General features: G+C 45.1%; 1 protein-coding gene across 1 annotated transcript; it reads right to left on the reverse strand.

Annotated features, from left to right (window-relative positions):
* Window positions 1-3,720: 3,720 nt before the first annotated feature.
* On the reverse strand, window positions 3,721-51,396 carry TRAF3IP2 (TRAF3 interacting protein 2). The gene is made up of 9 exons (XM_054492235.2): window positions 50,880-51,396; window positions 36,376-37,206; window positions 25,311-25,503; window positions 20,735-20,913; window positions 17,972-18,060; window positions 12,453-12,521; window positions 11,232-11,348; window positions 7,755-7,829; window positions 3,721-4,330 (listed from the first exon to the last, which is right to left on the reverse strand). Exons 2-9 carry the CDS (start codon window positions 37,196-37,198, stop codon window positions 4,184-4,186), a joined length of 1,692 nt encoding a protein of 563 aa, XP_054348210.1. The 5' UTR covers window positions 37,199-37,206; window positions 50,880-51,396; the 3' UTR covers window positions 3,721-4,183.
* Window positions 51,397-72,089: the final 20,693 nt, after the last annotated feature.

The raw sequence follows: 72,089 nt of genomic DNA on the forward strand, positions 1-72,089 counted from the left end.
TCTTTCTGGATCATTTCCCATGATCATAGGACTTTGCAATCCATTTGGCAAAGGTGGTGGTGACAATGGGGTGTTTGGCAAAGTGGATGAGGTAGTTGACGAAGCAGCTGGGGTAAAGAAAAATGCTCTTGGCAAAACATCATGAAACTAGGGTGGAATGTTCAAAATGGAGAACTTGCATCCCTTGCTGAGATGACTCCGAGAAAAATTCTGTCTTTAAAGAGGTGATTTATTTAACAGGAAACAAAGAAAAAGGTATCAACAGCAATAATTTTTCTGAGCACTGAGCTGAGAAATAGCTAGTCTAATACTTTGATTGTAGCCATGTACTGAGACCTCTTTGAACAATCTAGAAGTTAAAATAGATTTGAAACCAGTCACTAAAATTTAAAATTACATTTAAAATTCTAAATTAGTCATCAAATATTAGATAAGAACCTAACCTTGCATTCCACAAACCCACCCCTCAAATCAGTGTAAGTCTGAATAAAGCCTTGGGGCTAAGAGGTTATTTTTACTAAGTCAGCCCTACCCCACTTCCACCCCAAAAATATCTAAAGATGAATGCCTGAGGACCAGCATAACATCTAAATCAACCAAGTGTTAATCTTACTGTCAGTGCTCTCAAATAGTTGTTGTTATAATTCCTTTGATGGGCCGGGCGCAGTGGCTCACGCCTGTAATCCCAGCACTTTGGGAGGCCAAGGCGGATGGATCACGAGGTCAGGAGATCAAGACCATCCTGGCTAACATGGTGAAACCCCGTCTCTACTAAAAATACAAAAAATTAGCCAGGCATGGTGGCAGGTGCCTGTAGTCACAGCTACTCGAGAGGCTGAGGCAGGAGAATCACTTGAACCCGGGAGGTGGAGGTTGCAGTGAGCCGTGATGGCACCACTGCGCTCCAGCCTGGGTGACAGAGCGAGACTCCGTCTCAAAAAAAAAAAAAAAAAAGCTTTGATGTTGGTGGTCATCGGATCTCATAGAAATTTCAGGGGCCAAGCTTTCATCACTTGGCCAAGTGTGTGTGTGTGTATGTGTACTTTTTGGTTTGTGTTTTTGCTACCAGTGCTACCAGCTGTAGCACTTTAATGACTCTTTGTGGAACACCAGGGACCACTGCTCATCAACCACTTGGGGTAGGAAGAGTAGAAGGAATGAGTGGTTCAGAGCTTAGGACAGGTCTCTGAAGGGAGGAAGGGTTAATAACATCACATTACTAAATCTTTGCAAACTAGAAACATTTCAGAGTAATTGCTGATGTCATTTTATTTACAAACGTGTGTCGAGTCCTTAATGATGGTGTCACCTCAGACTAAAAAAGATAATGAAAAAAGAGAAGAATTGAAGTTTGTGTTTGTGTGTTTTCCAGGTTATCCAAATATGAAAGTCAGTTCTACCAGGTCTCAAAACTACGGAACTAATGTTACATGTCATAAAGTCTTATAAATGAGTACTTATGTTTTGCTAGTTTTTCTTCTCTTTTCCTATTTTTTAAAGAACAAAGACATTCGTCTCACCCAGTGGACATCTAAGTTATAAACTAAATGAAACTAGTGTTCTTTGCAATGCATTAGCAATGTTTCTTATTTATAGTTGACAAGTATTTGTCCTTTCCCTGTGCTGACATATAAGAGCTGGACTGGGCTGGGCGTGGTGGCTCCAGTCTGTAATCCCAGCAATTTGGGAGGGCGAGGCAGGTGAATCACTTGAGCCCAGGAATTCCAGACTAGCCTGGACAACATGGCAAAACCCTGTCTCTACAAAAAATACAAAAATTAACCAAGCATGTTGGTGCACACCTATAGTCCCTGCTACTTGGGAGGCTGAAGTGGAAGGATCACCTGAGCCCGGCAAGGTCAAAGCTGCAGTGAGCTGAGACTGTGTCACTGTACCGCAGTCTGGGAAAGAGTGAAACCCTGTCTCAGAAAAAAAAAGGTGGACTGTCTTGTAGCACAAGTGAGCCTTGTTTAAGAGGCTAGTAGATAAAGAAGGGGAAGCAATAGCTTTCAGCCCCAAAAAGTCTTCATTGGCTTAGTAGCTTGGGCCATAATTAAAGCCATCCCACCTTTATAGTTTACATAGATTTGATACATGTATACATATTTTATATATGGATATGTGTATGTGTTCTTTTTCTGGAGACCAGGTAAACAAGATCTATAGATACAGATAGACATCCAAAATTATCAACCTGAGGGTATTGTTGAAGATTTGTTTTTTTGAGACGGAGTCTCACTCTGTCGCCCAGGCCGGAGTGCAGTGGCGCAATCTCGGCTCACTGCAAACTCCGCCTCCTGGGTTGACACCATTCTCCTGCCTCAGCCTCCCCAGTAGCTGGGACTACAGGTGCCTGCCACCACGCGCAGCTATTTTTTTTGTATTTTTAGTAGAGACGGGGTTTCACTGTGTTAGCCAGGATGGTCTTGATCTCCTGACCTCGTGATCCGCCTGCCTCGGCCTCCCAAAGTGCTGGGATTACAGGCGTGAGAAGATATTTTTTAAAAGAGGAAAATGTTGGCTGGGCGTGGTGGCTCACACCTGTAATCCCAGCACTTTGGGAGGCTGAGGCGGGCGGATCACAAGGTCAGGAGTTTGAGCCTAGTCTGGCCAATATGAAACCCCGTCTCTACTAAAAATACAAAAATTAGCCAGGCATGGTGGCAGGCGCCTATAGGCCTAGCTACTTGGGAGGTTGAAACAGAAGAATCACTTGAACCCAGGAGGCGCAGGTTGCAGTGAGCCAAGATTGCGCCACTGCACTCCAGCCTGGATGACAAAGCGAGACTCTGTCTCAAACAAAAAAAAGAAGAAGAAAATGTCTCTGTTAAGAAAATATAAATTTGTCCTCTGAGAGACATAATTATGAAAATGAAAACTCAGTCACTCCTTAAAAGAGTATTTAGAATTTAGGTCCTAGACTTCAAATCTTTTAGAGTGATTAGAGATGCTTTTGTCCATGTCATTTTATAAATGAGTCCCTGGAATCTAAGAAAAGTGAAAGGACTTGCTAAAGGTCATACAGCTAATTGGTGGTAGAACCAAAATTAGAACACAGACTACAATTCCAGCCTACATCCCCTATCACTTCATACACGTATGGCAAATATTTTTACCTATGTAGTCAGATCCTGAGAACCATAATCATACTATTTAGAATCATGGTTGTATGCTATATAAAGTTGTTTTGTTAAAAATGGGTGGTTTTTTTTGTTTGTTTTTTGAGACGGAGTCTCGCTCTGTCTCCCAAGCTAGAGTGCAGTGGCATGATCTCGGCTCACTGCAACCTCTGCCTCCTGGGTTCAAGTGATTCTCCTGCCTCAGCCTCCCAAGTAGCTGGGATTACAGGTGCGCACCACCATGCCCGGCTAACTTTTTTGTAATTTTAGAAGAGACGGGGTTTCACCATGCTGGCCAGGCTGGTCTCAAACTCCTGACCTCAAATGATCTGCCTGCCTCAGCTTCCCAAAGTGCTGGGATTACAGGTGTGTGTGAGCCACTGCGCCCAGCCTAAAAATCTTTATTGCAAGAATAAAGCTTCCATGATTATGGTTAAAAAGGGTTGTTTAACTAGCTGGCTTTAATCTGTTAATACAGAGTGGTCTGTTATATTTATCTAATATTATATCTAAGCAGCTTTGTTGATGTCCCTGGAAGCAACTGCCCATATCATTATAAATTTTATGTATCTATCTCCTTTGAGATAAGTAAAACATAATCTTACAAAAGAGTAAACATTTTATTATTTGTACATGAATCAGTTTGGTCTGAGGATACACAAGCATCTGGCTAACTCAATAAAAGTAGCCTGACGTGATAGGAGAGTGTTTGTAGTCATTTCCATTTGCTGCCACATCCCTTACATTATCTACTTGCTAAGCACTGAGAGGCCCAGAATGGACACATCAAACTGTCAGGAGGAACATGTGGGACACTGGCACCTGCAGTGGGTTTTTTAAAAGCAGAGAATGCAGAGCAGCCACAGACTCCACTTCAAAGCCAAGGTGTGTGGAGGTCTCCGGGGAAGAGCTCTGCACAACAGGTTTCCTGGGGGCCAGAGGGCCTCTCCGGGAGGAACAGAGAAAAAACCAGCCAGGAGTGCTAACGACCAGCCTCAGCTAGAATGCTGTCAGAACAGGGCCCCAAACATGGCCTGGCCTCAATGATCTGGGGATGAACGGTGTCACAAGGGAACCACCTGAAGGGTGGGCAGAGGCCCCCGTGGAGGAGCCACATATTCTTCCTCTCTCAGCAGCCGCAGCAGGATGTTTTTTTTATTCTTGGGCCAGCTGTAGACGTGAGTGTTCTGAAGCCAGGTGGGCACATGCTCCTATGGGAGGCAGAATGACAGGAGCAAAGGTCATTAGAGAAAAACCTGGATTCCAGATCCCAGGCTCAGTTCCCAAACATTTCTGGCTTTCCCTACATGGGCGTTTCCTACCAAACTATCCTGGGAGTTGTGCTGTTTTGCTTTTGGAAAGGTTTAGCCTGTGAAATGTTCTTGGCTTCGGGTACAAGCTGTATATCTCATTATAAAAACCACATGTGTACAGCATTTTCTGTCAGTCTCCCAGGCTACCTACCCTTTGCATTTCAACGTGCTTTTCACCACCCTCACATAAAAGGGGTAGGACAGAGGTCACACAGAGTGATGTGAATTCCCCTGTGACTTCAGAAGAAGTATGCCAGGGCCGTACGCTGAAGTCAATTCATTACCCTTTAACTCCAGCCCCAGGTCTGGCCTGCAGTAGAAGGAGCCCATCAGACCTCAGTGATGAGGCAGAGGCAGAAACCGTTAGCCATGGATCCTGGGGGTGCAGTGTCAGACTGCCCTCATGGAGTGGATGTTCTGGTGGGGAGAGGCAGATAATAAGTAAAATGGATAGTGTGTTCAACAGTGATGCATACTGTGGAGAAGAATTAAACAAGAAAGGGGACAGGGAGTGCTGGGGCAAGGGTGAAAGATTTGCAGTTTTAAATAGGGTGCTTAGGAGAGGTCTCACTGAGAAAATGAGCAAAGACCTAAAAGAGTGGAAGAAGCAAGCTCTGTGGTTGTCTGGGTCCAGGCAGATAGAGAGTCAGTGCGAAGGCCCTGTGGAGGGAGTGTGTTGGGTCTGTTCACAAGCAACAAGGCCACTGTGAGTAGAGCAGAGTGAGTAGGTGCAGAGGTCTGGAAGTAGAAGGGGCTGTATCGGATAGCGCCCTGTAGGCCACCGTAAGGCCTTTGCTTTTGAGTCTAACTCCTAGGGACTATAGGACGGGACTTCTCTAGGTACTGTGCTTAGAAGCAGCACCTGCTGCCTGGCAGGCATCATGTTGAGTACTGAGGATGCCCAAATGAAAAGGACGCAGGGACTGCCTTGAGGATTTCAAATCTTAGGATGAAAGCAAAATGTCAACAAACGATTTTCTAGTCAATGGTGTACCAAGGGGACAGGTGGTGAGAGCAGCCTGTGCTGAGCTCAGGTAATACGGGCATTGTCTGAAGGAGATTTAAAAATAATAACAAAACCAATGAAAATTTGGTCTATTTTGTATATCGCCATGCTCCAATAATTCTCAACAATTATTCCCAGTACCCTCAACCCAAACACATACCATTGACCCAAGGTGCTAGAATTAAGCACTCTTAAGAAAGGGACAATGAAATATATCAGCATGGAGGTAAAGAGGTGTCAGGGCAGGGCGCAGTGGCTCACACCTATAATCCCAGCACTGGGGAGGCTGAGGAGAGTGGATTACCTGAGGTCAGGAGTTCAAGACCAGCCTGGCCAACATGGTGAAACCCTGTCTCTACTAAACATACAAAAATTAGCTGGGCGTGGTGGCGAGCACCTATAACCCCAGCTACTTGGGAGGCTGAGGCAGGAGAATTGCTTGAACCTGGGAGGTGGAGGTTGCAGTGAGCTGAGATTGCACCACTGCACTCCAGCCTGGGCAACAGAGCAAGACCCTGTCTCAAAAAAAAAAGAAAGAAAGAAACACTTTGGGAGGCCCAGGCAGGTGGATCACGAGGTCAAGAGAACAAGACCATCCTGGCCAACATGGTGAAACTCTGTCTCCACTAAAAATACAAAAATTAGCTGGGCGTAGTGGCACATGCCTGTAGTCCCAGATAGTCGGGAGGCTGAGGCAGGAGAATCGCTTGAACCCGGGAGGCGGAGGTTGCAGTGAGCCGAGATCACACCACTACACTCCAGCCTGACGACAGAGCAAGACTCCGTCTCAAAACAAACAAACAAACAAACAAGCAAAAGAGGTGTCGGGGAGGCTAGAGAGATTGGTGATATAAGGGTAAGAGTTCACTAGGCAGGCAAGTTAGGGATGGGCATTGCAAGCAGATGGAACAGAAAAGGCAAAGGCACAGAGACACAAAAGAACACAGCATGTGTGAGGGCATGCTGAAGTGGTCCAGGGTGACCAGAGCACAGAGCATCTACAGAGGGTGATGAGAGAAAACAACGCAAGGGGACACAGTCCTCTTCTGAGAGGCCTCACAGCTCATGCTAAAAAAGGTGGATATGATCTTGTAGTCAATGGGAAAACAGCACAAAATTTTTAAGCTACCAAGAAACAGATCAGACCTACATTTTGGATGTTCCTCTTTGATGGCAGAGCAGAGGATGGCTAGCACAAGGTCAAAGTGGAGATGAGACCAGTAAGGAGACTCATCAGTAAGTGACAGCAGTGAGACTCTGGGCAAAGGCAGCGCAGGGAGGATAGAAAGGTGTGCCATTGCACAGGCTGTGCACCATACAGCCTGAGGTGTCCCGTTCCCATAAACTGGAGCCTCCCTCATCCAGGACAGGGGTCTCAGTGCAGTCTTGACATCTGAGGATCCCTCCAGGGTGAAACAGGGCCTGAGTTTAGGGTGCTGTGGTCTGATTCTCAACATGTTTACTCCACCACTGCCTTCCCTTTGCCAAGCATGGCATGTGGCCTCAGGTGGTTTTGCCCCCATTCTCCAAACTTGCTGGCAGACCCTTCTGGTGTGAAAAGCCTCATATGAATCACAGCAAAGTTCACTCTGGTAACTACAGATTTAATTCCTGTAATCATTAGCTCTGAGCGCTGAACTATGTGCAATGAAATGCCTCCCTGGAACAGCCAGCAAAAACCATACACATCTTGACTTTTATATACAAGAGATAAAAAGTATCACATGAACCTTCTCTTTTTCTCTCTTGAGTTAAAACAGAAACTACATCTTTGTGTGCAACGGTTCTTTGAACAATTAGGACAGCAGTGATCCTATCAGATAGCTTTAAAACCCTCCTGATTCATACTGCTGAACTGAGTGGTACAACTTGTTGATCTTTCTGGTAACATTGTTATCTCTAAGGATTGATAAAGAATTGATGGCAGACACGGTGGTTCATGCCTGTAATCCCAGCACTTTGGGAGGCTGAGGCAGGCAGATCACCTGAGGTCAGGAGTTCAAGACCAGCCTGGCCAACATGGTGAAACCCCATCTCTACTAAAAATAAAAAAAATTAGCCAGGCGTAGTGGCAGGGACCTGTAATCCCAGCTACTTGGGAAGCTGAAGCAGGAGAATCACTTGAAGCCAGGAAGCGGAGGTTGCAGTGAGCCAAGGTCATGCCATTGCACTCCAGGCTGGGCAACACAGCGAGACTCCATCTCAAAAAAAGAAAAGAAAGAAAAAAAGAATGGACAAGATTTTCCACTTAAAATCCGAGATGGCAAAGCGAACCATAGATTGAATTATGAGGATTTTGTTTGTTTGTTTGTTTACCTTCTTAGCATTTGGGAAGAGCACAGGGATGAATCTGAAATTCATGCTTCCTTGTTTTATGAACTCAATCTGCATCTGAAACCAAACAAATTTGAAGGTTTAATTTCAGGAATGAGGATGAGGAATTAATGGTACCCATAATCATGCACGTCCACATGGCATTTTTATTCTGATTTCCATACTTGAGTGCCACACACTTAACATTTTAAGGCCTCCCCATTACACATCTATTCCATTCACTCATCAGTCATTTATTGGAGGCCTATCAGAAGTCACATTCTATGTCAGACTTTGGGTTTTAAGGATTAGGATACCTTCCAGGGTATGCTGGAACTGGCTTGCAGCAGCTCACAAAAGCTGGTTGTGTGCATCTCTTCCTAATTCTGTGTTCGGTGACTTCACACTGATAGCTTGAAATTGGTGATGGTATTGGAGAGTATTTATACCATGGAAATAGGTAAGTGCTACAAATCAGGAGAACCAGCTTAGCAGAACACCACAGATGTAGTCCCTATCTTCACAAAGTCAGCAGTCTAGTGAGCAGGCACAAAGGGAAATTACCAACCAGAGTACCGGGTGAAAAGTATGAACAATTGCTCTGGAAGCCCAGAATGGGGGCCATCCATTCTACATCAGAGATTGGAAGGACAGTTACAAAAGAGGGTTCATTTGGGCACTGAAAGAAAAGATTTTGGTCAAGTAGGGAAAATAGAGGCAGAGGCAACAGCATGAGCAAATGTCTGGAGGTGTGAAAGTGTGTTGATGTGGTTGGGACCAGCTACTAATGCACTGTGACTAGAGCACAAGATGGGCTTGGCAGAGAGGGGATGTCAATTGCGAAGAGCTCCGTCTGCCAGGCTTTAGGTTCCTCACACCAGTTCCAATATGCTATGACACTGCGGTAGCCCAAGAAGATTTAGCTACCAAGAACTCTCTCAAAAATCAGATTTTTCAATAGGAGGGGAGTTAGAGTCTTCCAAATCCTGTGACCAGCACAAAGTTTTCAGTCATCTGATGAGAAGGAGACGAGGAATTATGTGTTTCCAGCCATTTCATCTTCCAATTCATTTTTATAACTGAGAAGTTTTCATTGTGCATGGAAATAACAGAACAGAGAAGAAAGTGACAGTGGTGATGGCTGGTTATTGAAATCACCATAGAAACCCCTCATAAACACACACTCTCACATAGTCGCATACGCACACACACACACACACGATCACACAACACACACAAATCCTCCACAAGGTGTTTTTTTCGGAACTACCTCTCTCTAAAAACCATAAGATAACACCAAGAACATATTTTAAAATGACCCAAGTACTGTGCAGCTAGAAGCACCCACCACACCAGCACCGAGTACACATGAAAGGAAGGGGATGCGGTGCATAAGTTACAAGTGAAGCACTGAGTTTTGTTTGACTTCTAGGACTCCGTATACTGTGAAGTTTGGTTTGTGCACTAGGCTGCCCAGCCTGTGGAGGGGCCAGCCAGCAGCAGTGCATTTTTATTTTCTCTCACCCTTCCAGATACTGAGTTTCTGTAAACTAATTCGCTCTATGATGCAGTTACTCATCAGTACCTCTGCACTACCTCTGTCATGGCCAAGTTCTTATTGTTCCAGGGTTTTCTGTTGCCTAGAGGGGTGCAGGAAGTCAGCCAGGCAGTCAGGAAGGCACTTCTGTATCTGACCTCTTTGACCTCTTCTATGATGAGTAAGGGCCCAAGACATTGTGGCCCAAGAAACCAAGTTTGGTGACAGTCTGGTTCCAGTTGGTACAGTCAGACAAGCTCTGAGGCCAAGCTGTGTATTACTGCCTGGCTACACCACACACCCACAGAGCTAGACAGGTTTCCTTAGGAACTGGCTGAGGCCTCGAGCCCTTCCCACACACCAGCTGTCAGCTTCTGAGACTGGCAGGTTCCTAGAGATGCAGACAGGACATCGGGTGCTCTGAGGCCATGCAGACGTGCATCAGACAACCAAGGGCCGGCAGCACCCAGAGACAGCCATGACCTTTTAAGGCAGTTTACTCCCAGAAATGATACCTTTCCAGGGCACTGTACAAGGGCTGTGAGACTGGTTGAGACCAGAAGAGGAGGGAGCCTTATCTCCTGACTCCCTGGCCTCACTTTTTAACCTCATCACCTTGCCTTGGCTCTTCCTTCGGTTTGGTTGTGAGCTCACATGAGTGGTCTGCACTTGGTGGAAAGGGAGACAGAGACCATGAAGACTCAGATGGGGAACACACACCCTCCTCCTTTCCCACACTGCTGACCCACAGGACAGACCTGGGACCTACGTCTGCTTCCCCTGAGGTAAAGCTGTGTGCCCCGAGACAGCCTGACTGTGTCCTCCCCATCTTCCCATCTTAGTGACACTCTATGCCCATTCCAGGTGCCTTCCCCCTCATGAAGTGTTAGAGCTGAAATGGAGCTTATCAGTTCTAGTCCAGTGATTTTCCAAGCCTTTTTAAATCTCAGAATTCTCGGACAACAAACAAGCCTGAGAAGTACAGAACAGCTCTGGGTGAGGTGGGGGTGGGAGGCACAGACCCAGCCCCTCCTCCAGCACATATGGACACCCATTGGGAACTCCACAGAACAGCCTGAAAGTCACAAGTGTAGCACCGCATCCTAGTCAAGCAGAAACTGTCTCCACAGCGTCTCTATAATCATGGGGAGAAGGAGGATTGGTAGCCCATAAAACAGCCAGTTCCAAAGCTGGGTGATTGTTTCGGTCAGAATGTTCTAATTTTATCCCATGCTGAATAAGTTTAATATCCTAAATGTCTCCCACTGATTTGAATATAACCAGGCCCCATAGTTCCCCACCTGTCATGAGCTAAGAACACTCCCTTCCCTTGTTTGAGCATCTGATATGCACCAGATATTTTGAAAACATTTCATTTCATCTTCACGACAACCCTGTAAGTATTAGCAACCCATTTTGTGAATAGGGACATTGAGGCACAAAGAGTTTAAGCAGTGGGGCCACAGTCACACAGCCTGTACATGAGGAAGCCAACTTTAACCAGGCCCACATGATGCAACAGCAGGTGTCCCTTTCACTACGCCACCTGCATTTCTGAAAAGGTAGGGCACAGAACCTGATACAGCTGCAGGGGCCAGCCCTCCTCACCGCCCTGTCTCCTGCCTCCTAGGACTTCATAGTTGCTGGTAAACAGCCAAGCCAGCAGAGCACATCTTTCCAGAATCTTGGATCCTAGAGATCACAGATTGCTCTCCCCTTGCAACTGATAGGAACAACTGAGTCCCAGAGGTGCAGGGACTTGCCCACAGTCCCTAAGGTAGATGGAGCCAGAACCAACAGTCCCTCTCCTGAGAAGGCAGGCCTAGACTCTTCACCCAGCATCATGCTGCCTTCAGTTGGTCTCTAGGAAAGAATGGGACTTCCCTGGACAAGGTATCCATCCCCAGGGGACAGTGAGGTGTTGTGATCCCCTCCCCACTCACCATTCGATGAATGTACTTAGTATGTAAGCCGTGCTCATCCTCGTCCAGCTGCGACTCAGCGCCTTCCACATCCTGTTTGTATTTGGGGCTGATTGCTACGATTATCATCACGGTCTTCTGTTAATGAGAGGGAGAAAGGCATGTTTATGGAAGTGTAAAGTGTGGTCCGTTTGGTGAAGGCAGGCTGGAATCTGGCCAGCAGGACTGTGGGCATTCTCTGACACACGGGGTGGAGGGCCAGGCTCATTCTCCATAGAAAGAGAAGCACTGGCCCCCACTCAGGCAGACTCTTGTCTCTGCTTCTCCCTTCTGCCTCCAGCCCAGCCCCACCTCGAACATGCAGAGCACATGGCTCAGAGAGGGGCTCTCTCAAATAGATGTGCTTTTGCCTACCATTTTCCACAACCATCACTAATAAACCTCTAACTAAAGCTCGAATCACTGAGTGAGTCTGTGTCGTGGCAAAAAGGCACTGCAACACCAACAGTAAGAAGCACCCTCCCTCCCTCCAGCTGGTTCTGAGCTGCCAGTCACTGCACTCTTGACTGCCCTGTCTTCTGTGTGTACACATTAGCACAGTCAGTAGGAACAGACCCTTCAGCACAAAGCAAACATCAGGCTGCAGACAAAAGGAAAAGTGCAACACCCCAGCCTGCTGAGACTCCCGTCCCCCCACTGGCTCCCTCCGAAAGAAGCAGCCGACACGGACACGCTGGCAGCAATCAATTTCGATCTTGTTAAAGCACAACGTGTCCCAGTGGCTGGTATAGATTCTGTCAGTGGAGAACAAATCACGGGGCTGCGCGTGGGCACCTCGGGGGTGGTGTGCTGTGCAGCCTGCGAGGCTGCCTAGGAAACCTCTTCAGCCCAATTCTACAAAACACTTGGGGTGGCCTCAGATTAAATTGAATTCTGCTGCTCTCTCCCTACTCTCCGCCTTCATTTCCTTCTTTCCTATTCTCATCAAAAGATTGTTTCCTCTGATTGTTATCAACCACCTGTGTCTGGTTTGACCGTTATTTCCTGCCTGTGCATGTCCAAGAGGGCGACTCCATCCTTCCTTTCCAAGTCTTTGCACGGCTTCCAACAAGGGAGGCTTTGTTGGGGCTTTCTCAGCTTCAGACTTAGGTGGGTATGCCAGGGTTTCTTTGATAAAACAACTTCATAAGCTCATTGTCTTTCTCACCAGAAAACAAACTCTGGTTTTTGGAATGTACTTACATCCCTAAGGTAGCGCTCCATCCATTTAATGATATCAATGCCTCGGATTCTATCCTCAAATATGTCAATCTGCAAAAAAAAGATGTGGGAGTTGGCCCTTAATGAGAGGTTCTCTCAAGATGCAGAGCAGAAGAAAACAGGATACTATATACATTTAAAGCTCCAAAACTTAACTAATGCTTTTTGCAAGGAGGAGCACATAGGTCTAAAAAACAAAATATAATTTTCTGAAAATATTCCCTATTTCAACATTAGTAGGCATTTAAGTAGTTAATATTATGTCCATAATTAGGATATTGTGATACACATCAAAATATATCTATGGCTACACAATAATCAGGTTTTTAAAAATCTGAGGGACATGGTATACCACTAAGTTGGATATAAGCCAGCAATATACATACATACATTATATATCTGTAATTTAGAAATTTGAAAGGCAAACATAATTCTGGAACATTTTAATGGATGTGTGGCATACAAGTAACTGAGATACAATTGTGGTGCTTTACTTGCATTAGTGAGGTCATTATTATGGTATTATGTACTGTTTCAATCTATATGTTTCAAAAGGATTGTATGAAACTTGGAGCAGAGCCAAGGAACAGTCACAAAAACAATTACTGAAATGGTAGGGAAGAGGTTTATGATGAAAGTCAGAAGTAGAACTCTTAGGCCTTGAAAAGACTGATATTTACTATCAGTGTTCAAGTTTTTGAAGGGGTATTTTAAAAGGAGAAAATCAGTTATTTTTTATTTTATAAGAAACCAAATAAGAAGGCCCTTCTTGGGCTCAGGCTTATACTGCAGTGTGTGTGTGTGTGTGCATGTGTGCGTGCATGTGTGTGTTTACGAGGTGCTCTTAATGGGAAGAGGGATTATATACTGGAATGGGTGACTCAGGGAGAGTGTCCCTGGGGAGGGGTTATGTGATTCAGCTGCACTGCTCCCAGATTACTTATCCTAAATGTCATTCCAGGCCAGGCACAATGGCTCATGCCTGTAATCCCAGCACTTGGGAGGCCGTGGCAGGCAGATCACTTGAACCCAAGAGTTCGAGACCAGCCTGGGAAATACGGCGATACTCCATCTCTACAAAAAATACAAAAAATTAGCCAGACATGGTGACATGAACCTGTAGTCCCAGCTACCCGGGAGGGTGAGGCAGGAGGATGGGTTAAGCGTGGAAGGTAGAGGCTGCAGTGAGCTATGATCATGTTGCTGCATCCCAGCCTGAGCAAAAGACCAAGACCCTGTCTCAAAAAAAATAAATAAATAATAAATGTCACTCCACTGTTTAGGACTGATCAAGTCAAGTCCAAGTCCTTCAGCAAGCCTTCTGTGCCATCCATGATCCAGCCTGGCCTCTCTTTTCCTCACATGTCCTGTCTACTTTACTCCCCACATTGGAGTCCCCTGTACCCTAAAGGCACAGCACAAGCCCCCCTGCTCTGTGAATCCTTCCCGCATGCCAATCTCCTCCTCTTCCTCACTTCACCTAACTCTACCCCATTGTGACCACTAATGATACTGGACAATTAACACATATGATAACATTCTTTTATTCAGGACATGTTTCATGTATGTCTGCTGTGTCTCTTCAACCTGATGCTAAGCCTCCTACGGAAAGAGACCGTGCCCTGTGTATACCGAACTATCACATACATAGAGTACAGAGTTCAGAATATGTGTCTTTACATGAAAAATGGAATGGCTGTTATTTTGGTTTAGATGACTCCCATTTTCAAATGTGTGATGGCCAGCGACTACTCTTGAGAATGCTTTTGTAGCTTTCTGTGACTGTGTCGCTAATCCATTGCTATTATATGGGAGAGAAGCAATATAGTGTCAGGGTTGAGAAGAAATGGACAGCTTGGGTTCTGTCTTGGCTTTGCCACTTCCCACCTGCATGACTTTGGAAATGTTACTAAAACTCTCTAAATCTTATCTTCACTTGTAATATGTAGTTAATAAACTGACTTCCTAGGGTGGTTGTGAGAACTAAAATGAGTTAACATGGAAAAGGCCTATCATAATGCCAGGCAGGAAATAAGCACTCAATAAATGGTGATAATTGGCCGGGCGTGGTGGCTCACGCCTGTAATCCCAGCACTTTGGGAGGCTGAGGGGGGGTGGATCACTTGAGGTTAGGAGTGTGAGACCAGCCTGGCAAGCATGGTGAAAACCCGTCTCTACTAAAAATACAAAAAAAAATTAGCTGAGCTTGGTGGCAGGTGCCTGTAATCCCAGTTACTCAGGAAGCTGAGGCAGGAGAGTTGCTTGAGCCTGGGAGGCAGAGGTTGCAGTGAGCCAAGATCGTGCCACTGCACCCTAGCCTGGGCAACAGAGCAAGACCCTGTCTCAAAAAAAATTAATAAAAAATAGTGATTATTGTTATTATCCAAGCACTCTAAATTATTCCCAGCTACTGTAGTGGACATCCTGGGTGGTGCAATGAGCTGGATATCTTTCATTCGTTTCTCCAAGTCTCTCCCAAAGTCCATAGCTCCTGTTATGATCATTCCTCCACACAGCTACTATTATGGGCTGAATTGTGTTCCCAAAATTCCTATGTTGAAGCCCTATCTCCCAGTACCTCAGAATGTGACTGTATTTGGAGATAGGACTTTTAAAGAAGTAATTAGGGTAAAGAGAGGTGATATGTGTGGGCCCTAATCCAACAGAACTGGTGTCCATAGAAGACAAGATTAGAACACAGACATGTGTCCACAAAGAGGAGAGACCATGTGAGGACAGAAGGAGAAGACAGCCAGCTACCAGCCAAGGACAAAGGCCTCAGGATGACATGAACCCTGCTGAAACCTTGATCTTGGACTTCCAGCCTCCAGAACTGTGAGAAAATAAATTTCTATGCTTAAGCCACTCAGTCTGTAGTACTTTATAGGAATCCTAGCAAACTAATATAGCCATCCTCTTCATCTTCCAGTAAGAATTCCTCCTTTGACTCTTTAGACCTAGGGGCAGTAACAACTCCCTGCTTTTGCTAGTGCCAGAATACTGCACTATCCCCAATAAAATTGGATTCTCTAAAACCTACCCAAAGCTTTGTAATAGGCCCTTTATTACACTCTCCTTAAATTACTCATGAAGTGTTTCATTCCACTAAGGGGATCTAGATGTTTCAATAATAACTTAGCTGTCCAGGACCAGGCTCTGTGATTTCTACCACAAGTCTTTGTAGAGATGAGGGTCAGGGACAGATTTAAATTCTGCCTAAGTGGCCCCTGGTTGCTAAGATAAACAAACAAACAAAACCTAAGCTCTCCTCCAGGGGCAATCCGTATGTGTCTTTGGAAATGACAAAAAGTAAGATCTTTTCTGAAATGCTGGCCTTATGTCTTAGTATTTATTTATATTACAGACCTGGTCTTGCTATATTGCCCAGGCTGGCCTCCAACTCCTGGGCTCAAGTCATCCTCCCACCTCTGCCTCCCAAGTAGCTGGGACTACAGGCACGCACCACCACACCCAGTGTAATTTGATTTTATGTCACAGTTGCCACAGTGCTTTCTTTTTTTCTTTTTTTTGGAGACAGACTCTTGCTCTGTTGCCCAGGCTGGATTGGAGTGCAGTGGTGTGATGCCGACTCACTGCAACTTCCACCTCCCTGGTTCAAGCAATTCTTGTGCCTCAGCCTCCCAAGTAGCTGGGACTACAGGCGCACACCACCATGCCAACTTTTTTTTTTTTTTTGAGACAGAGCCTTGCTCTGTCACCCAGGCTGGAGTACAGTGGCGAGATCTCGGCTCACTGCAACCTTCACCTCCAGGGTTCAAGCAATTCTGCCTCAGCCTCCCAAGTAGCTGGGACTACAGGCATGCACCACCATACTCGGCTAATTTTTTTGTATTTTTTGTAGAGATAGGGTTTCACTATGTTGTCTAGGCTGGTCTTGAACTCCTGACCTCAGGTGATCTGCCCGCCTCAGCCTTACAGAGTGCTAGTATTACAGGTGTGAGCCACTGCGCCTGGCCATAGTTTGTATTTTAGTCGAGATGGGGTTTCTCCATGTTGCCTAGGCTCATCTCGAACTCCTGAGCTCAGGCAATTTGTCTGCCTTGGCCTCCCAAAGTGCTAGGATTACAGGCATGAGCCACTATGCCTGGCTGCTATAGTGCTTTCTTATACCAGCAATGAGAAAGGGAAATATTAGTCTCTATATAGTTATGGAGTTGGATTGTATAAGTTGTATGCATTTTTTAAAAAAGAACTTTCATTTTCATTTTTTTAAAAAATTGTCTTGGCCACGTGCAGTGGCTCACACCTGTAATCCCAGCACTTTGGGAGGCCAAGGTTGGCAGATCATGAGGTCAGGAGTTCGTGACCAGCCTGGCCAACATAGTGAAACCCCATCTCTGCTAAAAATACAAAAAAAAAAAAAAAAAATTAGCTGGGCATGGTGGTGGGTACCTGTAATCCTAGCTACTTGGGAGGCTGAACCTGGGAGGCAGAGGTTGCAGTGAGCCAAGATCATGCCACTGCACACCAGCCCAGGCAACAGTTCGAGACTCTGTCTCAAAAAAAAAAAAAATTATCTTGTAGAATAAAGAAAGCTTCAAATAAAAACTCCTGTTAAACAATACTAAATAACTTTTAAAATTGATATTTAGTTACTAAGTATCCCTCTTTACCCATAGACATTTATATTCATAGATATTTCCCTTAATTTTTCACCACTCTCTAGAATTCACTAGAAAAGGCCTAGAAGAGGACTCTGGAAAGGAAAAGAAGTTATCTCAGTGTTTGAGGAAAGCCAGTCCCCTGAGTAGCATCATGTAGTACTTTATTTATCATAGAGAAAAATTTACATGGCTTTAAGCTGTACTGTGTCAAGGGACTATAGGGGGACAGGGGCAGTGTGTGTTTCCTGAGATTTCTGGAGCCAAGATCACAGTGGGCTTGCAGGGCTGGGTGAGGTCAGCCTCCCCTGGAACTGGACTAGACCAGCCCCAAACCCGGCCAGTATCACCCATCCAGAAGCATCACTGCATCAAGGTATGAAAATGGCAGCTGTGCGCAATGGGGGATTCAGGCTGCAGGATTCTACTTCAAATCTCATAACCCAGTGCAGAACAACAGGTCCTTGTTAAATAAGCAGGTGACCATGGTGAAGCCTGCAGCTTCCTGCATCATGGGAAGCTCAGCCAAAATGCGCATGATTGGTGAGAAAGGACAAAGGTACAAAGTGCAGCAAGAGCCCGGCATTTCCTTCAGGCCAGGGGCCGCTGCATATGTGGTCAGCATTAGCACTGATCTTGCTGTTCAGAGGTACTTGGGGTCACTCAAACAGCATACAGGAAAAAAATGCTGGAGACTTCAGATAGCTTAAAATCTAGAAAATAATTATTACCTAAATCTATAAGCATTCAATGCATAATCACATAAATCAAATAATATCATTTAAAACACCAACAGCTATTACACTTTTTCTTCTGCTGCTTTTCTCTCCATTGTACTCACTATAACTGTTCAGTTATCTATTTGGACAAAATACTTACTGCAGTTTGGAAGCCATTTACCAACAAAAAGTTCACGAATTTCACCACCTCCATAGCTGTGTCCATCGAATAAGTGATAAAGACTTTCCCTAAGAGAAAATTTTTACATTTATTAGAAACTGATCAAATTATTCTATTCTAAACAAACTTCTAAATTGTATGCAATATCTTTTGTCCTTCTAGAATAATAAGAGGAAGCCTTGGGCTGGGGGTGCTCTAAGAGCTTATGCCTGCATTGTATGCTGTCCTCAGGGCACAGCTCCTCAGGCCCAAAATGCCAGCGGGTCTGTCCAAGGGAGTGCAGACTGCTCAGCGTGAATGGAAATCAGAGCGACAGAGGAGAGCACTGGCAGGCTCAGACAAGCCTAAGGAAATCCACCACCCAGAATCCGCGAGCCCTTAAGATCAGGCATGCCTAGTTTCTTAGAGACACTTGGCACTGTGCCCAAGGAATACTCTCCCAGCAGGCAAAGAAGCTAAAACTTGCTAAGGGGCCACCCAGCAGTGTCTTCTTTTGATCTCCTGATGCTCTCCGCTGCCCTGAAAGCTCGCTCTTCTGACAAGAGCAAGTGGGAGGAGAGTGAGAAACTGGTTCCCCGCTCCCTTCTTCCCTGCAATCCACTCACTTTTGGAGAAAGGCCAGCAAGTTTGGAGTAGACCAAAGCACAGCTCAGAAATGTTAGTAAAAAAACACTTCAGCAGCTTGAAGGAGAGACACTGCCTCTGGGCAGTCCAACATCACAGACTCCGTCACTCATCCCTGGGTCAGCTTAGAGCAGCAGACAGTACAGTTTGGATAAGCTTAACCCAGTCAGGATGAACCAGTGTTTTCTCAGGCTAACGTCTTGGGGAAATTGTCTGACTAGCATTTTAATGTGAAAGCTGAATAATCTCTGTGTGTTGGCTTTTAGTCTGGAATGGACCAGTTAAATCTCAGGAAGCCCTTGGGGCAGAGGATGGAGAAGAAAGGGGGGCTGGAGAGAAAATACGAGTCTGTATCTACACTGAGGTTTTTTGAAACACACCTCCCAAATGGAAGTGTGCATAATGGTCATATTAACTCATTTAAGCAGCCAGATATATTGATGGCACTCAATTTTCTTCAGAACACCTAACATTCACCCAATTCTTACGTATTTGAGGACTTCCTTTATAGATGATGGTAAGATATATATGATCTATAGACTGATATCTATAGACTGATATATATGATCTATAGACTATAATGTATGTGGGGCAGCATCTGTTCTCCAGAAATGCTCAAAGTTAAAATGATTAAGATCTTAATAAAGTGTTCAGAAATAAAATGTTTTGAATGAAAACAGCAATGAATCATTGTCATAGAGATCTTTCAGAGTTGTCAATGACTAAACAGCACAGATCCCCCAAAAGGAATTAGCAGATGCAAAGGCTTTGTTTCAGGTTTGGTTCAGAGAGGTTCCCAGATTTGGAAAATGCATATTAGAATTACCTGAGCTTCTCTAGCAAGCACATCATATAATAATTTCACAAGTAGTGGCTGTTTTCTTAAGATTTCTGGAAATTACTGTCCTAACTGACCTTAATATGAGAACATTTTGGTGACATTTCAACATTTCTGGTTCTGGCAGCAAAATGTGGAAAAAGAATAATCACTTTACGCTTAGTTGAATGTTTCTTTAAATAAAAGGCTTAGTTTGCATTTGGTTGTGATGCAGTATGGAGAATGTGAGACCGTTTTTTCCAAACAAGATTGCTCATTCCTACAGGAAATGACCTCGTTTTTGATGGCTGCTGCTAACTTATGGTGAGATGCTGGGTCCCTGTCCAATACCACATGGACATCCAATCAATTTACCCAGGGACAAGTCCACTCAAGAGCATCATTTAGAAGAGGGAAAGGCATTGGGGTTGTTTTTGGAGTATGTGCTTAAGGAAATCTAGAGGTAAGCAGTTTTTGAGTGTTACTAGTGGTGTCAGAATCACTAAAAACATTCATACAAAATGCTGGTTACTTTTTAAGCAAAAAGCAAAAAAGTGCATTTTATTTTACTGTGTATATGAGAAATAGCTGAGGTTATGAGGCCAGGTACAGTGGCTCATGCCTGTAATCCTAGCACTTTGGGAGGCCAAGGCGGGTGGATCGCTCAAGTCCAGCAGTTCGAGACCAGCCTGGGCAACATGGCAAAACCCCGTCTCTAGTAAAAGTATAAGCAAATTAGCTGGGTGTGGTGGTGTGCACCTGTAACCCCAGCTATTCGGGAGGCTGAGGTGGGAGAATCACCTGACCCCAGGAGGTTGAGGCTGCAGTTAGCCATGATCACACACCGCACTCCCGCCTAGGCGACAGGAGTGAGACCCTGTCTTAAAAAAAAAGGAAAATCTTCGAGATTAGGGATGAGTGATCATCCAGCCATCACAAAGTACAAGACCTCACAAGAAGAAGGAGTGGCCAAGTGCGGTGGCTCACACCTGTAATCCCAGCACGGTGGGAAGCCGAGGCAGGTGGATCACGAGGTGAAGAGATCAAGACCATCCTGGCCAACACGGTGAAACCCCGTCTCTACTAAAAATACAAAAAATTAGCTGGGTGTGGTAGTGGGCACCTGTAGTCCCAGCTACTCAGGAGGCTGAGGCAGGAGAATGGCGTGAACCCGGGAGGCGGAGCTTGCAGTGAGCCGAGATCGCGCCACTGCACTCCAGCCTGGGCAACAGAGCAAGACTCCGTCTCAAAAAAAAAAAAAAAAGAAGAAGAAGGAGAGAACAATGTTGCAAACAACTTACGCAATTCTTCTGGCAAATTGCTTGTTTTTAGAGTTCCTCTGGCTGGAGGGTTGCTAGGGGGTCTAGGCACAGCAGCTGGGGACAGAGGCTGGGGAACCTGTGGTCTCAGCTCTGCAGGGCACTCCAAGGACTCCCCAGGAGCACCAGCTCTATTAGGTGGCTGGTGATGTGGCTGGTCCCTAGAAAGGAATACATTTACAGTCAATTTTCATTCTTTACAAAGGCAAACCTTCAGGGACAGAAAGCCTTTTAGAACTATGGGAAGATCCCAGTGGGCTATCTCTCCTCTGCCTCTATTTCTTATCTGAGATAGAAGGAAGAGGGGAGCTCCATGGAGTTGTAGTCAATAAGCGATTCAGCTGGTTGCCACATGTGAGGGCCTGTGCTCTGACTCCAAAGAGGGAAGCAGGATTTGATTTCTCTATTCAAGATTTGTTTAATTGGAAAAACAAGTCTCATGCACAGGGCAGACAAGGTCACCAACAAAACAAAGTAGTATGACAGGTGACACAGATGGTTGATGTTATAGGCATTCAGATAAAAAGACATGACTTTTAGCTCATAATAGGTAACATTTAATTATGTATCAAAAGGTAAAGAGGGCCATGTAGATTTAGAAGTATTTGTACTGTTGACATATAAATGGAAATGTGATTTTGAAGACCCTTTAAAGAAGTTGCTACCATATTAGATAGCATCTTTATTATTTTGGTTGCCAGTATTCCCACAAGCATTCTGCTGAGATGAACAATCAGATGCCCTCGTGTGAGATTTGGAGGGCAGAAGGAAATGGAGAGCACGTTTCTGCCGCTTCTGTGGTTTCTGTCGGTAAACACAGTGACGAGGTGCTGAGTTTCCCCCAGAAAGCCTCCCAGTGTCCTGTTACCAGCTTCACAAGTTTCGAGGGCAGGGCATGGGCATCCATTGTTCACCAGTGGAGATCTGTCTGGCACAGAACCGATCCAACCATTGCAGTGGTCACAGCGGTGTTGGCTTTCTGATTCTCGACCTTCCTGACCGCCAGAGGAGGCAGCCTCTTTGGTGGCCCTGTTCTGTGGTATTGCGCTAACCAGTGGTGGGACTAAAACTGTCTCTATAATGTTTTGTTTCTTAAAAAAAAATTCTGAAGCAAATGTGACAATATGTTAACATTCTTAAAATCTGGGTAGTGGGAACATGGATGTTGTTATTTGTGGTGTGTTTGAAATTGTGTCATATTATAAATTTTAAAAAAATGTTTTGACTACAAAATCTCTATGTATATGCCCAGTTTTTGTAGATTGTTGCTTATGCTTTTCATATTTTTACCCAAGGAGTAATCAGGAATTCTAAAAGTCTTACGTAACAGGATTTAAAATAAAATTACACAGAATCTCAACTGTACTATATTTTGAAAATATGAATGCTTAAGATTATTTTTATTTTATATTTTTATTAATATAGAGAAAATAATTTCTATAAAATATGCTTTCAGCTAATGGGGGATCCCATTCCATATTTTTTTCTCTTTTTCTTTTTTTTTATTTCTCCAAGAAAAACTCATTCCAGTTCTTTTGCATTAAATTCTCTTATACCAAAAATATTGTTTCAAAAGTTGCTTAGTTGTTATAGAAGATGATTGCTTATATGATAAAGAAATGTTAAGGCCTTGATAATATTCAAAAGCTTCTGTATAAAAACAATACCGTGGAAATTAATGACAGAGTAAACTTTCTGAATTAAAGTTATCTTTCAAACTATGAGTAAGAGGAGAATTAGCTGGCTTCTTTTTTTTTTTTTTCCTTTTTTTTGAGACAGGGTCTTGCTCTGTCACCCAGGCTCAATCACAGCTCACTGCAGCCTTGACCTCCTGGGCTCAGGTGATTTTCCCACCTTAGCCTCCTGAGTAGCTGGGACCACAGGCATGAGCCACCACACCTGGCTAATTTTTGTATTATTTGGTAGAGATGGGATTTCGCCATGTTGCCCAAGCTGGTCACAGACTTCCTGCCTTGGCCTCCCAAAGTGCTGGGATTACAGGCATGAGCCACTGTGCCCATCCTCAGTTGGATGGGTTTGTGTGTATGTGTGTGTTTGTTTTGTTTGTTTTTTAGTTTTTGAGACAGAGTCTCACTCTGTCACCCAGGCTGGAGTGCAGTGGCACAATCACGGCTCACTGTAGCCTTGACCTCTTGGGCTCAGGCAATTCTCCTGCCTCAGCCTCCTGAGTAGCTGGAACCACAGGTATGTGCCACCACACCTGGCTAATTTTTGTATTTTTTTGTAGAGATGGGTTTTCGCTATGTTGCCCAGGCTGGTCTCAAATTCCTGGGCTCAAACAATCCACCCACCTCTGCCTCCCAAAGTGCTGGGATTACAGGTGTGAGCCACCATGCCCAGCCTAGCTCCTTTACCTGAACTTATTTTTCATTATCCTAAAATGATAAAATAGATCAAGAAGATCAGAACAGGCTTAAATTGATGCTATAAAACCAATTACTCTGTATTATCTTTGCAACTCTTTTGTAAGTCTAAAATTGTTTGAAAATAAAAGTTTATTTTAAAAATTACTATTCTCTTTCCTATTCAACACCAAACTTATTTCATAAAGATGCCTACATTTTGTTTATTTCCCTGGAATTTTAGATATTTCTTCTGTTAGAGTGCCTATCCTGCTATAAAATCACATTTTACCTAATTCCATTGTTTAAACTCTATGTATTTATGGTTTAGAAAAATAAGGGATCTGGCCCAGCATGGTGGCTAACACCCGTAATCCCAGCACTTTGGGAGGCTGATGTGGGTGGATCACTTGAGGCCAGGAATTTGAAACCAGCCTGGGCAACAAAGTGAGACCCTTTCTCTGCAAAAAATAAAAAAATTAGCTGGGTGTGGTAGCGGGCGCCTGTAGTTCCAGCTACTCTTGGGAGGCTGAGGTTGGAAGATGGCTTGAGCGCAGGAGGCGAAGGTTTCAGTGAGTCGAGATCACGCCACTGCACTCCACCCTAAGTGACAGAGTCAGATCCTGTCTCAAAAGAAAAAGAGAAAAAAAGAGCTCTGTCTTGAAAGAAAATATGAGGGTTCGTGGGCTTCTGAGCAAAAGAGAAAGCAGGCATGTGCCTCTTCACCATTGTTAATAAAGTGGGCTTTTTTTCTTTCCATGAAATTTTCAAACTAATTACCACTTTCTGTATTTCTGAAAAATCCACTCTAATAGGAACTTCATATTTTACTCTATGCTGTAAAAACAGAATCTAGTTTTAGAGTGGTATATAAAAGTTGTTTTTGAGCAAAAGCAAACATTTAATCTACTTTCTTCCAAATATTGTCATAAATGAGGAAGCTCTATTTACATGAGTTTTACCTATATATTTTAGATCCATAAATTAAGAGAAAAGGGAAGTCCAAAGAGAATAAGGGAAAAAAAATGATTAAAGAGGCAGGGCGCTGTGGCTCACGCCTGCAGTCCCAGCACTTTGGGAGGCCGAGGTGGGCAGATCACAAGGTCAGGAGTTTGAGACTAGCCTGGCCAATATGGTGAAACCCCGTCTCTACTAAAAATACAAAAATTAGCTAGACGTGGTGGCGTGCAGCTACCCAGGAGGCTAAGGCAGGAGAATAGCTTGAACCCGGGAGGCGGCGGTTGCAGTGAGCCAAGATCATGCCACTGCACTCCAGCCTAGGCGACAGAGCGAGGCTCTGTCTCAAAAAAAAAAAAAAAAAAAAAAAAAGATTGAAGAGTTAGACAACTGAAGTCATGAAAATAGAGTTGTTTTTCTGAAGAAGCATAGGAGAGACCTAATAATGGTACTCAACATGTATGAATGTTTTTATTACAAAAGAAAATAATAGGCCAGGCACAGTGGCTCATGCCTGTAATACCAGCACTTTGGAAGGCCAAGGTGGGTGGATCACTTGAGCCCAGGAGTTCAAGACCAGCTGGGCAACATAGGGAGATCCCATCACTACAAAATATACAAAAGTTAGCTGGGCATGGTGGTGCGTGCTTCTAGTCCCAGCTACTTAGGAGGCTGAGGTGGGAGGATCGCTTGAACCTGTAAGGTAGAGGTTGCAGTGAGTCAAGTTTGTACCACTGCACTCCAGCCTGGGTGACAGAGCAAAACCCTGTCTCAAAAAAAGAAAAAAACAGGTAATTTTAAATTTTGATGGAAAATTAATTGAATTTAACATTTTAAAGTAAGAAATAGGCTTAAACAGGAACAGACACTAGACATATAAAGAATTGGCTAACAGTGGAAGTCAGTCATAGTAAAATCAAAAATCTATTTTGTGGACTAAAAATTCGGATGATCTGAAACTAAAAGAAAGGGGTGTGACTTGGAGAACATCTGAAGAGCCTTTCCTTCAAGAGAATTTCGACTAGTCACTAGTGACTTTCTGCGTCTGATAAAGAGATCCTTGTCAACCAGCTTCCGTTTCCTCCTGACCTGAAAAGTCTATATTGGGCGTTCCACTATGTGACTTGCTCACTAACGTGGGTTAGCAAACCTATAGAGAATTCTGTTACATCTTCGTTGCATTGGCATAATTCCTTTCCATGTTAAAAATGCCTGAAGGTTGGGCCTGTCATACTTACTGGTGCCTTGGAAGCCCCGGAAAGGAGCAGTCTGTCTGTGCGGGCCTCTCTTCTTGGTCCCAGGGGCTGGGATAATTCAGGATAACCTTCTGCACAGGGTGCAGGCCTCTCACACTGGCTCCAGGCAGGGGCTGCCCAGGCAGAGCCGGCTGGATCACTTGCTGGTAGGCTGCTCGAGGGTAGTCATGGCCATCTGTAGGTGAAGACAACAAAGACAACAGGGAACATCAACTCTAGCTCCTTCGTGTGAAAGGAGTCGTAAGCTCCACGCTCATTTGTGTCTTGATCCCAGCTGAGGGGTCCAGATATCTGTTACCACCTCTGTGATGTTTGCCGTATTTCTCTGCTGTTAATTACTTGAGTGTTTTCACGAAATTCACTTTTTTTTTTGTCCTAAATAAAAACATCTGTGAAATCAGCAGTTTGGTATTCCAGCTGGAAAGCTCAAAAAACTTTTCAAAAAACTCTGCACAGGCTCCTCTTTTCATAAGATACTTAGGAAAATCCAACCATGAAGAACCTCTTTCACACCACCATTCCTATCACAATTTCCTTCATGTCCGGAACCCAAGGCTAGGAAAAATTATCTGTATGATAGATATAGAATCACTGCTCTGTATTTTCCTCCCCCAAGTGGACACACACGTGCATGTGCACACACACGTGCGCACACACACACCCCCCACTCTCCTCTCAGGAAGAGGTAAATTAATGAAAACTTGGCTCATCCTCCTGGGAAATAGCCAACCAACTGGCAATACCCTCCAACTCCCTTGGTCCTCTCCTGCTAGAGCCTACGTGCACTTGGAGCCAGGGCTGCTTGAAGAGGGCTGGGCTCAGAGCAAAGCCAGAGCTGGCAGTGACTTATGTGAATGTGCAACCTGGGAGAAAGTGGGTCCCAGCCAGGACCAGGAGCAGGAGGGTCCCCAGGGAAGGGCAGCCTACTTGACCAGGCAAAAGAATAGAACTAAAAGCCCAGAGGAGAGATGCAGGGAACCAAGTAAGGGTGAGAGGGAAGACCTCTGAGGGAATGGCCCAGGCCCAAAGTGGGTAAGGTGTTGGGAAATATGAGAGATGCAAGAGGACTGAAGAGAGCCACATGGTAGCCCTGCCAGACGAACAATGAGCACCTCCTAGTGATCCAAGCACTGCTCCTGCTACCCACATAAGCAGTAAGACGATCCAGGAGGAGGCGTAACTAGTCAGGACAAGAAGGAAGCTGTTTTGTTTTGTTTTGTTTTTAAAAAACCCTCATTGATCTTAAAATTATTTTGATTCTTTTAAGATCAACCCTCATTGATCTTAAAATTATTTTGCTGATTATAAAAGTAATAATCAAGTTTGCCTGCCATGTAGATAGGATATATATAGGGATGTACAGCAAAATAAAACTGGCAAGTAAACAAAAAAGTGACTGATAGGTTGAAACCAAAATGAGAAGCTGAGAATGTGGCTAAAAATTGATTCTTAAGGCCAGGTGTGGTGGCTCACACCTGTAATCCCAGCACTTTGGGTGGCCGAGGCGGACAGATCACCTGAGTTCAGGAGTTCGAGACCAGCCTGGCCAACATGGTGAAACCCCATCTCTACTAAAAATACAAAAATTAGCTGGGTGTGATGGCGCGCACCTATAACCCCAGCTACTCAGGAAGCTGAGGCAGGAGAAACCCTTGAACTTGGGAGGCAGAGGCTGCAGTGAGCTGAGATTGTGCCATTGCACTCCAGCGTGGGCAACAGGGCAAGACTCCGTCTCAGAAACAAAAAAAAGAACTGTATTCTTAGCTTGGCAAAGCAGTCAGGAGCCATCTACGTTTTCAAAGGAACATTCAGGGGAATGATGGCGTCAAGTACAGAACAAGAGATAAATAATGTGCACATTCACTAGTGTGACCTCCTCCAGGTTCCCAGTGCCTAGACTCAGGAAACTGTTTGGGTGACCTGGCGATGTGCCCAAGCTAGTCTCTCAAGTGTGGTCAGATTCCCTGGACTCAATCTATTATTGTCTCCTTTGACCCATGTCACCACCTGGGTCCTTCCAATCATGCTTCTTCTGGCAAAAGTGACCATGCCCCTCCATTCCAGACTGTCTCCTGGGAGGACCCCATGACCCTTGCCCTGATATTGCTTAGGCCTGGTCATGACAAGTAGTAGGGGTTTAAAGAGGGGGAGGAGGAGAAACAGATCTGCCTAGATCTATCCCTGCACCTGGATGACAAAGGAGACTGGGACTTGAAGGGACTGCTCTCAGAATGGAAGACAGGCCCACAGAGACTCCTATGGTCTAGGACAAGGTCTACTATACAGGCTTCACCTTGGCAGCCTTCTCAGGGCAGGGCGGATATATTCCAGGGGGTCCAGATCACCAGTTGCAGCTTCAGGGCAACAGAGCAAGTCACTACTGCTCCTTTCCCTCAGTTTAAAAAATAGCAAAAAATGCCACCTGCTATCCCCAGGTAGGGGCCAGCCCTGCTTTTCGATGAGCCTTGCGTGAGCAGACCCTTTACAAACCCAGCTGTAGATAGAACCGTCTTGGTGGATTGCACTTACAATCCACCCTGCTTGATCAGGTTCCAGCCCCTGTAGATCTTGCCTCCCACTACACTCTCACTGGCCCACTAAGCTCTGGCTTCATTTTGAATATCCCAAACTTGTCCTCTCCTTTGGGATCCTGAGTTTGCCACCCTCTTTGTCCAGAATGTTTTTGCCCTAGATTTTCACAGACTGACTTCTTGCCATTCAGAGCTCAGCCCAAATATCACCTGTCCAAAGAGGCCTGCCTCTTTACCCAGTTACTTTATCCCATTCCCTATTTTGCTTTCTTCATAGTTCCTATCATGGGTTTGCATAAGTAAGCATGACTTTTACCTGTCAACTTCTTGCCTGCCTTCCCTACTAGAATATAAGCTCTGTGAAAGCATGGACTGTGTCCTCTTGCCACCATGTCTCCAAGGATAGTACTGGCACCCAGGGGATGCTCAATAGATGAATGAATGAAGGCTCAATAGTTACAAAGCCGACTTACAGAAAAAGAGAAGCCATTTAGGACTGCACAATCTATGAATACTTTCTAGGGCACAGGTCTCCTAGACCAGGGGCCCCCCACTCCCAGGCCACAGGCTGGTATCAGTCCATTGCCTGTTAGGAACCAGGCCACACAGTGGAGGTAAACAGTGGGTAAGCAAGTGAAGCTCTGTCTGTATTTACAACCACTGCCCATCACTTGCATTACCTCCTGAGCTCTGCCTCTTGTCAGATCAGCAGCGGCATTAGATTCTCATAGGAGTGCAAACCCTATTGTGAACTGCGCACATGAGGGATCGAGGCTGCACGCTCCTTATGAGAATCCAAGGCCTGATGATCTGTCACTGTCTTCCATCACCTCCAGATCTAGCTGCAGGAAAACAAGCTCAGGGCTCTCACTGATTCTACATTATGATGAGTTGTATAATTATTTCATTATATATTACAATGTAACAATAATAAAGTGCACAATAAATGTAATGCACTTGAATCATCCCCAAACCATCCCCATCCCCAGTCTGTGGAAAAACTGTCTTCCATGAAACCGGTCCCTGGTGCCAAAAAAGTTGGGGACCACTGCCCTAGACTGTCTTAATTCTCTTCTGCTGTCCATTTGTTTTGGGGGTTTTTTGGTTTAATCGGTATCTCCCTCCAGAAGTAGGAAGGAGAAACACAAGGTAAAAGAGGAGAAACTTTGCCAGTGGGCTTAAAAGCCTTTATGAGGAAAGAGCTGAAAGTATCTTGAGAAGTTTTTAATGTTTGAAGCCATTTTTCTTCCTATATCCATTAATGAATGGCCAATATTGTTTTATTTGCTTTAAAAGGACTACCAAGCTCTAATCATAGGGTTTATTTCTTTTCCAGAAAGCGGATGTTAGCGCTGTTAATCAAAAGCCTTTGAATCAAGGTCATATGATTTCTAACAGATTATTTCCCTCACAACATGTCTTTGTCTCATAGCAACAAATCATATCATTAAAATCACCAAGGCATGTGGGCTAAGTGTTTGATTAGCTGTAACTTTCATTTCAGAAACGGCCACCTGTGGTAAAAAGTTATGCCAGTTTATGTGAGCAGATGAAAATGATACACCTCATCAATTTTTAAAATTAGGGTACTGACAATATAGTCCTCCATGCTGTCCTTTTATTGTTGAAAACAAAGGAAAACTGAGTATCGATGGATCAATAAAAAATGAGCGTTCCCTTTTGTAAGTGGAATCTGACCAGCTTTGTCTGGAATTTGACTGGTTGTATGGAAAAGATTCCTAAATAGGCTGGACACGCCTGTAATCCTAGCACTTTGGGAGGCCTAGGTGGGTGGATCTCTTGAGCCCAGGAGTTTAAGACCAGCCTGAGCAACAAGGTGAAATCCCATCTCTACAAAAAAAATACCAAAAAAAAAAAAAAACAAAACAAGAAAAGTTGCTAAATAAAAACTATGTTTATCAGGTAAATGACCATCTTTTTCACTGCTAAAGTTTTAATCATTTTTTTCCAATTACTATGACAAAGGCTTGCTAATTTACTTGGGTACTATTCATGTAAAATAATGGCTAACATTTATTGATCACTTGCTACATGTCAAGTACTGTTCTAAGTTCCGTATTGAGAATTATGGAGTTCAATTTTCCATTTTAGTAAAGAAGTTTAACTCAGAATAAAAATCCAGGTTCCTCACCATGGCCCATCCAGCCTTCATTTTCTAGCACACCATTCTCTCCTTACTCACTCTGCTAGGCCCCACTGACTTGCTTTTGGTATCTTAATGACATCAAGCTCCTTGCTTCCTTAGCTCCTTGCTTCCTTGACCTTCTCATCCTTTAGTTTTCAGCTCAGATGTCTGCTTAAAGAGACATTATCTGGCCAACCTGTCTATTAATGTGTGTTCCAACAACCAGTTACTTCCCTTATAGCACTTATAATTTGTCATTCTGTTTCTAACTTCTACTTCTTATCCATCTCTCCAGTAGACTGTGAATTCCATGAAAACAAGGATGGTGTATGACTGTTTGCTGAATAAATTGATAAGTGGATGGACAGGTTCTGTTTCCAAATTTCATTGACTCCCTTCTTTGCTTCCCTTCCAGGCCAAAAAAAAAAAAAAAAAAAAAAGGCTTTTCCAAGGCTTCATATTACAAAGACTCTACTCATGATTAAGGCTCATTCCTTTCCCCAGGAAGTAGAGAACAGATTTCTTTTTATTCATTCAACAAATATTTATTGAACCTTGATGGCCAGGCACTTGGTGAACAAAGATAAATACGATACAGTTCCCTTAGGAGTAGCTCAAAATAAATGGAGAGAGAAAGAGAAAATCTGTGTGTCTGTGGGTGTCTGTTTTTAAACACAAACCCACACTAGTTAGTGTGTGAGAAGGGGAGACATATGAGTCGACAGCCACCTACTTGAGAATCCCTGTTCAGAAACAGCTTCCCTGCGGACTTGTCCCCAATGCCTACAGTTCCATTAAGAGAGTTAATTCTGTAGGAGAGGGAAGGTGGATGATGTGATAGACAAATGATTTGCTAGCATGGTAACTCCTCAGTTCAGGGGCAGTGTTAATCACAAAACAAAAATGAAAATCTTGCACAATCACGAATGGGCGCCCAGGACTGTATGTTATTTGTCAATCCTGTGATCTTCTTGGCCTGAGTACACACGATCTTCATGTTACTGAGCTTTTACCATTTGGAATGTGTCAGCCAAATCCTAAATGAGGTTTTCCATTTATCAGTCACAACATGCAACATTTTTCTTCCTTATTAAGAATGGTATTAAAAGAGTTTATGAGAGAGAAATAAAATCTGATTTTCAAGTTGTCAAAAAAAATCGTGATATAATGCAATCAGTTTAGCCAGGAAACAAAGTGGCCAATATAAACTGTTGCAGGAACTCCCACAGCTGTAAGCAGCTGTGGTTCCTGAAAGGCAACTCCTTCTTTATCATTTCTTCCATCTGGTTTATTTTTTGTGCATGCATTCTAGCATACAAATAATCCCTTTTTTTTTTTTTTTTTTTTTGGTCCACAGGTACAATTGTACCCATGTACCCGTAATTTTATTCTATTCAGTCTCCTCGGTAGAGAAAGCAATAATTTTATAATAAAATAAGGGCTCTCTAGACTTAATTCTCTCTCTTTTCCCAATATATTTGCATCATCAGTTTCATTTGATTGCACAGCCATGAACTCCATGCTGGTGACCTTCAGTGGAAGGATTCGGAGGCAGCAGGAGGCCAACTTCTCCAGAGGGTGGGGTGAAGAGAAAACATAGGCTTATTCCCTTTCTTATTTTCACCTACTTTGAAAACTTTTTTTTTTTTTTACATGAAAGGGGTGACCAACAACCATTTTTGCTTTAACTTGCAAAAAGCTTAGATATGCCATTTGCATGGTGATCATTATTTATTTATATATTCATTAATGGGTAAGGAAGTAATGCTCTTCTAAAGCTGAGTAGAGCCACGTAGCCATGGTTTCCAACTGCACAAGCATCCCTTAGGTGAACAGCTCTTTTGAAGTGGTTTTGTTAGCAATTAAGTGCAGTTATAGCCCTGACATGAAACTAAGCATTTGTACACCTGCCCTGAATGCTTAAAATCTGTGCCAGTGAGTGGGATCTGGAAGTAGAGGAGCACCCTGCAGAACTGGGCTGCAGGATGCATTTAAATAATAACAATAATAACTAAAAGCTGTTAGTATCGAGGGCTTACCACCAGCCAGCCACTTTCCTAGTGCCTTTAATACATTATCTCATTTAATCCTCACAGCAACCTTCGCGGGACTCATTGCTGCTGGAGGCATCATGAATATTCTAGGGCTGCAATGCCCTGCAAAAAAGCCATCAGCACTGGCAACTCTGACCCTCTTCTCTGTGGTTAGATGGGAGCCAGGGCCAAGGGACATGCAAGGTGAATTGGGGTGAGCTTGCCTTCTGTACGTGCTCAGTTTCCCTTTGTTCTTTTCAGTTTTTACTCATTTCTTAATTATAGAAGTAATACCTGTTTGCTATTTTTATGTTTTTTATGTGTTTATGTTTTTTATGTGTTTTTGTTTTTGTTTTTAAGACTGAGTCTCATTCTGTTCACCAGGCTGGAGTGCAGTGGCGTGATCTCAGCTCACTGCAACCTCCACCTTCCGGGTTCAAGTGATTCTCATGCCTCAGCCTCCCCGAGTAGCTGGGATTACAGGTGCTCACCACCATGGCTGGCTAATTTTTGTATTTTTAGTAGACAACATTTCACCATATTGGCCAGGCTGGTCTTGAACTCCTGACCTCGAGTGATCTGCCCTCCTCTGCCTTCCAAGGTGCTGGGATTACAGGTGTGAGCCACTGCACCCGGCCGTTTGCTATTTTTAAAAATCAACAAATGTATATGAAATTAGAAGGAAAATATACCTGTCTCCTCTTAATTCCCTGCTCCCCTCCCGACCAAGATCACCACTAGATCTTTCTAGACTTAATATGTATATATAAACATACATAGTTTTTAAAAAATAAACATGGATGGGATCATCACTGCAGCTCTTGCCTTTCAACTTAATCTTTTTGATGTCAGAATGTGTATTCAGTGCAACATGGGCCTAGTAGTCCATTGTATACATAAATCACAAATGACTTATCTGGCCCCTTATTGATAGGCATTGTAATTGTTTTTGTTTTTACTCTAATGCAACAATGCTTTAATAAACATTCTTGTTCTTGTATTTGTATATGCTTGTTTAATGTTTCTATAGGATAGATTCCTATAAGTGAAACTGCTGGGCCAAAGAGGAAGCACATATAAAATTGTGATAGTGAAATTGCCTTCTGGGAGATTGCACCAATTTATACTCCTACCAAGAGTGATTGGGAATATTCATTTCTCTGTAACTCCACTAACACTGGATGTTGTCCAAAGTTTTTATTTTTGCACAACTAATCGGGGAAAAGGTATCTTTAAGAATTTTGCACTTCTTAAATCTAATGATGTTGAGCTTGGTTTAATTCTCATATTGGCTATTTGTGTATCTTCTGTGAATTATTCCCCTCTCCTATCCCCATTCTCTCCCCTCTGCCTTTCAACACCTCTTTTTGCCCCCAGGATCCTAGATGTCTCTCCCCAACCCCCTAATAGAAGGAAATAATACAGAGAGCAAGGGGATGGTGAAATGATGAAAGAAAGCAGGTCCTGGGGCAATAGAGACAAAAAGTGTTCCCAGTCAGGAGTGTTTGCCTTTTAAAGGAGCCTGCCCCAACGGGACAATGCTCACCTCCAAAGACTGGATTGCCAATGGCGCCATTTCAGCTCCAACAACAGGAAAAGTATTTTCCGTGGGAAGTATTTTCCAGAAGGTCCTGGGACTTTCATTATAACATTGAGTCAGTGCTTTTTTTGTCTATCACAATGAGGCTTTCCCTTGTTAGTAGTCAAAGTCAGCTGCTTGGGACTGTATCACAAAGCCTTAAGTATTCACAGTTCTTCGCATTAATCTAAGGAGTTAATCGGAAGTGCAGTTAAAAACATATGTATGCAATGCTTGCCATAGCATTGCTTATTGGATCAGAAAACTGGAAACTATTTTAAATGTCCAACAATAAAGAATAGGTTCATAACAATTTGGTAGATTCATCTGATTAAATACAATGAAGCAGTTTTAAATGATTCTGGAATAAGTACTCAATGTCACTGAAAACTATTTTAAGTTTAGATTAAAAATATATGCAAAGAAAAAAACACTGAAAATTGATATGTCAAAACCCTAATAAGGAATTCTATTTGGGTGGCAGAAATATGAAAACTTTTTCTTTTCTTTTTTGAACTTCTGGGCATATTTTCATTTTGGGAGTGACCAAATATTATAATGATCAGAAAAATTATCTTTTTTTTCTTTTTTTTTTTTGAGATGGAGTCTCACTCTGTCGTCGCCCAGGTGCAATCTCGGCTCACTGTAACCTCTGCCTCCCAGGTTCAGGCAATTCTTGTGCCTCAGTCTCCCGAGTAGCTGGGATTACAGGCGCCCGCCACAACACCTGGCTAATTCTTTTTGTATTTTTAGCAGAGACAGGGTTTCACCATGTTGGCTGGGCTAGTCTCAAACTTTTGACCTCAAGTGATCCACCCACCTTGGCCTCCCAAAGTGCTGGGATTACAGGGGTGAGCCACCGTGCCTAGTGAAAACTTACCTTTAAATACAGATAACAGAATGTTAAAAAGTAGTTTATGGTATTATTCTCACAAATTATTCCTTTTAAACCTGGCAATCACTGAGAAATACAGCCTTGACCTTGCCAACATTCAGTTCTCAGTGATTCATACTTAAGGGAATCCACCACCACACCCACCCTATGACTGGGCGCTTAGAGCAGGGGTGGCATCCATACACTCCCACTCTGTTGACTTCCCAGCATTTATACACCACGTCCCAGTTTTAGGCATCAGGGGCTCTTTCTCCCACTCCAGCCCAAGGCCCCATTCTCCTTACACCCTCCTGCTTCCCCAGCCCCTGCCCTCATTCCTAATCTCACACTCATTCTTACCTATTTCTTCCAAGCATCTTCTAAGTTACATTTCTCTATCTCCTCTTTGTTTTTTTCTTGAGTTATGAATTACTGTGTTGCTCTCTTCACTTTAGGAAGCTTTATACTTAGTATACATGTACTAATATGTAAATTATGGTTGATTACAGCATTTGTAATTATTTCTATAATTTATTTTAAAGCTGCTCATCAGGCCTTTGGTCAGGCACTTCTTACACTCTGAACTACTTTCTGTCCAGTGTTTATTTGCTAAGAAAAATATCACGCCTCACAGCCCTGTGTTTCATCTGTAAAGCCCTTTTGTTATTTTCCAGTGGCCTCAGCAGAGATTTAACATCAAGAATGGTGGTAGGAAAAAAAAAATGGTGATAGAACCTTTTATCTCAATCTAAGACTTTATCACTTTCAGAGATGCTTACTGCACTGATACATATTATTATTTCAGAAGTAGTTTATTGAGAGTCTAGTATGTGCCAGACACTGTGCTTAAATCCTGGGGAATTATGAATTGAAAGTACACGTTTGCATTTGCAGATGCACAAAAGCTTACAGTCTAGAAGGAGAGGAGACAAGTACATAATTAGATGCCATGCTGGTGTTAGGTGTCCCAACAGGGCCAGAGCAGGAGGGAGGCAGAGGCCCTGAAGGAGAACGTGATCTGGGGAGATTTCCAGAGGGACAGTTGAGCTAAGTCTCAAAAAATGTGTATGATGGTGGTTGCATAACTCTGTAAATATACTAAAATTTATTGAATTTTGTATTTAAAATGGGTTAAGGGTAAACCTTACAGTATGTAAATTAGATCTCGATAAAGCAGTTTTTTTAAAAGGTGTATCGAAACTGGGTCAAACACACCAGAAGGGGAAGAACATCCCGGAGAGAGAGAAGAGCCTGGCAAATGCATGGAGATGTGAACCATCGCGACAAGTAGGGGGACTGCCAGTCTTAGAGTGGCTGGAACGTAGGGTAGCTGTGGATGGCTCAAGTGTCCAAAAGGGTTTAAGCAGCAAAATCACCGAAGCAACTTCATTTTCATGTAATGGCCCGAATCCCAGAGTCTCAATGACATTCTGGGCACCTTCTGGTTTTTTGTTTTGTTTTGCTTTGTTTTTGACTAAAAGCCCTTTCTCTGCCAAGTCTAAGATGGGGAAGAAACATGACGAGAAGGAAGAACCCATATGCCCAAAGATTAGAACAAAAAATACATTTTCTAGAAATCATTTGGGTCATCTCTCTGCTTCTAGGCAGGTTTGTTAAACTAACCCAGCCACAGGAACCCGTTTTGTCCTTAAAGGTCCCTAGAGAAGGAGACTTCAAGTGGGACAGGCTTTAGGCTAAGAAAAAGCATTCTCTGAAGGCCCTTTGCAAATCCAGCCACACATGGAAAGCCCCTAAGAGAAGCAGAATGCCCTCCCTGCATTCTGACCTGTTCATGCCAGCCTAGTGACACGAAGCATTGATGTGAGGCCCTTGTTTCTTCAGTCACCCAGCCCAGAATGCCCAGAGGAGGTAAAGATCACTTACATGGCACCTGGTGATCGGGACTTCCAGGACGATGGTAATGATAGTTCCATGGAGCATGTGGGGAAAGATTGGGAGGCAGCATCTGTGCACATGCTGGATATCTCTGAGGTTCAAACTGAGGGAACTCCCTGGACCTGAGAGGTCTGGGGAGGTCCTGGGGGTAACACACGGAGGTGAGGGGCAGGGGCCTTTCCAGCTGCCTGATGCCCAGGACATCCTGGGGCTGGGAATCATATCCCGTGTCTATGGTTGGCAGATCCAGGCCTGCTCGGTTCCTGTGAGGCTGGGGCCGTTGCACCATCTCCTGGCTACCGCCCAAGGAGTCTGCTGAGGCATTAGGCAAACTTTGGTCTGATTTGTCTGAGTCGTGGCCAGTGTCAGGAGAAGCCGCTGAAAGCTGAGATACCAGCCATTGATTACGTTTTTCCATAAATGAAAACTGATGCTCTGCAGGGAGGGCTCCAACCACAGACTCAGACTCAGGCTCACTGACTGCAGAGCACCCAGAAGGGAAAGCTTTGCCCGGGCCTGGGTGTCTCCTGCAGAAACTGTCTTCACTGTCCTCCAGAACTTGAGTGCGCAGGCAGGTGACCTGCCGGGATACAGGCCGCTGGTGATTTGCAAGTTTCAGGGTTGAGTGAGCTTGAGAAAAGTCTCCGGAGGAATTGTGAAGCATTGCAGACAAGCTGTTGGGTGCCATGTTCCTTATATTTGGAGCAGGTGGTTCTGATTCCTCTTCCAGGGAATATTCTGGAATTGGTTTCAGCAACTGACTTGGGTATGGTTCTGATTCATCAACCTCCACAGGAATGCTTCGGTTCATTCTAGTTTCTGGAACAAGAGAAAACATTCCATAGCCTTAGAAGACAGATCAATTCTTGGAGTCGTCACTTTATGACCTTAAGGGACCTCATTCAAGATGTGGTTTAAATTAACAGTGAGACACCAATGTGCTTGCAAAGCCCTAATCACATAAAATTGTTTACTTATCCTCCAGGCAAAAGCACTAATGCTTATTAAGATATTTTATCTGGAAGGCAATTCAAAGGATGTGATTGGACCATCCTGTGGTAGAAATCATTCACCAGCAAGGGGAAAACACAGATGAAAATCAACTGCCAAGTATTGAGGAAAGAGAAATTATCATAATGTGGGCTGCTTCGTGTGTGCTTGGAATACATGATGAAATAAATCTTAGTAACTGATACGGAATGATCTCTAAGATACACTGAGTTTTTTTAAAAAGCCAGGCGCAGAGCAGTGTGCATACTATGCTGCTATTTTGTGTAAAAAACGAGAGGAGAATGTGTGTTTGTGTGTGCATATCTGCTTGTATATGTATAAACCGTGTGGAGGATATACAGACATTGCTACACTGGTTGCCTTTGAGGATGGAATTAAGCTGGGGGAGAGGAGTGGGAGGAAGTTTTCACCTTTTGAACTTTTATAATTTTGTTCCATTTGACTACTGCCTAATTTTAAAAAATAAAAGTGTTTTTTTTTTTAAGCAAAGAAAGCAAGCCCAAGTTTAAAACACATTGAAAAAAAGTCAGAGTGACATTTTCTACCTAATTTTAGGTCATTTGGAGGACTTAATTCCCTCTGGGCACTATGCCTGCAACAAAGGTAGCCATGACCATCTGGTTTGTGATGTAGTTGAACCAGCAAGGCTCGCTAAACTAGACCTTAGCCTGCAGAGCATTTATCCCACAGTCCGGGCAATATTGCTTTTAGCTGTAAGAAGAACTCTTAATTAACCTAACACAATGAGAAAGAAAACCAGCCTCCTCTCATCATTAAACTGATTGAGATGATGCCTTGACTGCAGGGGGAGGAAGAAGGTGTCCAGAGGACTGCACAGGAGCAACTGGGGGTTTGCAGGAGGCTGCAGAGCAGGTGTCGTAAAAGAGCAAGCAAGTGAAAAAGAAGAAATCCCAGAGGGTTATTCTATGCAAGGCTAGTACACAGCATACTTCAAATACCAGAGAGAGAAAAGGGATTGTGTCTGGATTTAAAAATTCCTACTTTGGATCCATGTCGCATTTCAACCACATTCACTGAGGGCTCACTGTGCCTAAAGTCAGGTTACATAAATTATGTCTAAGACAAGTTTCAGAGAGCATGAATTTGCTTTCTCTTGCACCTTGTACCCAATCCAATGGGATCAGGACAGCATGCATTTTGAAATGCTCCCCTTTCACACAGATGGGGCCAGCAGTTTTCCACCAAATGTACTTAACAGCCTACAGAAAGATACCTCTCCACTCCCTGCCAAATGAATGCTCTTTGACACTCTTCTCCCACTTGGTATCAAACTTACCCACCTGCTGCACAACGACCCTTGCTCTGTTTTCTGACACAACAGAAAACTCAACTTCTAATTTCCGGCTGGCCTTCCCTCCTTCCCTCCGTCTCTCCCTTTCCCTATTCTTGTCCTTTTCAGGCTGTGTATGTCCTCTGCTCATTGGCTCTTCAGAAAAGGAGACCTCATCAGCTAAAGTGATCAGACCTTATAAAAATGAACAAGAGCCTACCCAAAAAACCCGTAAATATCGCAATTTTTTATTATTTAAAAAATGTTTGGCTGGGCGCAGCGGCTCGGGCCTGTAATCCCAGCACTTTGGGAGGCTGAGGCGGGTGGATCACCTGAGGTCAGGTATTTTAGATGAGCCTGGCTAACATGACAAAACCCCCTTTCTACTAGAAGTACAAAAATTAGCTGGGCGTGGTGGCATGTGCCTGTAATCCCAGCTACTCAGGAGGCTGAGGCAGGAGAATCGCTTGAACCCGGGAGGTGGAGGTTGCAGTGAGCTGAGATTGCACCACTGCATTCCAGCCTCGGCGACAAGAGCGAGACTCCATCTCCAAAAAAAAAAAAAAAATTTCACCATTTTTTCCCTTTCTTTCTTGCAATTTTTCCACAGTTATGAAGTTGGTTGTGCCATACAACATGCTCTTCAGCTGGTCGGAAAACAAAAGTATTTTTTCAAGGCCTGGCTGACTGTTGTGTCATCTTCTACATGCACTTGTGGGCCCACAGCTGAATGGGAGGCAAAGAGATGCAAAAAGTGAGCTGACTGGCAGGAGGACTAATTCCTGTCCTCTCTTTATTGCCATGGGATTCGCTTTCAATCCTCACTCTTCAGGTACAACTATTTCCATTCTCCCTGGGTTTTCCAATGTGAGTACCTTAGAAGCGCTTTTCTACCCAAAGGAAAAAAAAGTTGCAAATTCTACTCTTCTAGCTGAGGAGCCATCTGGGGGCTTGGAGGAGGCTTTAAAAAAAGTGATGAGGGCAGTCATCTCACATAAACTGGAAATCTGAGGTCATCCTCTGGTGGTAATTCTTCAGTTAAAACTGGTCTGGGGCTGGGCGTGGTGGTTCACACCTGTAACCCCAGCACTTTGGAGGCTGAGGCAGGAGGATTACTTGACCCCAAGAGTTCAAGACCAGCCTTGGCAATATAATGAGACCCTGTCTCTACAAAAAATTAAACAAATTAGCCAGGTGCGGTGGCATGCGCCTGTAGTCCCAGCTACTTGGGAGGCTGAGGTGAGAGGTCACTTGAGCCCTGGAGGTCCAGCCTGCAGTGAGCCGAGATCGTGCCACGGCACTCCAACCTGAGTGACAGAGCAAGACCCTGTCTCAAAAAATAAAAATAATTAAAAAAAAAAAACTGGTCTGGCCAGGCGCGGTGGCTAACGCCTATAGTCCCAACACTTTGGAAGGCCAAGGTGGGTGGATCACCTGAGGTCAGGAGTTCAAGACTAGCCTGGCCAACATGGTGAAACCCTGTCTCTACTAAAAGTACAAAAATTAGCTGGGTATGGTGGCAGGCACCTGTAACCCCAGCTACTTGGGAGACTGAGGCAGAAGAATCGATTAAGCCTGGGAGGCGGAGGTTGCAGTGAGCCGAGATCTCACCTGTTGTACCCCAGCCTGGGCAACAGGAGCGAAACTCTGTCTCAAAATAAAATAAAATAAACTGGTCTGAAAAGGAACACATGGCTTTTGAGTATTCAGTAAATAAACCTGGCATGGCAAGAAACAACTTCTAATAAAACTATGGAATTAATAATCTTTAAAAAGCAAAATGGACCCTGGTGTTTCAAACATGTCACTATCAAATACTCAAACAGCAGATAATTACAGAACTCAACTATGTGTCCAACTCAATTCTGTGTATCCCCCTTCTGAATATAAGCCCAACTGAAATAGTTTTAATACTTTTTAAATAACCACAAGTGATACAAAATTCAAGAGGTACCAAAGGGTATGCACACCGGCCACTGTGGCTCACGCCTGTAATCCCAGCACTTTGGGAGGCCAAGACGAGCGGATCGCAAAGTCAAGAGTTCGAGACCAGCCTGGCCAACATGGTGAAACCCCGCCTCTACTAAAAATACAAAAATTAGCCAGGCGTGGTGGCACGCACCTGTAATCCCAGCTACTCCAGAGGCTGAGGCAGGAGAATTGCTTGAACCCGGGAGGCGGAGGTTGCAGTGAGCCGAGATTGTGCCACTGCACTCCAGCCTGGGTGACACAGCGAGACTCCGTCTCAAAAAAAAAAAAAAAAAAAAAAAAGGAGGTATGCAGTGAGAGATAATCACAGTAATTTCTAAAGACACAGAAAACATTCTTCCTACCTTTAAGTTGCTGTGATCCAGCCTAAGAGAGGAAACTAAGTAACATGCAGAAAACCCACGACCGGCGTCCCAGGGCCTTCGTGCTTATCGCTCCGTCTTCATGGAACACCCTTCCCCCACACAGCTGCATGGCTGGCTTCCTTTCTCCTTCAGGTCTTTCCTTGGCTGTCACCTCAGGCAGGTCTCCCTGGTCGCACTCCCTAAAATGTTTACACTCTCCTCTCATTCCCATCTCCCTTCCCTGCTTTACCTTCTTATCCAGCAGTTATCACTGTCTTATATATTACCCAAATGTATATGATATACACAAATATCTAATAATCTCTTATTTGCTTATCGCCTCTCCCTTCTCCCAGAATATAAACTTCCTAAGGGTGCAATTTTCTCTTTTCTTTTTCTTTGTGATACGGGGGTCTTGCTCTGTCACCCAGGCTGGAGAGCAGTACCTAGATCATGGTTCACTGCAGCCTCAAACTCCTGGGCTCAAGTGATCCTCCCACCTCAGTCTCCCAAGTAGCTAGGACTACAGGCACACGCCATCATGCCTAATTATTTTTTCTTTTTTTTCTGAGACGGAGTCTGGCTCTGTCACCCAGGTTGGAGTGCAGTGGCACAATCTCGGCTCACTGCAACCTCTGCCTCCCAGGTTCAAGCGATTCTCATGCCTCAGCCTCCCGAGTAGCTGTGATTACAGGTGTGCGCCACTGCATCTGACTAATTTTTGTATTTTTAGTAGAGACAGAGTTTCACCACATTGGCCAGACTGGTCTCAAACTCCTGACCTCAGGTGATCCGCCCGCCTCGGCCTCCCAAAGTGCTGGGATTACAGGTGTGAGCCACTGCGCCAGTCGGCGTGCCTGACTTATACAAATTTTTTTGTAGAGATGAGGTCTCACTATGCTACCCAAACTGGTATTGAACTCTTTACCTCAAGCAGTCCTCCCACCTCAGCCTCCCAAAGTGCTGGGATTATAAGTGAGCCACCATACCTGGCCTGGGGGCATGATTTTTGACTGTTCTGTTTACAGCTGTATTCTCAACACCTAGAACTGCACCTGGCACATAGTAGGTACTCAATAAAGATTCACTGAATGAATAAATAGTTGATGCCTATTTCAGAGAGGGGACAGACAGGTCCATGTAGCTGGATCAGTGACAATGAGAATGTTGTCAACAACAATGTTGGGTAGCAAGGAGTATCTGCTGGGCCTGGTCCTCAGAGTTGTTAAAATTATGCCACATGGGTGACCCTTCCCTCTTCTTTTTTTTTCCTCTCCAGAACATTTATTAAGTGCCCACTACATGTCAAGCACCCAAGTTAGGTCTGGGCCATGCCCAAAGGTCCTGCCCATGGGCAGGATTGACCTCAACCCTTACTTGCAGAATAAAGGTGATGCCATCAGCCAGTGTAATGGGAGCATCTGCTCTTAGATTCCAGGCAGGGAGGTGCTGGTCTTTGTGCCTCTGCAGAGCTCCAACTAGAACAGAAAAGGGTGGGGCATGCCTGCCACTACCACACAGGCCCCCTCCAGCCCCAGACCCCTGTCGGAACTGGCAGAAAGTGGGCAACCCTGCCAACTCTCCTGAGGCAGTCATAGAGAACAATTACAAATGCCACATCAGGGGGCCACAGACAGATTAATGGGTTATGTCAGGGATGGCAGTTTTATCTGTTTTGTCTTTAATGTCAATAGTGTAAAAATACTAAACATTAAAAAACAATCACTCAGTATCTCACCATTGTATTTTTAAAATACAAAAAAAACCATTCAGCAGAGAGTGAGAGCATGTACCCTGGGTAAGCATGGGTGGGCATGAACTGGGGACAGAGGTGAGTCCTGGGGACATACAACTGGATGGAACAGCTGTGCATGTGAGCCTGGTTCTTGCTTGTTCTGACCCAACCCATTTTTCTGTTTTTACTTTTTTTTTCCAGGCTTTCTCCATATTTACGTGCTTGTAACTCTAGCATGACCTTTGCTCCAGTCTCTACCAGAAGGCAGTACCTGGATTGAAGTGGAAAAGCCCTGTTTTCCAGCCATGACCCAGGGAGCAAGCACTGACTCCTCAGGGGAACAGGAGACCTGCCAACTAGGACCCTGGGAGCCCCCATGCTGGCAGTGCCCTGGATCATCTCAGGCTCATCAGCAAATCCTGGGGGGAGAGCGGGGCTGGAGGGCGAAGAAACCCAGGAGAGTTCCTGGCTCAGAACCCCTCTCTGAGGCTCCCGATACAGAGCCCAGGCCCCACACCCAGAGACTCTGAGTATTTTTGTTTATTGTATGTAAAATAATACTAGTGTATTTTTGTTTAAGTCTCACAGGTAAACAGGTTCTCTCATACTTTGCCAAGGGAAATGTAATCTGTGCAATTTGGCAATAACTATCAGAATTTTAAAAGCTTATGCCCTTTGACCTAGTAATTTCACTTCTAAGAATTTCCCCTGCAGAGATATGTATATCTTGTATGAAATGAAGAGGCTATGAAGACAGGCAACGCCGCAGTGTTTATAATAGCAAAGACCGGACACAACCCACATGTCTAAAGGTTCTGATTTTTAAAACTGTAGTATATCTGTACAATGAGCACTCTACATCCTTTAAGAATGAGGAAGGGCTGTGTGAACTGAAATGGAACTATCTCTAAGATTTATTAAGTTAAAAAAATTCAAGAGTAGCAGTGTGTAGGGTATGCCATCATTTGTATGATACAAGGTCGTATATCTGCCATCTCAAATGAGGAACAGTGGTTGCCTCTGGGAAGGGAACTGGATGGCTAGAATGGGGTAGGAAAGAGGTTTGCTTTTCAGAACATTTTATACCATTTAAGTTTTGTAACAAGTGCATCTATATTGACTTAAAAGATAAAAAATGAAAAGGAAAGGCTCTGCTAGTGATTCTGATTAAGAAGATTAAGAACCAATGCGAATGAGGAACTCATGAGACCGCCCAGGAGAGAATGAACATATCTCTTCAAATATCAAAAACCATTCAGCAGAGGGTGAGAACACATGCCTGGGGTAAGCATGGGTGGGCATGAGCTGGGGACAGAGGTGATTCCCAGGGACATACAACTACCTTGCCCTCCTGGGATCAGGTCTTCCTCCCACCTTAGCCTCCCATATTGCTGGGACCACAGGCATGCACCACCACGCCTGGTTAATTTTTTTTTTTTTTTTTGTAGCGACGGAGTCTCGCCATGTTGCCTAGGCTGGTCTCAAACTCCTGGGCTCAAGCAATCCTTCTGCCTCGGCCTTCCAAAGTGCTGAGATTACAGGCGTGAGCCGCTGCACCCAGCCTGACAGTAGATTTAATCTCTAGACTCTCATCACCGTTTGGACTGTGAGCTGTGGTTCTAGCTCTTGGATCTGACGGGCATCTTCCCTCAAATCTGTCAGTTTCTCTCTCCAGGTCCCTCGCTTTGTCTTCCTTTTTGCCTCCTCGGGCCTGAGACCTTTCTCTGGGCTCCTCTACTCTGCCCCCAGCTGCCTAGTTTTGCGAATAATGTCACATCCAGATGTCAGCAGCCCTGATGTCCATGTGACAATGCTCCCTTGGTGTCCCAGTGACAGATTTTCCTATGCTTCACCCTCTCTCTTTTTAAATTTTTTTTCTGTACACAGCTCTCAGTCAACCCCCTTGAGCTGCCTCCAACTGTTTGCTCATGTCTGTTCCCAGCAATCTTTTCCTCTTCTAGCACAATCTTCCTTAACTTACTAGTTTTTTGAAACAGAGCTTGTTAGTCTTCACAATGCTACCTTTCTGATCTCACAGTTCATCAAAAACCTTTTCCTCCCATCATGCCTGCCTCCCTTTCTTCAGGTCCATTAGACTCCACCGTGGACTGTGTGGGAAGCAAGTCTCTCCCAGGGCACACATGAACAGACTTCATGCCCACATCCACAGTGAACAGTGGCTTCTGCCTTCCAGATGGGTTTACCCTAAATCAACACGTATTCCTAGGATGTGGGAACATATGCAATACTTAAATGCACAGGCTCTGGGTTCAGACTCCCTAGGGTTAAAGTCTCCCTGTGCTGGCTAGCTGCATGATTAGATTTGTGATCTTCACAAAGTCACCTAACGTCTCTGGGCCTCACTTTTCTCATCTGCAAAATAGGGAAAATAGCAACACTTCTCCATAGGGGTGTGGTGAGGCTAAAGAGTAGATGTAAATAAAATGTTGAATGTAGAGCCTGGCCCATATCAAGCTCTTAAAAAGCAATGGCCATTTTGTTATTTTTACCGCAACTACAACTGCAGTTATTATCTGGCTTCGGAGCTCTCTTTTTAAAGACAGTATTCCCTGGTTTTACACACAGTTGCTAATACTATTCTATGAAGCTAATGTATAGAGACCATATCTTTTTAACAAACATAAGTATATATGAGTCATTTCCGGCACATTTGATACACATCATCTCGTTTGGTCCTTAAAACAAGCCTAGGCCATAAGCAGGGTAAGTGTTACCACTTTGCCATTCCTGTTTTACAGAGGCTTAGACACATTGAGAAGCTTTTCCATAGTCACTTAACAAGTGATGGGTGAAGCCAAATCAAGCCTTTAGATCTCCAAGCTCTTTCCATTAAACCATATAAATCAGGGGTTGGCAAACTTTTTCTGCAAAGGGGACAGATAGTAAACAGTTAAAGCCTTATGGGCCACATGCTGTGTCTGTTTCATATTCTGCTCCTTTTTTTTTATTTTTTTTTTAAGAAAAAACACCCTTTAAACGTATAAAAACCATTCTGAGCAACAGGCTGGTGCTAAAAACAGGTCATGGTAACCACTGGCTCTAGGGTTGTAGTCTACTGTTGATATAGATTGTATGCTGATAAGCCAAAATACAAACCTAATGAAATGACATACTTAAGAAACTTTACTCTTTGTTAGCAATCATTGTTAATATTTATTGAATGGTTACTATGTGGGAAATGCTGTTCCAAATGTGATAGATATATTAACTTACTTAATCCTCACACCCACTCTAATTTCATAGGTACTATTGCCAGACTCATTTTACAGACAAGAAAAGCAAGGCATAGAGAAGGTAAGTAACTCATCCAAGGTCACATGGCTATTAAGTAGCAGAGCTGTGATTCAAATATAAGCGGTTTGGCACCAGACCCTGTGCACTTAACTGCTTGCATCTCGGTTGAGAGCACTGACTGGTTCAGCTATTGGGAGGGAAGAAAGGGGATGGGGAAGCCACATAACCCCTAGGAGATTCTGAAATAAATATGCTTCAGAGCCATTCACCTTGAAGCTGAGGAGGCATGCAAGCAGGCCACCTGTGTTCTGTACAGCATCACCAGGCTGGAAATCTGCCATGGCTTTCCTTCACGCCATTACAATAGAGGATACAGATGAGGCTGCAGAGGCATCTTGATTTGAGAAAAGCATTTGATTGGATCTCATTAAATTTTAATCATAAACTGAATTCAAAATAAATTGAAAACTGGTTGACAGAGCACCAACAAAGGGTGATGATAAATGGTGATGCATCTAGAGGGGAGCTATCTTCCAGGGGACAACTCTAAGGCAAGGACGGATGGGATTTAATGAAGGTGTTATGTCCCCAGAAGAAGACAAATAGTGCAGCAAGGAACAGAGGAAGGACAGGACTGAGCAGCCTAAGTAATTAATAAACCATATTAACAGCTCCTCCATAATCAGGCCTTGGTGATCACAACTGCTTGGATTTTTTCTTAAGCGTTCTTTGAGTCAGGAATAGTTTTGAAGAGTCCTAGAGACACACAGCATGAATATTTCAGGTGGACATTAAAAAGAAATCTATAAATTTACAGCTGGGAGGATCCTGAGATCTACTTTGGATCAGAAACTTTCAATTACAAGATTCCCAAGACCTTACTTCATTCCCCAGACAGTAATCTTTTTAATAAGTGTCCAAAAGTCATGGATTTTAAAAAAAATCTTTAAACTCATTAATGTCCTTTGTTTCCTGCCCAAATGCATGCAAACTTTCATAACACTGGTTTGCTGAGTGGAAGGTTGGTTTTGAGTGAACTGTTTGGCTCAGATTCAAACTCCAGTGAACAAATACTTCCAAGTTTACTTGCAGAATTTCCCATACAGAGAAGTTCTTCCACTGGGCTTGCCAGAGGATTTGAAACAGTGGTGAGCCCTGGAAGGAAGGCAACATTTACTGGCCCTTGGACATAAACCCAGCACAGTAAGACTCACATCAGGCTGAAGGCAGTGCAGTATGAACCAACCTGATTTGAGGACGTTTGCTCTGGGACTCCTCTGAGCTACTAAATGAGGAGGAGAAGGACTAATGGGAACACGCTGACTCCGTCACATTAGAAGTTATAATAAACATTTAGAGAACAACCTCAAACCAGCCCATGTTGTTTTTTTTTTTTCTGTCGTTGTCATTGTTTTGGTTTTTGTTTTTTTGTTTCTTCAGATAAGATGGTTTCTCTAAGCACATGTGTGATCCCTAATTCAGCCACAGCCACGGAGTGAAGGAGAGGAAGGGGTAGAAAGGAAAAATCAAGAGAGGAAGAGGAAGGGAGAGAAAGGAAGGAAGGAGAATGGAAGAGAAGTAAGGAAAGTGGGGAAACGCTGAAGGATTTTTTTGTATTTGCCTTTTATTGGTGTAGGAGAAACACTTATTTACTTGTAATTTGTATGTAGTGCTGGGTATAAGAAGGGGCAGTTGGAAGGGAAGGGAAAGAATGAATATAGGTAAAAGGTAAGAGTGTTATAGGGTAAGCTGGGAGGCCAGGAAGAGTTTGGACAGACAGCTCAGAGTAGGAAGAGAGTTCAGAGCTGGGAGGGAGACCTGTTGACTCTGGGAAGGGGAAAGGGAAAAAACACTGGCATCCTGACTGCAGGGAAACAATGAGGCAGCAGAGAGCAAGTATCCCTCATTGCTGAGGGAGCTGCCAAGACCCCAGGCAGCCTCGGTCTGTGGGGTGCGGCCTGTGGGGTGCAAGGAGAGGGGCACGGGCTGGGAGCTCCGGTCAGTCCTGGCCCTCCTAAAGGGCTTGAGTTCAGCTGCCTTATCAGGGAACCAAGCCAAACCAGCACAGACCTAAGGATCACCCCATGGATGGAAGCCCACCCTTCTTCAGCCAGTCTACAACTCCTGGTATCCGGGAAGGTCTGTGCACACACAAGGTGCACACACACACACACAAGGCATGCACACACAGCTACAGAGTGAGCTGAGTAGTCACAGCCAAGCACATGTGTGCTCCTAGGAGGCCTGCTGGGCACGGGAGGCAAAGACCGTAAGTGGGAGAAAGGACAGCCTGGGTTTCATGAACTAAAAATATCTTGGTGACAACGCATTGGGAAGAAACAGAAGAGGCCCAGGGGGGCAGCTTCTTGATTCCAGTCCTCAGACACTTTCTCACGGAAAAATCCTTCAGACCGCAGGATTGTTTTGATAAGGAAATGTGATCAAACATTAGGGGTCATTTTGTTGGATCTGAAAAGAATTTAAAGTTGAATATGCCTCATCTGTGTTCACTCTTTTTTTTCTGCAGCAGTTGCCTGCAATTCATATATGTTTTTAGAAGCTAATCTAAAATTGCCTGCAGAAGAAAAATGATTTGAATTCAGGATATTCCTGAGATTTCCATTCTGCAATGTGTAAAACAAAGATTTCATTTAGACAAACTACCCCACCATAATCTTTCTGAATGCCTGTTGAAGAATGCCTGCAAATATGACTGTCTTCTCTTCTTTTTCTTTTCAGAGCATTTGAAAGTCACTAACTCCTTAATCCCTGGAGAAGCAGGCTTTAACATTTCCTGGCTCTACACCCTCCAAAAATGAGTAACCCTGAGTTAAGAACCTTTCTATCCGACATGTTGGTACATTACTCAGACCTCACTTTTGTTTAACCCACCCCACGCAAGGAACAGAGCAGAGTAACTACATTATCCATCTTTCGATGCTCCGTCATGCAGTGACTGGTAGCTGCAGCAGCAGATTAAGAATGACTGTGGTGTGTGGCCTTTAAGGATTAGAGCGAGGCTGGCAAGTGCACAACAGTTAGCCTGCTTTCAGATAATGGTGCACCGTTTGAAAATAAAATCAGGAACTCATTGCAGGTGAAATATCTTGAAATTCCTGTCCTTTCATCCCAGGGGAATAGAGAGAAATGCCTAAAAACATGACATGGACTACACCAGGACATCCCACAGAAACAGATTAGCAATACCAAAAGCCCTGCACCAGCCCATCCCGGTCAGCTAGGGCCTGTTTGAACTGTATTGATGGCAAGTAATTGCCAAAAAGAAACAATAACAATTTTTTTTAAGTCACGGTCTGGAAAAAGTTAAGGATTCTGTGTATCCGCCATCTAATAATGTCTCTAATCACAGTCATCACCCTTACATGGTATTAGGATGTGTTTCATAGTTTCCCTTCTCCTCCCATTAAAGGCCCCACACACAATGACTGGTCCAGCTGAGGAGTGGTTTCCAGGTCCAGCTACAGCAGTAACTCTGGCTTCTGGAGCTGGGCTTGTCTGCCAGTTCTCTGGCCTGCCTTGACTCTGTGGGCAATAGCACGGACTATCCTTCCTGGGTAACCCAAATGGGACATGAACTAATTCGAGAAACTCCCTGTTTTCTCCTATTTGGCTAGAGCCAGTAATAAGGCCTCAATTCCAGGCAGCCCTCCCGCAGAGACACGTGTCTCCCAGCCTCTCCCAGCCTTTCGCCCTGACTGCTGCTTTACCTCTTGCCTTGAGAGCAGACGAGTGAAACAGAAATCAAAGCAGTTGACATGGAAGGGGGGTGAGCACATACTAGGCATTTGGTAGCATGCTGGATTCTGGGGGGTAGAACAATATCAGGAAACAAAGTCCTTTCCTCAAGGGGGTAACCAAATGGTAGTGGGAGGTAAAATTAAAATATGTGAATAATCGGTAAACAAAACAAGTCTTGAAGACCACCCATTACCACTACCCCTCTGGGTCTATCCTGGCTTTGTTTTATAAGGGAATTTGAGACACTCATGTTAGATCACCACCCCCCATCAATTTACTGATGAAGAAATCCAGGCTTGGTGGAGTCAGAGTGAATTGCCTAAGTCATGGAACCACAAGAAGTGAAGAACTTGAAACCAAATTTCTTGTCCTTTTAAAAAATTTGGCCTCTTGTTCTCCTGTTCCTTAAAAAAAAAAAAAAAAAAAAAAAAAGTCCCCCTATTCTAAGATACCATCTTGAACTTGAAAGTCACAAGAAGCTTGATTAGCTTCTAAGATCAAGTTCGGGCATTTCTCCCCGTTGTTCCCAAAGGCTCCGTCCAGCGCCAGCCTGGGAGGGCTGCAGGGCGGCTGCGGAGAGGGGCCGGGAGGCGGCTCACAGCCAGCACAGAGCTCAGCAGAACTTCCTGGCCCAAAAATATGCTGTTGATTTTTTTCCCCCCTGCACGAAACAGGGATTGAGAAAACTGCCACTGACGTGTTCTGGGGCTGAAAGCCAATTACTTAATCTTTGCCATCCCTGGCTCTCTCCTTGGAGAAGTGGGGCTTGAATTCTTGATAGAAACTTGTGGGGACACTAAGTACCCAAACGAATGGTTCCCAGGCAGCTACGAGCTGTCCCCGTGTGCGAGCCTCCTCTCCTCAAAGGGTTAACCCGGCGGGGCTCGCTGGCCTGAAATACTATACTAGCAACACATCCTTGCAGCACAAACTTCACTGTCATTTTCTCAGCTAAGATGGTCTCTGTGCGAACAAGTTAAAGGCGGGGAGAGGAACACAGAGGAAAGTAGAGGCAGAATGTTTCAGTAAAGGAGAAACAGCGTGCTTTGGAAAATAGGTCAGAGGTGAAGAAATAAGACCAGGCAAGTGGCAACTCCGAATAACTTACCTGAGAACCACCACGGACAGACAGACCGGGCCCGGAGGGTGGTCGGCTCTCGGCGGCTTCTCGTCTCTCTCCACCTTGGGTCGCCCTGGGCCTCCCTCCACCCTCTCCGGGCCCAGGTAAGTAGAAGAACAGGCTTTGAAGCAGGAAGTGGAAGCTGTATGCAAATTTCTACGGAGCCTAGGAAGCCTCTGCTCAAAATCTCCCTGTGGGCAGTGAATCAACGGCTGAGGAGTCACTTTATTTCTTAAAACAGAAACCTCCTTCATTCATGAGAAAGGGCCAGTGACCAATTAGGCGGCATTTTTGTTTTCGCCACCCAGCTAAGAAGCTGCCCAGGAGTGGGCAGAACCTCAGTGTAGTCGCAGTGCCCTCGCCTGGGAGTGTGTCTCCGGGAGGAGATTGAACTTGAGTGTTAAGAATTAGTAATCATCAGCAGCTCCAAAGGAGGGGATTGGGGGCAGATAATGGAGAGGAAGAGGGAGTCGAGCTTCTTCCACCTCCTCTAACTGCTTAAAACATCAGTATTGCCGGGCGTGGTGGCTCACGCCTGTAATCCCAGCACTTTGGGAGGCCGAGGCGGGCGGTTCACGAGGTCAGGAGATCGAGACCATCCTGGCTAACAAGGTGAAACCCCGTCTCTACTAAAAAATACAAAAATTAGCCGGGCGTGGTGGCGAACGCCTGTAGTCCCAGCTACTCGGGAGGCTGAGGCAGGAGAATGGCGTGAACCCGGGAGGCGGAGCTTGCAGTGAGCCGAGATCGCGCCACTGCACTCCAGACTGGGCGAAAGAGCGAAGACTCCGTCTCAAAAAAAAAAATTAAAAAAAAAAAATCAGTATTTGCTGCCCATAACCACTGAGGGGGGTGCTCACTGACCATGTCCCTGGACACACGTGTACACACAGCACAGCACACACATGCCCGTGGCCTGTGCACACACACCACCCTATTGTCAGGCACAAAAAAGGTGGTTAATTTTAAGAACACACACACACACATACATACACATGCACACATGCACACTAACCTCCTCTGACTGCATTTTCCTGACCTCAAGATTTTTTTTCTCCCCTTTCCTTCCCATTGTTTAATCAGTAGCCTGCAGAATTTATTGCATGAAGGAGCGCTGCAGGCAGGATGATACCCAGCGATGTGAATAGAGACAGAGAGAGACAACCGCCTTTCGGGGCAGCAGGGGGTAATGGGAGCAGTGTTAGCTGGAGCTTTGGAGTCAGGAGGACCTGGGTACGAACTCAGCCATGTCACTGGCCAGCTGGGCGCCCTGGGCAGACACACCATGCTCCTGGTGCTGGACTTGTCTGCCTGTTGAAGGGGTCCAAGTGTCAGTCCACTCAGCCGGCTATCTCTCTGCTCTTATCAAGGGGACAGGCCCCAGAGCATCCCTGTTCAGATTGTACCAGGTTCTGCTCAAGCAGGATACAGGAAGCAGGTTGCTCAACATTCCACAAGCAGAGAAAATGCAGCTTGTTTTTAACACAGTATACACAGGTTGTTTGCATTTGGTTTGCAGAAAATGATGCAGCTATTAAAAATCATCAATACGTTTGTATTATCTGAGCCACTAACATGAAAAAGTGGCTCTGAGATATTATTTAACTAAAAGTATTATCTTATTTTTTGCTAATATATGTGACATATACACACACATAGATATGTATATCGATTTTTTTAAAAAGACAGGGTCTTAGTCTATTGCCCAGGCTGGAGTGCAGTGGCGCAATCATAGCTCACTGAAGCCTTGATCTCCTGGGCTCAAACAATCCTCCTGCCTCTGTCTCCTGGGTAGGTGGGACTACAGGTGCACACCGCCACACCTGGCTAATTTTTTTATTTTTTCTAGAGACAGGGTCTCCCTGTGTTGCTGAGGCTGGTCTTGAACTCCTGGTCTCAAGGGATCCTTCCACCTCAGCCTCCCAAAATGCTGGGATTACACGTGTGCCTCACTGCACCCAGCCCAACATATAGATTTGTGTTTGCTCACCACTGGGCCGCAGGGGACCTAGCACACTGCCCTGCCTAGAACATTGTGGGCAATCACTGTATATCTGTTCAGTGACCAAGTTAGAAATATCTGGAAAGATGTACGCCAAACTGTTTAGTGGTGCTCACTTCAAGGGAATGCGATTGAGGAAAATAAATGAGGATGGAGGGCTTTATGATATATACATATGGACTATTTGATTCTTTTTTTCACAATAACATATAGGACTTTTTCATTTAAAAGAATGAAGTTTTTTTAAAAAGATTTATTATCTTGGCTTTGAAGTTTCTGCTTCAAAATTATTATTAGAGTTATCTTTTGGAGGGTAGGAAAAAACAGCATTTTCTGTCGTCCAGTTGGTACCAGGATACTTTGAGAGAGCTACTGGAGTTAGGAAATGGGAACGGAAAAGCAAAGAAGAATAGCAAGGGGAGGAGCTAGGAGGGAGAGCGAGGGGAGCAGGAATGGAAATATTTTTCATTTCTCTTTGTTGTCCTTAAATGGATTGGGAAAGGCCTGAAGATGCTCTGCCGAGTACCACCTCTGAAATACAACCCACCAGGGAGAACAAAGAGGAACTTTTCTCCAGTTCTCCACCAACTGTTTTCCTGGGTGTGAGACCTAAGAGCCCTGTAGGAAGAACACCAGGTGCTGAAGTGCTGCTTTTCATTGCTGTTGGCTGGGCCTTCCTCTTGTCTACAGTTTGTTTGTTTGTTTGTTTGTTTGAAACGGAGTCTTGCTTTGTCTCCCAGGCTGGAGTGCAATGGCACAATGTCAGCTGACTGCAACCTCTGCCTCCCGGGTTCAAGCAATTCTCTCACCTCAGCCTCCCGAGTAGCTAGGATTACAGGTGCCCACCACCACACCCAGCTAATTTTCTTGTATTTTAAGTAGAGACGGGGTTTCACCATGTTGACCAGGCTGATCTCAAACTCCTGACCTCAGGTGATCCGCTCGCCTCCTGTCTAAATTTATCATGAGCAGAAAGGCAGGCACTTCAGGGAATGAGTTCATGGCTCCCTCTTAGAAGCCTCTGCTGGGGCCCCGGGCTGAAAAGCAGCCTGAGGATGGACACTGTTTAGAGAGGGTGTTCTGGACAGGAGAAACCTCCTCTGAACCTGCCTGAGGCAGTTATGGTGAAGTACAGGTGACCCAGGCGAACACATACAGCTTTTGAATTGCCGTCATGGGAGAGCAACTCTTCACTGAGGACCTACCCTACACTCCCTTTGAGCACATCTCATCCTCCAAACAGTCCTGTGAGGTGTGTTTACTGTCATTCCCACTTTACCTTTGAGGACTCTGAGGCTCAGAGATACTAAGTAACTTCTGCAAGGTCACACAGCTCACTTATGGAGGAGTCAAGCCCAGAGCAGTCTCCCTTCCAGGTGGGTGTTATTACTGCCCCCTCCCTGCAACCCGCCACAGCCCCCCAACCCCTACCCTCCATTGCCCTGTTGCCATCTGTTCTTCCTACATGCTTGGGTGGAGCACAGGTAACATGCTTTCTTTGCACAACTCTTGACAATGCTTAAGAAGGGAAAAAAAGGTGTAGACAATAAAAGGGTGGGGTTGTGACTGTGCCACAGCCTGGTGCTGTGTTTATATGTAAGGATTGCTGTACAGATCATAAATAGAATAGTCAAGATGTGGGTCAGTCTTCTCTCTCTTGTTAGAAATCTAGAAGGGGAGCATGTGTGTTTGCCAGATCCTAGAGTTTGCTCAGTGAATTCGTCAGGGTTCTGCAGAGAGAGAATCAATAGGATTACCCCCGTGATTATGGAGGCTGAGAAGTCCTGTGACAGGCTGTCTGCGAGCCAGACACCCCAGGATGCTGGTAGCATGGCTCAGTCCAAGTCTGAAGGCCTCAGGACCAGGGGAGCTGATGGTGTAACTCTCAGGCCAAGGCCAAAGGCCTGAAAACCCAGGGGCCACTGGTGTAAATGCTGGAGTCCAAAGCTTGGGAGCCTGGAGTCCTTGTCCATAACAGGAGAGGAAGAGTATAACTCAGTTCCAGCAGACAGATTGACTCATTCACCTTTTCTCTGATTTTGTTCTCTCTGGACTCCCAGCAGATAGAATAGTGCCCACTCACATTCAGTGTGGCTCTTCCCCACCTAGTCCACTCAGACTCACATGCTAATCTCCTCTGGAAACACCCTCACAGGCACACCCAAAATGAATGCTTTATCAGGTTTCCAAACATTCCTTAATCCAGCCAAGTTAATACCTAACCATCACACTCAGTGTCATTGTCCGTTCTGGCTGCTGTAACAGAATACCATAGACTGGGTGGCTTAAACAACAAACATTTATTTCTCATAGTTCAGGAGGCTGGAAAGTCCAAGATCAAGGCACTGGAAAATCTGGTGTCTGGTGAAGTGTCACCTCCTGATTCATAAGTGGCCATCTTCTCATTGTGTCCTCACATGGTAGAAAAGGGGCTGCAGAATTCTCTGAGGTCCCTTTTATAAGGGCACTAATGTCATTCATGAGGTCTCCACCTCATGACTTAATTACCTCCCCAAAGTCCTACCTCCTAATACCATTATATTGGGGGTTGGAATTTCAATACATGAATTTTGGGGGGATATGACATTCTGTCTATAATACTTAGTGTATTGGTCCATTTTCACGCTGCTGATAAAGACAAATCCAAGACCAGGTAATTTATACGGGGAAAAGGGTTTAATGAACTGATAGTTTCGCATGGCTGGGGAGGCCTCACAATCATGGCAGAATGCGAGGAGCAAGTCACATCTTACATGGATGGTGGCAGGCAAAGAGAGAGCTTGTGTGGGGAAACTCCCCTTTTTAAAACCATCAGATCTCATGAGACTTATTCACTATCATGAGAACAGCACAGGAAAGACCTGCCACCATGACTCAGTTACCTCCCACCAGGTCCCTTCCACAACACATGAAAATTCAAGATGAGATTTGGGTGGGGACACAGCCAAACTATATCATTTAGTATTTTTTATTTATTTTATTTATTTTTCATTTTATTTTATTTTATTTTATTTTTGAGATGGAGTCTCGCTCTATCACCCAGGCTGGAGTGCAGTGGTGCGATCTCGGCTTACTGCAAGCTCTGCCTCCCGGGTTCACGCCATTCTCCTGCCTCAGCCTCCCGAGTAGCTGGGACTACAGGCGCCCGCCACCACGCCCGGCCAATTTTTTCTATTTTTAGTAGAGACGGGGTTTCACCATGTTAGCCAGGATGATCTTGATCTCCTGACCTCATGATCCGCCCTCCTTGGCCTCCCAAAGTGCTGGGATTACAGGCGTGAGCCACCACACCAGCCAATCACTTAGTATTTTTTAAAAAGGCATAAGAAGATAAAGAATAACTTATCCCACTCCCTAAGCAAAACTGACCAAACCATTTGGATCTAATGCTTAGAAACTCTCCATTCTATAGCATTAATCTATGGAAAGAAATGAAAAGAGAAAGGATTCATTCCTTGAACAAACCTTGATTTTACATTTTTAAAAGCTATAATTTCAAGTACTAAAAAGGCAGAGTGAAACTATGACGTTTCATGTGGAAGAGAAGATAATTACCATCATGTTCTTCCCTGAGAAGGGCCCTTATCCAAAGGGTCCGGTGTGCGCAAACACCAACTGGCTAACTCTCCCCACAGCCCCTCAGTGGACAGTCATTGCTAGGGTCCGAATGTCTATGTCCCCCCAAAATCCATGTTGAAAACCCTATCTGCAATGTGATGGTATTAAGACATGGGGCCTGTAGGAGGTGATAAGGTCATCAGGGTGGAGCCCTCAGGCATGGGATTAGTGCGCTTTAAAAGGGGCCCAAGGGAGCCTCCTGGCCCCTTCTACCATGTGAGGACACATAGAAGGCACCATCTATAAGGAACAGGCCCTCACCAGACACCAGATCTGCTAGCACCTTGATCTTGGACTTCCCAACCTTCAGAACAGTAAGCAATACATTTCTGTTGTTCATGAATTACTTGGTTTAAGGTATTTTGTTATAGCAACCAGAACAGACTGAGATAGCCATAGACGAGTTGCTGCTAGGGCAGAGACAGGAAGAGAAGAGATGCTCAGGCTCCCAGTGTCGGGTCCTGCCACACCAGACCCACTCTAGTCCCACAGCCTGCAGTGAGCACCTGCCTTATTCCAGGCATATGCTTGGTGCTAGGCATGTAAATGGAAAGATTCTCAACATGTCTCTTTCAGAAGCAAAAACTGGTGATGCAAGCGGTTCCAAACTGGCCACTAGACAAAGCTATAGAGTCCACCAGTTGCTTCTGTTCCACTGCTTTTGTGGGCTACTTCCAGTCCAGAGAGGCTGCCCTGCAGGGTCCTGGAAGGTACCAGAACCGACAACCACCCTCCTCCTCCACCTCCTGCCGAGTCCCTGGACCCTGCTCTGCTTTCCAAGTGACCCTTCCCTTTGGGTGAGCTCCTCTCTGGAACAGGGTCTTGTTCTGTCATCAGATTCAGTCAGGGGACCTTCTGAATAGAAGTCCTGGTAGCATGGAGTCTCAAAATGGAAGAGTTAGTTCTCAATTTGTTTTTTCTTTCCGAGAGGTTCCTTGACTCCAGTACAAATTAATTAATTTATTTATTTATTTATTTATTTTGCCACAGAGTCTCACTCTGTAGCCGAGGCTGGAGTGCAGTGGTGCGATCTTGGCTCACTGCAACCACCGCCTCCTGGGTTCAAGAGATTCTCCTGCCTTAGCCTCCCGAGTAGCTGAGATACAGGCACCCGCTACCATGCCTGGCTAATTTTTGTATTTTTAGTAGAGATGGGGTTTTGCCATGGCTGGTCTTGAACTCCTGACCTCAGGTGATTCACCTGCTTTAGCCTCCCAAAGTGCTGGGATTACAGATGTGAGCCACTGTGCCCAGCCCCCAGTACAAATTTATTAACCTCCTTCCCCTACTAAAGGAATACTGGGAACAGCAGGCTTTGTCAACCTACAAAAGGTCCTGTTAAGCAATAGATGCCTGTTCATCTGACACTTGCATACTTACTCAGCGAGCACTCTCAAGTTTTGGGAAAAGTTCAAGATGATCTGTTCCAAGATGACTGACTCTCCATGGTCACCTGGACCCAAAGGTTTTGGCAGCTTTTCTTGTTAAAAAGTGATTAGGTTCTCTACACTAGGCTCCCCATGACTTCCACCACAATAGTAGTAGCTAAGCACTTGGTGAGCGCCTGCAGGGTTCTGAGCACTTTGCATGCACTCACTTGTTTACTGTTGACAACACCTCTATGAAGCAGGTACTATGAGATCAGCTACCTTTCATGGAGCATCTAGTACATGCAAGGTGATTTTCACCATCTGTATAATGAAGTGGAGAAATTTACTCACCAGAATTCCAGAGTTTCTCTTCAAAAAACAGGTGAATAGAGTCCAGATTCTGCTTCCTATGAAGGCTGAACACAGCAGGGTGGGTCAGATGAGAGGGGGTGTTTGGAAAGGGATAAAGGGACAATGACAATGTAGCATGGGGCCAGCAGAGGAGGGGGAGGAGGCACAGCAGTGTGGCAGTGAGAGACTTTGTGGAACAGGGTGGCAGCGACAGTAGAAAGGACAGGGAGGAGCTTTAACATGCTTTGCTACGTGACCCATTACATTGTGCCCTTCAGGACAATCTATCATAAAGTTCGACATTCTTCTTCAAGTTTTCTCTAGTTGGATTTACCCAGTTTGACTTTTGGATGTGTCCATGGACAGCTTTATTTAGTTCACATTTTAAAATTAGGATGTTTAGTATAAGAAAACCCAGAAAATATCAAGTGTTGGAAAGGATGTGGAGAAACTGGCACACTTGTGCACTGTTGGTGGGAATGTAAAATGCTCCAGCTGCTATGGAAAACACAGTGACAGTTCCTCAGAAATTAAAACCAGAATTACCATAGGATCCAGCAATTTCACTTCTGAATATGTCTGTATATATACACCCCAAAGAAACGAAAGCAGAGGCTCAAACAGCTCTCTGTACACCTGTGTTCATAACAGCATTATTTGCACCAACCAAGAGGTAGAAACAATCCAAGTGTTTATCAACAGATGAATGGATACACAAAATGTGGTCCATACATACAATGGAATATTATTCAGCATTAAAAAGGAAGGAAGTTCTGACACTACAACATGAATGAACCTTGACACATTGTGCTGAGTGAAATAAGCCACAAGGGACAAATACTGCATGATCCACTTATGTAAGGGACCTAGAGTAGTCAAAGTCACACAGACAGAAAGTAAACGGTGGTTGCCAGGGGCTGGGGAGGAGGGAAGTGGGGAGTTATTGTTCAGCAGGTACGGACTTTCAGTTTGCAAGATGAAAAGAGTTCTGGAGATGGATTGTGGTGATGGTTATGCAACAATGGAAATGTGCTTAATCCCACTGAATTGTACAACTTAAAATGGTAAGATGGTAAATTTTCTGTGTATTTCACCACATTTAAAAAACAATCCCAAAGCAGCTGTGCGAGATAGGTTTTATTACTCTTATTCCCCAGGTGAGGAAATCCAGGCACAGAGAAGTTAGGTGCCTTGCTAGGGCTACACAGCTGGGCGTCAAATCAGGAGCTGACTCCCTAAGAAAGCCAAGCCTCTCTCCCACACCAAGCATCACAGGAGCCACTCAGGGAGCAACGGAGGGCGCTGGCTGTCAGCTGATGCCACAGAGATTCGTCTTGGGCAGCCCTAGCCTTTCCTTTCTGCGCATTTCTCTCTCTAGACTGCACTTCCTCCAACCCTGCATTTTCTAGTGTCCTTATTCCCTTCTCTGCCTTTCCCCATCAAAACATTCTCTCAGAGAAAAACCTGATCACTCATTTATACCTAAGTTACATGGTGTGAATTTAAATCAACGCACTGCCTCTCTCAGGGGTGCTTGCATGTTAAGCCTCATCACCCTCTATGAAATGAAAGGCTTTGTTCCATATTAAAGGAATTTCAGGCATCAAGGAACAAGTGGGGAGAAATTGGTGGCAGGTGGGGCAATGATAACCGAAGGAAAGGCATTAAATGGTGAAACTTTGCGCACACAGTTAGAAGGGAGATAGATTTTATGGACATGCTGATCTTTCAGAGCTCCACAAAGATGTGAGGGGTGGGTTTGTGGGAGATGGGAGGGTGGACAGTTGATGCTCAAATCCTCCCTCTGAGCAAGCGTAGCTGCCTGATTTCCAGACTCCAGACATGTGTTTATCACCAGAACCGTGTGCATCCTAGAAAAGAGAATCCAGGGGTTGATTTCTTCAGCAGATCACTTCTCTGACAGTTCTCAATGCCACCTCTCTGCATTGTGAAATCCCAGTCCCAAGCAGCTGGGTGTAGTAGCTGGAGCTCTCTGTCCATAGAATCTGAACAATGATTCCTTTAGCATCAAGAATGCATTCCACACACTCACTGGCAGATTGTGCTGTACAGAACCTAAGGTGAATCCTATGGACGTTGATGCCTGTCTTCCAGGTGCTTACAGAGTAAGACTGAATGTTCCCAGGGAGTAGAAAAGACACCATCCCAACAGCATTCAGGCTAAGTGCCTGCATCTGAATCAGGCTTCCTGGTCTGAGTTCTTCCTTTTATCTCCTGCCAGCTGTGTGGCCACAGGGACGTTTCTTAATTTCTTTGTATCTCAGTTTCTTAATCTGCGTAATGGGGATAGTAATGTGTCTATTTCAGGGGTAACCAAGGCTCCAAATAGACCGCTTCTGGATGCCTCCTTTATGAGAAGAAAACGTCTCCTTTCCACCAGGGAGGTGTACCCTGTCCCCCAGCACACAGCATCGTAAGTGGGGACCAGAGTAGATTTTAGCCCCACCAAGTCTCCTGTGCCTTCCTCAGCCAGGCACAACTGCACAACTGTACACAGCAGCCTGTAGGATAGTCAAATGACCTACGTGCTGCATCCAGCATTTGGCTCAGTAAATATCAGCTACTATTATAATCGATATTAAATAAATGCATAACTCAATTAGTATACCAAGAATCACTTATCAGTCAATACTGTAGGGGGAAAAACTCAACAAAATAGTAGAGAATATGAAAATACTCATATGGGCTGGGTGCAGTGGCTCACACCTGTAATTCCAGCACTTTGGGAGGCCAAGGCGGGCAGATCACCTGAGCTCAGGAGTTCGAGACCAGCCTGGCCAACATGGTGAAACCCCCGTCTCTACTAAAAATACAAAAATTAGCCAGGTGTGGTGGTGGGTGCCTGTAATCCCAGCTACTCAGGAGGCTGAGGTAGGACAGTCATTTGAACCCAGGAGGTGGTGGTTGCAGTGAGCCGAGATCACGCCACTGCATTCCAGCCTGGGTGACAGAGGAAGACTCTGTCTCAAAAAAAAAAAAAAAAGAAAGAAAGAAAGAAAAAGAAAATACTCATATGTAGTAATGAGATGAATTTTTATGCTGACAATTGAATAAGGGAGTATTTTTGTACAGTAGAGAGTGTACTACAAATCAGAGACCCCAACCACACATGAGGATTCAGTTGAGAAGAAAACAAAGGCAGCAGCACGTACCTCCAGGGGGCCTGCCCTACTCTATGCTCTGTTCTGGGACAGATCCAGCACTGCGCCTCTCCCACCACATGAAAGCTCCAGGGTAAGTAGAGCCGTCCTCACTCTCAAAGCTTGCTGCCTGGATACGCATACCTTCCTGGCAGGAGAAAAATGACGTATTCTATTAATTTAAAATATTTTCCCTTTCAACTCTGCCTGGTTGGCAGAATGCATATAGAAGTAAGAGTAAATGGGGATAGCAATTCTGTCTATAGAAAATATGTTCTTAGAATTGCATCTTAAAAACAATAAGGCTGGCCGGGTGAGGTGGCTCTCACCTGTAATCTCAGCACTTTGGGACGCTGAGGCAGGCGGATTGCTTGAGCCCAGGAGTTCAAGACCAGCCCGGCCAACATGGCAAAACCTCATGTCTACAAAAAATTAGCTGAGTGTGGTGGCACGCGCCTGTAGTCCCAGCTACTCGAGAGGCTGAGGTGGGAGGAACACCTGAGTCCAGGAGGTTGGGGCTACAGTGAGCCATGATTGCACACTGCACTTCAGCCTGGGTAACAGTGAGACCCTGTCTCAAAACAACAACAGGCCAGGCACGGTGGCTCATGCCTGTAATTCTGACACTTTGGGAAGCCGAGACAGGTGGATTACTTGAGCCCAGGAGTTTGAAACCAGCCTGGCCAACGTGGTGAAACCCCATCTCTACAAAAAATACAAAAATTAGCCAGGCATGGTGGCGCATGTCTGTAATCCCAACTACTCAGGAGGCTGAGGCATGAGAATCGCTTGAGCCCAGGAGATAGCAGTTGTAATGAGCCAAGATCGTGCCACTGCACTCCAGCCTGGGTGACAGAATGAGACTCTGTCTCAAAAAATAACAACAACAACAACAACAATAAAGCCAAGAAGTTTACTTGTGTGTGTGTGTGCATGTGTGTGTAAGAGAGGAGAGAGATTGATTTTACTTGTAGATTATGCAACACAAAAACGAAAACAAAAAACTCCCCAAACCCCACAACCCTCTTTTCCACAACAATTCCACCTTTTCTCTTCAGCTGTCCTGCCAGGGTAAGGTTCTTCACCTTCCCCAGAGACTCTCAAGGAACTGGACCAAGTTTGTTGCAGCTCAGCCCAGTTGGGGTTGTGGGTATCTATAGCATAGACTGAGAGTTGAACCTTCATATGTATTCTCTCCTTCTGCCATAGTAATAGCATTTTTAGTTGGGTAAGTGGCTTCCTAGAATGAAGGCTCCATTACCCAGCCTTCCCTGTAGGGTAAGTATGGCCACATGGCCAAGTTCTGATCAATGAGACATGAGAAGTGATGTGTGCAACTTTCAAATCATGCCCTTCAAGCAAAGGGACATGCCTTCCTCTACTCCTTCCCCTTTCTCGTTGGCTCGAATGTAGACGTAAAGGTGCTGGTGAGCTGTCGGGGACCACGTGGTTGGGAATAATATTCCATTGTATGTGTGGACCACATTTTGTGTATCTATTCATCTGTTGATAAACACTTGGATTTTTTCTACCTCTTGGTTGTTGCAAATAATGCTGTTATACCCCAGAAATGATAGAGCAACAGGATAGGAGTCTGGGTCCCTGAAAACCCCAAAGCCCACATCCCAGGTACATAATATCATACAAAACTCCTATTTGACTCTGACTTGCTTGTCTTATTGGGATTTTCCCACTAAGACGACATCTCGTCCCCTCCACTACCCACCACTATGGGTAGGAAATAGGTTTTTCTTGAAGATTGTAGGCATTTTTCTTATTAGTAATTTTGGGAAGAGCTTAACTACAGAAAAGATTTGAAGACAAAAACAGGCCTTGGACCAGAATGGGAGAGTGAGCTCTTCCTCTCTTGGGGCCTCCTGGATAGGGCTGGGACTTGGGTAGAGGGCATGTCCTCTGTGGGGAGGTAGGCCAGTTAGTGAAGGGAGCCACAGGCTGGGAACTCCCTGAAGATGGGCTGTTTCTAATTCGGGAGTAGACAGGCACGGGGAGCCTGCTTCCAACTGGCATCTGGGGCTGATGAGGAAACTGGAGCCGAGACCCTGACGCCATGGGACACTCTCTCTCTCTCTCTCTCTCTCTCACACACACACACACACAAGCACAAATAGTGGAAATATCAGTATCTGGGGAGCTTTCAGGCCCTTTAAGAGGGCTTAATTTCTGACAATCATCAGTGGGGCTCATGCCCTCACACTTTGAATTTTTTTTTTTTTTTTTGAGGTGGAGTCTCACTCTATTGCCCAGGTTAGAGTGCAGTGGCAAGATCTCGGCTCACTGCAACCTCCACCTCGCGGGTTCAAGTGATTCTCCTGCCTCAGCCTCCTGAGTAGCTGGGATTACAGGCACCCGCCACCACGCCCAGCTAATACACTTTGAATATTTCACAGGAAATACTACCTGGCATTTGGATGGGAGGCAAAGCTGTGCTAATAACCCCTGGGAAGTAGGTGGTGTTTGTCTCAGGCTCCTTTTCTTTTTTCTTTTTCTTTTTTTTTTTTTTTTTTTTGTGGAGACAGAGTCTTGCTCTGTAACCCAGGCTGGAGTGCAGTGGCACGATCTCAGCTCACTGCAACCTCCGCCTCCTGGGTTCAAGTGATTCTCCTGCCTCAGCTTCCTGAGTAGCTGGGATTACAGGCACCTGCCACCACGCCAGGCTAATTATTTTGATTTTTTAGTAGAGGCGGGATTTTACCATGTTGGTCAGACTGGTCTTGAATTCCTGACCTCAGATGACCACCTGCCTTAGCCTCCCAAAGCACTGGGATTACAGGCGTGAGCCACGGCACCTGGGCAGGCTCCTTTTCATTCATCGATTCCCTTCAGCAGTTCCGCGCTCCCTTCCTGTAGGACACCATTCTCCTAAGATGCTCTCTTGCAGAGGGGCTGCCTGCTCTGTCCAGCCTCCTCCAGGCCTCTGCCAGCAGGCCCTTTGCCCTCCTTGCCCTTTCCTGCCCCAGATCTGGCCAACTCTCTGCCTTCCAAGTGCACACTGGCTGCCCCACACCCTCCCCAGGCTCAGAGGCTGCAGAGTAGGAAACAGAAGCTTATGCAACTTACCCAAGGCCACAAGGCTACAGGTGGGGAGCTGGGATTTTAACCCAGGCAGCCAGACTCCAGGGTGTGGGCTCTTTGACCTGAATCCTCTAGCCTTCAGGGCTCACCCTTCCTTTAACAAACAGATAAAATGTCTCAAGTCCATCTCCCACATCCTGTGGGAAGTCCAGGAGCCTCCCCGCCTTTCTAAGGCATCCTGGGAGGTGGGGGCTGGTTATATTCTCCTGGTTACCACTATCCGAACTTTTCATCCCTTCAAGTCTTGTTGCCGCCAGCATCTGCTGTCCTCTCTGCCCTGCCCTCACCCAAGACATGAGCATTCTCCTTCTTCCTTCGTTCCCCCAAGCATACCTCAACCAAGCCAATCCCTGGATATGTGTTCTTAAGGACTGGGGAGGTTTGGTAATAATAGAGGGTCACTATTCATAGCAGTGATCAGGAAAGGGCTGAAAATTCCAAATGAGGCCTCACTGGCCTGCAGGCCCACCCCTACATCCACAGGGATGGACAGGTGCACAGATGGAGACCTCAACCCTCACCTTCTCCCCCATTCTCTTCCCAAAAACAGCTCCATCCTGCACACGAAGGACCTCACATGTGAACTCTGTACTGCCTGCTTTGGGATCAGGTCATTCCCTGGTCCATGGAGTGGGAGAGGCTCCAGTGGACGTACCTCATTTGTCCCACACAGTGGTGCTGGCTAGGACAGGCTCTTGGGAACCAACTCTGAGCGCCTTCTAACTCCACTTTCAGTCACATCACAATGGTAGCTTGAAATCAGTGATGGTGGGAATATTTATACTATGGAAACTGGCAAACACTGTAAATTAGATTTCTATTTTCCTGGGGAGCTGTTTTGCCAGCACACCACTGTGCCATGGATGCCTCACCCCATGCACACGGGTACAGCCAGAGAAAGGCCAGATTAAAGCTCTCCAAGGCAGTGGTTCTCAGATTTTGCTGCATAATAGAATCGCCTGAGAGATCTAGCAATTGAGAAATCAGTGTTGTAAAGAGTTTCCCAGGAAATCACAACGCACAGGCAAATTGCAGACCAATGCTCTAAAACATCTCTTAGCAAAATTTAGCATAAAGGCCGGGCGTGGTGGCACACACCTGTAATCCTAGCACTTTAGGAGACTGAGGCAGATGGACTGCTTGAGGTCAGGAGTTTGAGACCAGCCTGGCCAACATGGTGAAACCCCGTCTCTACTAGAATACAAAAATTAGCCAGGCATGGTGGCAGGTGCCTGTAATCCCAGCTACTCCGAAGGCTGAGGCAGGAGAATCGCTTGAATCCTAAAGGCAGAGGTTGCAGTGAGCTGAGATCGCGCCACTGCACTCCAGCCTGGGGAACAGAGTGAGACTCCATCTCAAACAAAACAAACAAACAAACAAACAAAAAATTTAGCGTACATATAAATTGCCAGCGGGTCTTTTAAATGAGACATTCTAGTTCAGTAAGCCTGGGTGGGGCCTGGGAGTCTGCATTGCTAACAAGCTCTCAGATGCTACTGATACTGCTGGTCTCTGGATCATAATCTGAGTAACAAGGGTCTAAAGCACAGGGCCTAAGGGTGGTACTGCTATTCTGAGGAACCTCAGCTTTGCAGGTTGTGGGGAATTTCTGGGGTTATCTTTCCTGTTTTTGAGACAGAATCTCACTTTGTCGCCCAGGCTGGAGTGCAGTGGCGCAATCTCAGCTCACTACAACCTCTGCCTCCCAGACTCAAGGGATTCTCCTGCTTCAGCCTCCTGAGTAGCATGGATTACAGGCATGTGCCACCATGCCTGGCTTTTTTTGGATTTTAGTAGAGATGGGGTTTCACCATGTTGGCCAAGTTGGTCTCGAACTCCTGACCTCAGGTGATCTGCCCACCTCGGCCTCCCAAAGTGTTGGAATTACAGGTGTGAGCCACGGCACCTGGCCAGAGTTATCTTTCTTCTTAAACCCACAGCAATTTTTTTGGAGCTGAGTCTGGCCCCTTTTACCCTATTCTAGGTCATGGCAAACCAGTCTCCTTTGAAGCCTGAAGAAAATCCCCAAGTTCTTGCCATCTCATTATGTAGATCCATTCTCCTTCCAGACAATGCCAGGCTGTGGGTAGGGTGGAAAGAAGGCTCATCTTTCATAACCAAACCGGTGTTTTCTGAAACAATCAAGCCCCTTTCCTTCTATTCCCCCTGCCCATCCATCCTACACCTCTAGAATTTAGATGCACAACTACAATAATTTCTTTTCTGTGTTGATTGTTTTCCTTTCTTGTTACATTGGTAAAGACTGGGGCTTAGTGTGGAGGGCCCTGATGTGAGTGTGAATGACCCACAGCTCCATGTAGCGGCTCGTGTGGGGTGGGGACAAGGAGGGAGGATCTGCAATGAGGCGCCAGACCCGAGCAGCCTAGTGGTGAATCCCTCAGTCACACAGGCTGAGAGTTACCACCAGACTGTTGGCAAAAGAAGCAGAAGACACCTCAGAACTAAAACAATAGTGACTCTTTCATTGTTGTGGAAAAGCGTAACTAGAGACTAATAAAACGATACCCAATTCTTCCTACAGAGTACTGGGCTCAGTCACCATCAACAAATCTTTTGGTTTTTATTTATTTATTTTCTACTTTTTAGAGGCAGGGTCTTGCTGTGTTGCCCAGGCTAGCCTTGAACTCTCGGGTTGAAGCAATTCTCCCACCTCGGCCTCCCGAAGTGCTGGGATTATAGGCATGAGCCACCACACCTGGCTAACAAATCTTTTGTTGCTCAAAGTCTTGAGTTAAAGAAACCTCCTCTGTGTTGATACAGACGGATACCTGGATAGAGGTGACCCTACCTGCTCTCAGAATCAAGGTTCTGATGCCCACATGGCCTTACTGGGGCTGGCAGCCCCTTGGCGTGATGCTGTCGCAGTGAGGGGTGCTTATGTCTGAGTAAGGCCATACTCCAAGGCCAGTCTCTGCTCTGCGTGGCTCAGGGCTGGCCTGCCTCAGGAGAGACTCGTTTGGGGATGTTGCTCATAGTGATGGGAAGTTAGATCTAATCTAAGCTGTCCCAGTGTCTCCCAGCTCCCTGAAACTCACAGCCTTCTGTTTCATGGGCCATGTGTTTTGCCAGAACTTGTCTCAGAGGGGGTGAGTTTTGGTTATGGGCCTGTTGGAACATTTACTAAGCAGGGATTTCCTGCCTGGCACATGGTCCTGGAGCTTCACTTCAGGTCAGCCAGTGGCTCCTGTGTTCCTGTGCAAAGGCATGGTACTCTCAGGATAATCTGGAAAGCCCCAAGTCCTCCCATTGTCTGGAATTGCCTTTTCTTTTCACAGCCACTCCAAGTCCCACCTCATTTCTGGTAGGATTTTTGAAGTGCCTCACAGCCACCGCACACTCTGACTACTGCTTTCACTGAATATGGATGCTGCTCACCTCCCCGACATTTGGAGAGTCCCTCCCCCACCTCCCTGTTGCTCCCATTCTTTGTATTTGCCCAAAGGGCCACTATCACAATTCTGTTCCACATAACATTTTAGGAACAATGGAGGGGAATTACAGTTCAGGGCACACGCCTATAATGCCAGCACTTTGGGAGGCTGAGGCAGGCGGATCACCTGAGGTCAGCAGTTCGAGACCAGCCTAGCCAACATGGCGAAAACCCATCTCTACTAAAAATATAAAACGGACTATGAGACTTTCAAAGCTTCACTGACCATCTTTGCCGTGGCAAATATCTCACGGTCATCTTAGGGCCCCTGGATGCCATGGTGCCACCTCTCTCCAGAAATTTCTCTCCCTCCTTTCATAGCTCTCGACCAGTGTCTCAGTACCACGCAGAGAAGACAAGATTCTTGCAGCTTTATCAGACAGTGCCACCGAATTCCTTTCCTTGGTAGCAATTATTTCCTTTCTGACCATTGCTGGTGATCTCAACCAATTATGTCCCATCAAGGTAATTCCATAAGCAGCTATCTACCACTGAGATCAATACTACTCCCTAAATGCCAAAATAAGCCATCATTTTATGTTTTTGTAGTGATATTTTTCTTTGTTACATCATAAATTTCGGGAATATTAAAAAATTAGGAAACAGTTTGGTGGTTTCTCAGAAAGTTAAACATAGAATTACCATATGATTCAGGAATTCAACCTCTGGGTATATCCCCAAAAGAATTAAAAGCAGGGGCTTGGACAGATATTTTTGCCGTGTATTTATAGCAGCATTGTTCGCAATAGCCAAAATGTGGCAACAACCCAAATATCCATCGGGGATGGGTGGATAAACAGAATGTGGTCCATACATACAGTGGACCATCACTCAGCCTTAAAAAGGAAGTTAGTCTTGACACATGCTGCAACAAGGATGAACCTTGCAGACATTATGCTAAGTAAATAAGCCAGACACAAAAGGGCTGATATTGTATGATTCCAGTTATATGAAATACCTAGAGTAATCAAACTCATAGAAACAGAAAGTAGAATAGAGGCTACCACGGGCTGGGAGAGAGAGAAATGGGGAGTTATTTGTTTAATGCATATGCGGTACTGTTCGGGATGAAAATGTTCTGGAGATGGATGGTAGTGAAGGTTCCACAACAATGGGAATGTACTTAATGCCTGAATTGTACATTTGGAAATGGTTAAAATGGTAAATTTTATGTGTATTTTATCACAATGAAAAAAATCCCACAAATTAGGAGGCTTGGCTCTTTCATCTTCTGTACCTTCAGGCAACACCCTTCCGTGTACATGTCCCTGGAGAGACCTAGAGGGGGACAGGTGAGGGCTGAGGGCAGGGAGAGCTGGTGACTGCAGCGCAGCTGTGCTTATAAAGCAGGAGAGGTTGTTTTTAAGATTCTGCTTCTCTTTGGGATTCAGCATCAACACTTGGCTCACAGGTAAGCCCTCCCTCTGAAGATCCCAAATGTTTTGCTGTTTTCAGTTTTCACCTGTCTTTTGATGGAGTGGAAGCCAGTTCCCTCCCTGGGATTAATATTCACAACAAGCAGCAAGCGATTAATTTAACCAGCTGAAATTTATTGTGCCTTCGCCTTAACTCAAAGCCCGATTCTGCTGGGTGTTTATTTTTCACTGTTGATGCATTGCAGATGACAGCCCCTAAGCATCTGAATTGAAAGCACACCACGCTACAGAGGTCCTGCCGTCCCCTTTCCTCTTACCTGACCCCCTGAAATCTAGAGAGCTCTCTGAGTTCCACAGCATGTCTCACTCAGAAAAACCAATTCTTGACTGCTGGTCTCTAGAAACAGTTGGGATCCAAGAGCCAGTTTAAGATTTGGGTTTCATGCCTGACTCATGGAACTGATGACTCATTTCATTTCAGGGGGCTTCAGTCAATGAATGCTGACTGGAACTTACAAGCACATCCACCCCCACTCGCCGCCTGCCACAGAAACAACCAGAGAGGCTGAGTGTCTCTCACACTGAGCATGAAACACTCTCAGCTGCGTTCAGCCACATTCAGGGTTGCACGTGTGCTACCGGGCATTGTGCGGCTCATCCCACCCCAAACCCTCTCCTATCTCACCTCGCTTCACCCCGCCCTGCTCCCCCACCCTGCCAAGGGACTGTCTAGTGAGGACTCCAACTGTTGGTGTCTAACAAGGCAGAACAAAGGCCCGCGTGCTCATGGAGTTCCATTTGGAGTGCACAACAATTTCAGAGCACAAATGGAAAAAGAAAAAAAAAGAAGGTTGGACATCTATAGCTGGCTTTTATCAAACCAGAACTTGTAGCTCTCGGCTGACAATCAGCCAGTAGCTAAAACCCACGAGGGACGGCTCTGACTTGCAGCTTCTGGCTGGCTATTAGCTACCAGCAGCCTTCTGACCCTTTTTCCAGGGAGGTAACAGCTGGCAGCTGACAAAGGCGCTGGCAGAGCGGGTAACTTTCGCTTCTCTGGGAACGGATCTAAGATTGGCAGGAAATAAGGCATTTAAAATATGACGATTATAAGCATTTTCACTTGCCTTTTTTATTATGCTTTTGGATTCTGGCTCTGATTGCTAAAATGTATTATGTGCTAAGGAGCTTTGATGGCATTTTTTGGAGAAGTAGATGGCCCAGCGCTTTCCCTGTCACTAACACCAGCCCAGAAAAAGGTGCATTCTATGAGTGTTTTCTACGTAGCCTTCTTGAAAACAATTCTTAGTAACAGTCATGATAGACTAATGGCCATGAGATTACATGAGCTTAAGTGAAGTGCTGCTGGCTAATTAAAGCACAGCTTTGGCTCATTCGGGGCTGTTGAGCAGGGCCTTCTGTGGTGTTGCAGCAGTTGGGGAGAAAAGTAGAAATTGGGATGAAGTGTAGATGGATTAACCAACAGTAGAATGAAGAACAATTTAGCCTCATTTCTCTCTTTTATGTACCACGCGGCCCTCCGTTTTTTTTTGTCACAAAGGGCAGAGGTAGAGGGGTTACAACAATGGGTCCTAGTAGAAGAGTCAATGATTGTGAGACATGATAACCACCCTTGCTCAAGAGGGTGAGAGGACACAGTGCGACGACTCCACACTTACGCCCCTTGGGTCCTAGCTGCTTTGTTGCTGTGACTCTTTTTGTAGGACATAGCACTTTGGGGTTGTAGCCATTACACTATCTGCAATATTGCTATTTTAATTTTGGTAATAATAATACAAGCTGCTTATTATAAAGGTTGGCTTCTATTGAAAGTTTTAATTAAAATGTAGATGTTCAGCAGGGCGCAGGTGTTCATGCCTGTAGTCTCAATACTTTGGGAGGCTGAGGCAGGTGGATCACTTGAGGCCAGGAGTTCGAGACCAGCCTGGCCAATATGGCAAAACCCTGTCTTTACTAAAAATACAAAACTCAGCTGGGTGTGGTGGTGCATGCCCGTAATCTCAGCTATTCGGGAGCTGAGGCAGGAGAATCGCTTGGACCTGGGAGGAAGAGGTTGCAGTGAGCCAAGATCATGGCACTGTACTCCAGCCTGAGTCACAGAGAGAGACCCTGTCTCAAAAAAAAAAAAATGTAGATGTTCAAGGTAATGTTTGTCCAAAGAGCACCAGATGGGTGGAGGAGAAGAATACCAAGTGGCCAGTAGGACCGAGAAATTTATCCAAAAGGTCAAAAGGAGTGGACTGGCTGAGCACAGTGGCTCACGCCTGTAATCCCAGCACTTTGGGAGGCCGAGGTGAGTGGATCACCTGAGGTCAGGAGTTCGAGACCAGCCTGGCCAACATGGTGAAACCCTGTCTCTACTAAAGATACAAAAATTAGCCAGGCATGGTGGTGGGCGCCTGTAATCCCAGCTACTTGGGAGGCTGAGGCAGGAGAATCGCTTGAACCCAGGAGGCAGAGGCTGCAGTGAGCCGAGATTGTGCCACTGTACTCCAGCCTGGGTAACAGAGTGAGACTCTGTTTCAGAAAAAAGGACTGGACTAGCTGGAAGAAGAATGTTTCCATTACAGGCTTAAATGGCACAGATATGTGCATTTGACTTAGTAAGCAGGGTATTTTCAGAATACTGGGTTCTGTTTCTTATGTTCTTGCCTAAAAAAAAAAATCAATTTTAATAAGAAAGCTTATTTTTCAAGATGGTGGACTGGGCACATGGGTTTCTGCCACTCCCTCCCAAGGACCCATGAAAATGATA

Source organism: Pongo pygmaeus, chromosome 5 (genome assembly GCF_028885625.2).
Source record: "Pongo pygmaeus isolate AG05252 chromosome 5, NHGRI_mPonPyg2-v2.0_pri, whole genome shotgun sequence".
In the NCBI taxonomy this organism is placed as follows: domain Eukaryota; kingdom Metazoa; phylum Chordata; class Mammalia; order Primates; family Hominidae; genus Pongo; species Pongo pygmaeus.

Bases quoted from the DNA above. Each gene is read 5' to 3' on its own strand.
- TRAF3IP2 (XM_054492235.2), bottom strand. From the start codon at position 37,198: ATGAACCGAAGCATTCCTGTGGAGGTTGATGAATCAGAACCATACCCA. The intron at 20,914-25,310 runs GTAAGTATGACA...ATTCCTTTCTAG, and splicing joins CCGGGGCTTCCAAGGCACCA to GGACCAGCCACATCACCAGC. The intron at 7,830-11,231 runs GTGAGTGGGGAG...GTTTGGTTTCAG, and splicing joins CTAAGTACATTCATCGAATG to ATGCAGATTGAGTTCATAAA.